Source organism: Vicia villosa, linkage group LG6, assembly GCF_029867415.1.
Source record: "Vicia villosa cultivar HV-30 ecotype Madison, WI linkage group LG6, Vvil1.0, whole genome shotgun sequence".
Lineage (NCBI taxonomy): Eukaryota > Viridiplantae > Streptophyta > Magnoliopsida > Fabales > Fabaceae > Vicia > Vicia villosa.
In genome coordinates this window covers 102088710-102160798 of record NC_081185.1, presented here as the reverse complement: position 1 = coordinate 102160798, position 72089 = coordinate 102088710, and the positions used below count along the sequence as shown (strand labels likewise).

The 72089-nt window shown below is 37.0% G+C and overlaps 2 protein-coding genes and 1 non-coding gene across 3 annotated transcripts; 1 reads left to right on the top strand and 2 right to left on the bottom strand.

The window, feature by feature from the left end:
• Positions 1-35121: 35121 nt before the first annotated feature.
• On the bottom strand, positions 35122-35193 carry TRNAQ-UUG (transfer RNA glutamine (anticodon UUG)). The gene has a single exon. It is a non-coding gene; the product is annotated as a tRNA-Gln (tRNA).
• A 16944-nt stretch (positions 35194-52137) lies between these two features.
• Positions 52138-54343, top strand: LOC131609433 (WRKY transcription factor WRKY24-like). Its single transcript, XM_058881123.1, has 5 exons — positions 52138-52522; positions 52617-52790; positions 52914-53506; positions 53616-53777; positions 53883-54343. Exons 1-5 carry the CDS (start codon positions 52322-52324, stop codon positions 54337-54339), a joined length of 1587 nt encoding a protein of 528 aa, XP_058737106.1. The 5' UTR covers positions 52138-52321; the 3' UTR covers positions 54340-54343.
• A 337-nt stretch (positions 54344-54680) lies between these two features.
• On the bottom strand, positions 54681-55971 carry LOC131609434 (CASP-like protein 4B1). The gene is made up of 3 exons (XM_058881125.1): positions 55568-55971; positions 55133-55268; positions 54681-54872 (listed from the first exon to the last, which is right to left on the bottom strand). The coding sequence occupies exons 1-3, from the start codon at positions 55837-55839 to the stop codon at positions 54681-54683; spliced, it is 600 nt and encodes a 199-aa protein (XP_058737108.1). The 5' UTR covers positions 55840-55971.
• Between the last annotated feature and the right edge of the window lie 16118 nt (positions 55972-72089).

Genomic DNA, 72089 nt, shown 5'->3' with positions numbered 1-72089 from the left:
TGTTGGATACCACACTTGCAAAAGATTTTGGAGTTGAAGACTTCTTCTCAGGGATGGGTTTTGATTGATTGGCATTTGTCAAATTAGCTTCAGGAAATAGAAAGGAAATGTCCATAGCTGAATAGATTGGAGACAGAAGAAGAGGGAGGGAAAGGGGTGGCCGGAGTAAGCACTAGTCGTTAACGGTGATAAAAATAGCCGTTAGCAAAAAGTTGAGAGACATCTTTTCCAAACTCTCTCAACTTAGTTCATATTCTATTATATTTAGTATAATTTTGAAAATTTAAAATTTAGCCGCCCCCAAAATGATTTAACATGGTTCAAACATAAAAAATAAATTTTCAAATGCATGATAAAAAATATTTTGAGCACTAAGAAATCAATATAATTTGCATGCTTGTACCTCTATTCATTAAGATCAATTCTAGTCTTCAAAGTGGAATTCTTGATATGTTTGTTGCTAGCTTTCATAATGACGAGTATTGATCACTTTATGTTAAAATTGAACTTGAAACTTTTTCCATTCATTATCCATTCATTTGTTAATCATTTTGTCTTCATCAAAACACAATAGATGAAGAGTCTTGACTTCACAAGAGTTTGTTCTTGTTTGGTGCAAAGAATGAAGCTTAGAGTTGTTGGAGAGGATGTAGTGGTGAGGATCTAGAACATGAAAAGGTGGAAGTTAATTATGGGGTGCTTAAAGTTAAATAGGGGTAGAGGAACTACAACATAAGGAGGAAGCCGACTATGTGGAGGAAGAATTGTACAAGTTTCTTGGAAAGACAGTTAGGGAATCACCATTGAAGCTCATGGATCTTGTCATAATATATGTTCTTTGATGGTGGGAGAAAGAGCACTCACAGTGTTGTCTTAAAGAATCTTAATGTCCTGTCATATATTATGACAGTTGGCGATGTTTTAGGCAAGAGCAGATTCTGAACTAGCCATTAAAGGTGAGATTGAAGGTATTTAAAATCGGCATATTGAAAAAATTATAGAAAATCAAATATAATTTATTTCCACACACGGTGTCAATATTCCTTATTGGAATAGAAAATGGTTGTTAGGTGGAAGACGACCACCATGAAGATGCTTTTAGTGAAATGGTGACAATTCTCAGGTGACCGAAGAGGGTACCTGCAAAAAAAGTTATCTCTCTAACGCTCATGTTAGTATGATATTGAGGTGGAACTTTGCAAGTATGAGTTAAATTATACTTTGGTGTGACTTAGTCACACTTATATAGGAGCGAAGGTTACAACCATCTCTGGGTTGTCCAATGTGGAAAGCCGATAGCCGTTGAATGCATATCAACGATTCTTGAAAGGAGATATGTGCTTTTGTGTGGTGTCAAAGAATGTATGTCCACTTGTACGTCAATGACTACCTTGACTTGATTTAACCTATGGATTTGACTAGTCCTTATAAGTTGTTGGCTAGCCCGGAATAAATCTGAAAAGAAAATTATAGGTGAAAATATTGAGAGAATAGCTCGAGACTATTTGTAATTTTTGTAAAAGAGCTGAGAGAAAAGGAACAAGTAGATGAAGAAAGTGAAGAAGATAAAGAAATGATGATGGGGTTACGAGAATCACTTATTTCTTAGAAAATGATAAAGGAACGACCAAAGAAGAATGGGTGCATAAGAAAAGCCATTGCTTCAAGGCTGAAGTTGAACTTATATTTGATACATTGATTATTAATTGCTTGTATTTGTGTTTTTTATTTTGATTTCAATGTGACAATTTTGATCTAATTGATTGATTTGGGATTTGTGTTATTTCGGATTGAATTGAATGGTGATAGTGAATTTGAAAATTTAGTGCACCATAAGTATTATGTTACTGTAGTGGTGTTGTCTAATGATTTGGTTATGAAGTCTCGTGGCCTGGATGTTGTAGTGTTCATTTGTTATTCAAAATGGATTGAAAATTTATTAATTCTATTGCAATTTTATTTTGAAAATTTATGGATTTTAGACGAAGGTGTATGAAGATGTCGATGAAGATAAAGAAGAAGAAGAGAGAAGATAAGAAAATACTTTAAAAAAATTAATTGTTTATAGTTTATTGTTAGATTCAATATATCAGTTAGATTCAATGATCTGATATTCAATAAAAAAAATATTAAAATTTAAGAAATAATAATGAAATCTACAATAGACAACTAATAAAATTCAACTTGGATACTCTCTTTCATTTTTCCCTACTCCTTCTCCTAACTCTCAATCTCTCTTAATATCATTGTCTCTCATTATTAAAAAAAAATAAAACATAATCAAGAGAGAATGAGATTAAGAAAGAGATAAAAAACAATAAGAGAAAATAAAATAAAAATAAAGGAGAAAATCCAAAATGAACGATATTACTTTGTCTTAGACAATAAAAATAAAAATTAATAGAAGAAATTAATTTGATTAACCAAAGTAAATTTAAAAGATATAAAAATAACAAATAATTAATAAAATTAAAAGTTTAACTAAACTCCACCTTATTATATTCCTTTCATTTAAACATACTTTAAGAGATATTAGTGTCTATGTAGGGATGGCAATGGGCAGGGTATGGGTAGGGTACTATAGTACCCATCCCCATACCCGCGGTTGGAAAAAATCCCCGTACCCAAGCCCATACCCGCTTGGGTAACAACTTTAACACCCGTACCCGTGCCCTTTGGGTATTTAAGTACCCAAACCCGTACCCATTACCCGTATTTCTAATAAAAAATAAATATATCAACTATAAAATATCATATCATTTTAAGTTTTTAGTAACATTTAAATGTTTTCAAAAAACTTATTGTAAAATTATAAATAAACGAATACTTATGTTACATATGTAATGGTTTAACATCGATGTATTTCTGAAAATTGATAGACATTTATTTTAATATAATAATATAAATCAAAATATATAAATATATATGTTGTGCGGGTATGGGGCGGGCTGGGTACTTAGTTGTCCATACCCGCACCCATACCCGCTTATTTAAGTGGGTAATTACCCGAACCCGTGCCCATACCCATTTATGTGGGTTTTTACCCTACCCGTTTGTTACCCTAGGATTTCGACTTACCAATAAATGGGTAACTGGGGCTTAGAATTGGTAATTGGGCCTCAATTTGGTAAAAAGGGCCTAAATTGGTAATTGGGCCTCAATCAAAGATCTACATTGTCATTTGGGTCGAAGCGGGTCGACTAAGTAATGCTTAGTAGTCGAAGCTGTTCGACTAGGAAGATTATCAGAGGCTTCAGCGTTCGACCAAAAGTATGCGAAGACTTAAGAATTTTGGCTGCAGAAACTGAAGTGGAAGTCGAGAGGTTTTAGAAGTTAAGAGGCAGTTTCCGGCAGTTTTCTGGCAGTTCTCACAGGACGCGTGGAGGTCTCACAATTGAAGATCTTCCATGTCGAAGACACGTGTTGACTGATGACCAGTCGACCGTTAGTAGTAGTTATTTTATTTTTACTATTTAAGCAAGTCTCATAGGAATAGTTATGGGTCCGCATTTTCTACATAAACACAAGTAAACTCAAATCTCTGCGCAATAATGAGTAACGAGTGCAACTTTGGAATGTACGTATGCGTACCAGTTTAATTAATGCAATAATTTTACATTACATTTTATCTTTCAGTGCACATTTACTGCCTTTTTATTGCTTTGATTTACTTTAAAGCCTTTAATTTCAGTGTTTACTTTTACGTTAAAGTCACTATTTGCATTTAATACAAACCAGATACACATTATATAACAAAATAAAGCAATCAGTCCTGGAGTATTCTAGTTGACTCCGCAAAAGTAACCTTTAAAAAGGAAACTAGCGCTTGTTTACCATTTTTCTGGGTAAACAAATTGGCACACCCGGTGGGACCCGTCAATTGCTGTTTGTTTTGTTAATATAATAGTTATGTATGTGTTTACCCAGAAAAATGGTAAACAAGCGCTAGTTTCCTTTTTAAAGGTTACTTTTGCGGAGTCAACTAGAATACTCCAGGAATGATTGCTTTATTTTGTTATATAATGTGTATCTGGTTTGTATTAAATGCAAATAGTGACTTTAACGTAAAAGTAAACACTGAAATTAAAGGCTTTAAAGTAAATCAAAGCAATAAAAAGGCAGTAAATGTGCACTGAAAGATAAAATGTAATGTAAAATGATTGCATTAATTAAAATGGTACGCATACGTACATTCCAAAGTTGCACTCGTTACTCATTATTGCGCAGAGATTTGAGTTTACTTGTGTTTATGTAGAAAATGCGGACCCTTAACTATTCCTATGAGACTTGCTTAAATAGTAAAAATAAAATAACTACTACTAACGGTCGACTGGTCATCAGTCAACACGTGTCTTCGACATGCAAGATCTTCAATTGTGATACCTTCACGCGTCCTGTGAGAACTGCCAGAAAAACTGCTGGAAACTGCCTCTTAACTTCTAAAACCTCTCGACTTCCACTTCAGTTTCTGCAGCCAAAATTCTTAAGTCTTTGCATACTTTTGGTCGAACGCTGAAGCCTCTAATAATCTTCCTAGTCGAACAGCTTCGACTACTAAGCATTACTTAGTCGAACCGCTTCGACCCAAATGACAATGTAGATCTTTGATTGAGGCCCAATTACCAATTTAGGCCCTTTTTACCAAATTGAGGCCCAATTACCAATTATAAGCCCCAGTTACCCATTTATTGGTAAGTCGAAATCCTAGGGTAACAATTGCCCCCCAAGCGACTTCTTTTGACTGACTTTAGGAAAGAGAAAAGATGGCGTTTCAGTTCTTTCTTGGGTTTCGACTTTTGTTAATTCCCATTACGCCATGATTACATTTCATTTTCTCAGGCACTAATTATTACCTAAACGCTAGGTTAGTGGGCTATAACTGCTCCCAGCTTGCTTGTGTCAGTTTCCAAGACATTTAATACGACCTTTGATTTTCTAACTTCCTTTCCCACGTTTGTCTTGCTGAAATAACTACACATTCTCTATATATATATAGCCTTATTCCTTCCATTTCCTTTTACATTTCCCTATGCACAACATCTTAAACATTTTCATCCTTCAATCTTTGTCTTCAAACCATGGCACAGCCTTTAACAAACGCCAACATAAGATCCTGCATCAAGAAAGAATTTAAACTTTCTGAAGAAGAGTTTGATGCGAACCACATCAACGTTCGTGCTCTTTATGCTAGTCAAGGGCTTGAATTTTATCCTGAAATTTTAGATGGTAACATCTATCCCTGCATGCTGATTGAATTCTGGAGATTTGCATCTTTGCGCGTAGATCCGGAAGGGAGGACTACTATAACCTCCAACATTCGAGGGGCTCATGTCATCATCACTCCCTCAACAATTTCTGATTTGTTGAAATGCAGCAATACCGGTAAAACTTTTGTTGACAATATTTTCGACATGAACACTTCTAATATGTTAAGGGATCTTATGGACAATGACCCCTTTTGTGCCAAAGTCATCAAAATTTGGCACCAACTTTTGGTGGGCAACTTTCGTCCACGCAACCATGATAAAAATAGCATCATAGTGGAAGACTTGGAATTCATTTCCTGTGCCCTTCAGGGGAAGAAAATCAACTTTCCTCTATTGATTTTTAAGCAACTTGTGGAAGCTGTCTCTTTGACTGCCTCTCGTTAAGGAATGGTGACTTGTCTTCCTTATGGAAGATTTTTGTCCTACCTATTTCTCAGGCAAGGTGTGGTGAGAAGAATGCGCAAGGCCGGACGTATGGATATGTTCGAAGCCGAAAGTCTGCCTCTATTATCCTTGGAAGACATCGACCGAAGAGTTAACTAATATTGGATATTTTAGTGGCTTTAGGCTTTTTTTTTGTAATGACTGCGCATTTTATGAAGGAACTTTTTGTAATGACTGGCCAAGTTTTTATCCATTTTAATATAATCTCTTAGTTTTTATTCTCTTATGTGAATTTATTGAAGTATAGGTTTATATTTTTTCAAATATTTACCATTTATCCTCAAGATTCGACCATCTGAATTTAGTTCTTCAATTTCATATGCATTATTTGAAAACACTTGCAAAATTTTAAACGGTCCTTCCCAACTTGGGGACCATTTACCCAATAACTTATTCCTTTGATCCATGGGTAAAATAACCTTCCATACATAATTACCTACCATGAATGTCTTCTCTTTGACTTTTTTGTTGTAGGCCTTCGCTACCTTCTCCTTTTGTCTTATTAACCTATCCAACGCTATTAGCCTTTCTTCGTCTAATTCTACTAACTCATCTAACATCATATTCCAGTATTCGTCAGACGAAAGACTATTTTGTCGTTGAATTCTTGTTGACTGTAGGTGAATTTCTGCAGGCAACACAGCATCATGCCCAAATGTCAAACGAAATGGGGTAGTTTTTATTGCTTCCTTTGGTGACGTTCGACAAGCCCAAAGGATTTGGTCGAGCGTTTGGTGCCAATTTCTTGGCTTTTTCCCACATGCTTCTTTATTAAATTTATAATAACTTTATTAGCAGCTTCGACCTGACCATTTGCCTGGGCGTAATATGGAGTAGATGTTAGCAATTTAAATCCTGTTTCTGTTGCAAAAGCTTGCATTTTTCGACCAACAAAAACTGATCCTTGATCAGTAGTAATAGTTTCTGGAATCCCATATCTGTAGATAATGTGTTTTTGTATGAAACTAATCACTGCTTCTTGATCAGCATTAACTAGTGGGATTGCCTCTATCCATTTAGTAAAATAATCTATTCCTACTAAAATGAATCTTTGTTGCTTAGAAGATGCAGGTTTGATTTCTCCTATTAAATCCAAAGCCCATCCTCTAAAAGGCCAAGGTTTGACAATGGCATGCAATTCACTGGCTGGAACATGTTGAATGCCTGAAAATTTCTGGCACTCTTGGCATCCTCTTGCATATTCAATACAGTCTTTTAGCATTGTTGGCCAATATAAACCTTGTCTAAACAACAACCATTTCATCTTATGGCCTGATTGATGAGCTCCACAAACACCACTATGAACTTCTGACACAGCCAAATATGCTTCAGCTTCACTTAAGCATTTCAACAATACACCTTAAGCTGTTTTCTTGTATAAATCATTTCCTAATATCACATAGTTTAGAGCTCTGTATTTAATCTTTCGATCAGTCCAAGAAATTATGAAATTTACAAAATCCTCTTTTTTTTCTTTTGTTCAAGAGGAGGATTTTTAAGTCCTGGGGGTACTATGATTTGTCCATCAGAAACCAAAAAATCAAATATTTCATCACATTTCGTTATATCGAATGAATACGTTTTACTAGAAAATTTTTCATTTTTACTTTCAACCAGATTTTTATCTTTTGAAGGTTTAAGAAATTTACAGATATATGGTGGCCCTGGCTTTAATTCAGCCACGTTGACCTCTCCCTCTTCGTATTCAGTGTCGCTATTAGAGTCGAACTCACTTGTAGTAACATAAGCTATTTTTTTCTTTCTTATGATATTTACTAGCTCTGGCTTTTTCAGCTTTTAGCCTTTCGACCTGGCGTACTCTATCTGCCAGTTGTGCCATATCTCTCAAATGTTGGGTGTCTAATTTCTTCCTTATAGAATAATCTAACCCACCTGCAGCCATTTCGACTAACTCATGTTCAGGAATTTGTGTAAAACATCTAGCTTTCAGTAACCTAAAACGGTTTAGATAATCATCGACTGGTTCTGTACCCTTTCGCCTAACTCCAGCTAATTCTTTCAAACTGATTTTCGACTGTCCCATATAAAATTGTTCATGAAACAATCGTTCCAATTGGTTCCATGAGAACAAAGATTGGGGAGGTAAGGTCGTGAACCAAGTAAATGCATTTTTCGTTAAAGAACTTGGAAAATACTTCATTTTTAGATTTTCATTGTTTGCTATTTCTCCAGCCTCTGTCTGGAACCTAGCAATGTGTTCAACTGTCGACTCGCCAGTCTCGCCAGCAAATTTAGTGAATTTTGGCACTTTCCAACCCCTAGGCAATTATGTTTGCCTTACGTATTCTGACAACGGGGAAATAAAATTTGGTCTATGCAAACCTACATTTATTCCATTCTGAACTAAAATTTGTTCGACTACATTAGAGATATTATTGTGTCCAACATTGACATCTTGCTGGATGTTCCTAAGAACCTGGTCAGCATCTTGATGCCTTTGTACTATTCTAGGGATCTCTTGCTCAATTTGATCTCCTTGTCCTATAGGTTCGACCCCTCTCACATTCGACCCTTGAGCAGTCGAAAGGTTTGGTTGTGGAGGCGCCCCAAAGAAATCTGCAATTCTGGCCATCTGTCCAGCCAATATTTCATAACTTTGATTCGTGTTATTTATCATGGGAGTAAAAACAGTTCCCATTTGTTGAGTAAGGGCATTCACCATTTCATGATTACTTTCGTCCATTTGTTGTCGAATTGACAACATTGACGTAGTACTTAAAGATGGCAAAGTCTGGTGATTATATCCTATACCTATTGGTCGACCCCCTGGATTTGATGTGCTTGTAGCCATCATGCTGTCAGAATATAATGAAGGATTTGTGTGCAAACCTTGCATCATAGACGTGGGCATTCCAAACTGAGGGTTAAAACCTGGTGGAGGTAGCATTCCATGAAACGGCGGTCGTAATGGATTAAATGGTGACCGTACATTCGTTGGTGATGATACCAATATTGCTGCCATCGATCCACCAGTATTTGTTCTTCCAACTGGGGATGAATCTGCGGCATTTATTGGTGTTGTTCCAGTCAGAATACCTCCTTGATTTCCAGAAAGATCAGAATTATTTGTATTAACTTCAGCCAGGTTAGTTAATTTCCGACCACCTTTTAAACGGTCCTTCCCAACTTGGGGACCATTTACCCAATAACTTATTCCTTTGATCCATGGGTAAAATAACCTTCCATACATAATTACCTACCATGAATGTCTTCTCTTTGACTTTTTTGTTGTAGGCCTTCGCTACCTTCTCCTTTTGTCTTATTAACCTATCCAACGCTATTAGCCTTTCTTCGTCTAATTCTACTAACTCATCTAACATCATATTCCAGTATTCGTCAGACGAAAGACTGTTTTATCGTTGAATTCTTGTTGACTGTAGGTGAATTTCTGCCGGCAACACAGCATCATGCCCAAATGTCAAACGAAATGGGGTAGTTTTTATTGCTTCCTTTGGTGACGTTCGACAATCCCAAAGGATTTGGTCGAGCGTTTGGTGCCAATTTCTTGGCTTTTTTCCCACATGCTTCTTTATTAAATTTATAATAACTTTATTAGCAGCTTCGACCTGACCATTTGCCTGTGCGTAATATGGAGTAGATGTTAGCAATTTAAATCATGTTTCTGCTGCAAAAGCTTGCATTTTTCGACCAACAAAAACTGATCCTTGATCAGTAGTAATAGTTTCTGGAATCCCATATCTATAGATAATGTGTTTTTGTATGAAACTAATCACTGCTTCTTGATCAATATTAACTAGTGGGATTGCCTCTATCCATTTAGTAAAATAATCTATTCCTACTAAAATGAATCTTTGTTGCTTAGAAGATGCAGGTTTGATTTCTCTTATTAAATCCAAATCCCATCCTCTAAAAGGCCAAGGTTTGACAATGGCATGCAATTCACTGGCTGGAACATGTTGAATGCCTGAAAATTTCTGGCACTCTTGGCATCCTCTTGCATATTCAATACAGTCTTTTAGCATTGTTGGCCAATATAAACCTTGTCTAAACAACAACCATTTCATCTTATGGCCTGATTGATGAGCTCCACAAACACCACTATGAACTTCTGACACAGCCAAATATGCTTCAGCTTCACTTAAGCATTTCAACAATACACCTTAAGCTGTTTTCTTGTATAAATCATTTCCTAATATCACATAGTTTAGAGCTCTGTATTTAATCTTTCGATCAGTCCCTCCGACTGGATTATTTAGGTAATGGACCAATGGGTTTCTCCAATCAGCATCAGTCATATTGTCGATGGCAAAAATTTCCAAGGCATACAAATCTTTACTTTCAACATTATCATCTACCCCCTCGAATTTTGACGTCGACAATTGACCTAATTTGTCTAATACTTCATGGGTTTCTTTGTTCTTGATCTCGACCATATCTTCTAACTTGTCTTTAGAAACTCTATACCCAGAAGCAATTTGTGCCAATTCATTGGCAATGTAATTGTTAGATCTTGGTACATGCAAGATCTCAACATGTTCGAATTTTTCTAATAAGCGTATCACAATTGCATAATACATTATTAGATTTTCTTTGATGCATTTATACTCTTTTTTGATTTGTCGAATCACTAGCTCAGAGTCACCTCGAATCTCAACTCGTTTTGCCCCTAAATTTATTAAGGCCTTCAAACCAGTTATCAAGGCTTCATATTCGACCTCATTGTTAGAGCATACTTCTTTCATTTTGTAATGGAACTTTGTTAGAAGTCCTTTGGGAGAAATAATCAAGACTCCAATGCCAGAACCATTATTGTGACTAGAATCATCAAAAAACAGTTTCCAGTTAGTTCGTTCGACTTGATTTACAGACAATTCGACTAACCCATGGTCGGCTATAAAATCAGCCACAACTTGTCCTTTCATAGCTTTTAATGGAACATATGTCAAGGAAAACTCAGTTAGCGCTAAGGCCCACTTACCAATTCGACTATGCAAAATTGGTTTAGACAACATATGTTTAATGATATCAAAATGAGAGGACACATACACATCAACAGGCTTTATATATTGCTTAAGTTTGCTACATGAAAAATACAAGCATAAGCATAATTTTTCAATATCATTATACCTAGTTTCAGCATCTACTAGGGTTCGACTTAGATAATATATTGCTCTTTCGACGCCATTATCATCTTCTTGGGCCAACATACTCCCAATTGTCGAGCCTGATGCTGCTATGTACAATCTCATACTTTTTGTCCTATTGGGGGGTAACAAAATAGGAGGCTTAGTTAAATAAGCTTTTATTTGGTCGAATGCCTGTTGATGTTCTTGCTCCCATTTGAATTGATCTTGGTTCTTGAGCTTCACAAGTGGTGAAAAGATCTTCGTTTTGCCACTTAGATTTGAGATAAATCTCCTCAAGAAATTAATCTTCCCCAACAATGACTGCAGTTGTTTCTTTGTTTCTGGCGCCTTTAGCTCCAAGATTGCTTTCGTCTTATTTTGGTTTATCTCAATGCCTTTCTTATGAACCACGAAGCCCAGGAAATCCCCTGCATGTACACCAAAAGTACATTTTAAAGGGTTCATTTTGAGTCCATATTTCCTCATTCGTTCAAAAGATTGTCGAAGATGGTCTAAGTGACCATTTTCAGAGTTAGATTTTATTACAATATCATCAATATAAACCTGCATAAACTTGTCAATAAAATCATGAAACATGGAATTCATGGCTCGTTGGTATGTAGCTCCAGCATTTTTTAAACCAAAAGGCATTACTACTCATTCATAAGTTCCTAAAGCACCTGGGCATCGAAACGTCGTCTTAGGTACATCTTCGTCGGCTATAAAAATTTGGTTATAACCTCTGATAATCCATCCAATAAGCTGAGGTATTCAAATCCGGCTGCAGAATCGACTAACATTTCAGCAACCGGCATGGGATATTCATCTTTAGGAGTAGCCTTATTTAAATCTCTGAAATCTATGCATACACGAAGGCTACCATTCTTCTTTATGACAGGCACTATATTAGCTAACCATTCGACATACCTCGCAGTTCGAATAAACTTGCTTTTCAGCAATCTTTCAATTTCTATTTTGATTTTTCCATAACCTCTGGCGCAAATCTCCTAGGAAGCTGCTTGATAGGTTTCTTCCCTGGGTTTAATGGTAGTCGATGCTCCACCACATGTCGACTTAAACCAGGCATTTCATTGTAATCCCATGCGAAACAATCTTTGTATTCTTTCAAAAGTCGAATCAACTTGGTCTTTAGGTCACTTGTAAGCCTTGTACTTACATAAGTAGGCCTTTTAGTGATTCCATCACCTAAATCAATTTCCTCAAGAGGGTCTTGAGCTTGCATCCTTTTTACCGATCCTGATGGATCCATTTTGAAACCTAAAGGTTCGTCATCGTATATCCCGTCGAGTCGTTCGACTTGGTGATCGACTTCTTGATTGTTTTCATTTTTTACCATCATCATGGCCTCAATAGCCATATCTTTCTCTAATTCGGCTTCTAAAGCCGCTCTTTCTTTGTTTTCGGCCAAATAAGCCGTTATTCGAGCCAGGTATTCTGACTCAGTGGTCATCATCTTTGACTGTTGTCCTCTGTTCTGGAGGACTTTCATGGTTCAATGGTTCATTAGGATCTTCTTTATTCCAAATGAAACCATAATTTGGATCTAAGTTCAGATACTTAGACACACTTTCATCAGAAGGATATACATCTTCTGCTTTGTAGCAAGGAGCTACATTTGCCAAATGCTGGTCGAAGTGTCTGCGACCACTTTCAGTTTTGTAATAACTTTGGTCAGCTTCAATATTCTCCACTATACCATCTGGTCTCCAAATGGCCACACGCTGATGTAAGGTGGAAGGAACTGCCCCAATACCATGGATCCATTCCCGACCCAGGAGCAATTTAAAATTTGCCTGAGATGTGATCACCATGAAGACGGTTGACCTGACAGACGAACCAACAGCTAGTTTTACTTGAATTACTCCAAGTATTCCACTTGTCTTGCCCTCATAATTCGACAGTACCATATTATGGGGTCTTAAGTCTTTATCAGACTTTCCTACTTTCTGGAGTGAGGAATAGGGCATTAAGTTTACAGCAGCCCCACCATCAACAAACACTTTGTTTATAGGCACTCCATCCACTTTTGCCTTTATGAATAGGGGCTTCAAATGATACATCATTCCTCGACCTGGCCTCTCAAACACAGCCTTTTGCTCTTCTACCACTCCTTTTCCCATTACATAGTAACAAACAGGTGTTTCTTCCACATTCTCGTCAGGAAGAAAATCGTCTTCGTTCTCAGATACCTCAGATACTCTGTCGAACTCCGCTGGAAGTACAGAGACAATTCCACAGTCGATTAGCAGCTCATCTGACTCTATGTCAAAGTTGTCATCGACCTCTTCGTCCGACAGTGGAGAATACTCGGGCTCTTTTTCTGTATTGAGGATCGGAGCATCATTGTCAACCAATTCTTTAATCAGTTTCTTTCCTAGGATCATCCCCGCAGCTAATCTTTCATTTGCTATTTTAGCCTGCTCCTCAGTCAACTTCCTGTGAAAAGGTTTTGACTGATAGTGAGAAAATCCTGCCTGCACCATTTTCGAACCTTCTTGTCCATTCTTGTGGCTTCTTTGGTAACGCCTCCACTGTGTTCGAGTCATGGGGTTCTTTCCTTTGTAGTTTGGAGATATGTAATCCTTTCTTTTAGATCCACTATCCGTCCAAGAACCTTCAGCATTGGTTCCATCGCCTTGAATCTGCCATTCTGGGCGTTTACCTCTGAAGTTAATGGGTTTCACCCATTTGTCTTCAGGGACATCCGTTTTGGGACGGAAAGTCCTTGGTTTTTCAAACATCTTCCTGTATTCTCCAGCCCTTCGACCACTGTTTTCTCCTGTATACATGAATTGACGATTCTTGCCTCGACGAGGGTCGAACCTTACTTTGTTTGCAGCATCGACATTGAAAACAGCATCACACCTTGGGCATAATCCAACTTGAGAGTTGTTATTGTGGCATCTCTCAAGGAATTTCAAAAGACTTTCTTTTGGTTCAGGATAAACCATGTTCAAAACTTTGCCATCAGTAGCGCCGTTTTGCTTTCTAACGAAACCATCAGTAGTCTCGACCATCATCACATCAGCAAGCTCAGTATAGTGAGCCTCTTCGACTTGCAAAGGATCAGTATCGACTTGCATTGATGACTTTGGCTTTTCTCCAAACTGTAACCTTCCTTCTTTCAAAGCTTTTTGCACCAAATCCCTGAAAAGGACACATTGAGAAGTTTTATGACCCAAGAAATTATGAAATTTACAAAATCCTCTTTTTTTCTTTTGTTCAAGAGGGGGATTTTTAAGTCCTGGGGGTACTATGATTTGTCCATCAGAAACCAACAAATCAAATATTTCATCACATTTCGTTATATCGAATGAATACGTTTTAATAGAAAAATTTTCAATTTTACTTTCAACCAGATTTTTATCTTTTGAAGGTTTAAGCAATTTACAGATATATGGTGGCCCTGGTTTTAATTCAGCCACGTTGACCTCTCCCTCTTCGTATTCACTGTCGCTATTAGAGTCGAACTCACTTGTAGTAACATAAGCTATTTTTTCTTTCTTATGATATTTACTAGCTCTGGCTTTTTCAGCTTTTAGCCTTTCGACCTGGCGTACTCTATCTGCCAGTTGTGCCATATCTCTCAAATGTTGGGTGTCTAATTTCTTCCTTATAGAATAATCTAACCCACCTGCAACCATTTCGACTAACTCATGTTCAGGAATTTGTGTAAAACATCTAGCTTTCAGTAACCTAAAACGGTTTAGATAATCATCGACTGGTTCTGTACCCTTTCGCCTAACTCCAGCTAATTCTTTCAAACTGATTTTCGACTGTCCCATATAAAATTGTTCATGAAACAATTGTTCCAATTGGTTCCATGAGAACAAAGATTGGGGAGATAAGGTCGTGAACCAAGTAAATGCATTTTTCGTTAAAGAACTTGGAAAATACTTCATTTTTAGATTTTCATTGTTTGTTATTTCTCCAGCCTCTGTCTGGAACCTAGCAATGTGTTCAACTGTCGACTCGCCAGTCTCGCCAGCAAATTTAGTGAATTTTGGAACTTTCCAACCCCTAGGCAACTAGCGGTTTGAATTTTGGAATTTAGTGAATTTAGTGAATTTTGGAACTTTCCAACCCCTATACCTATTGGTCGACCCCCTGGATTTGATGTGCTTGTAGCCATCATGCTGTCAGAATATAATGAAGGATTTGTGTGCAAATCTTGCATCATAGACGTGGGCATTCCAAACTGAGGGTTAAAACCTGGTGGAGGTAGCATTCCATGAAACGGCGGTCGTAATGGATTAAATGGTGACCGTACATTCGTTGGTGATGATACCAATATTGCTGTCGTCGATCCACCAGTATTTGTTGTTCCAACTGGGGATGAATCTGCGGCATTTTGTGGTGTTGTTCAAGTCAGAATACCTCCTTGATTTCCAGAAAGATCAGAATTATTTGTATTAACTTCAGCCATGTTAGTTAATTTCCGACCACTTCTTAATATCATACATAACTATTATATTAACAAAAACAAACAGCAATTGACGAGTCCCACTGGGCATGCCAATTTGTTTACCCAGAAAAATGGTAAACAAGCGCTAGTTTCCTTTTTAAAGGTTACTTTTGCGGAGTCAACTAGAATACTCCAGGACTGATTGCTTTATTTTGTTATATAATGTGTATCTGGTTTGTATTAAATGCAAATAGTGACTTTAACGTAAAAGTAAACACTGAAATTAAAGGCTTTAAAGTAAATCAAAGCAATAAAAAGGCAGTAAATGTGCACTGAAAGATAAAATGTAATGTAAATTGATTGAATTAATTAAACTGGTACGCATACGTACATTCCAAAGTTGCACTCGTTACTCATTATTGCGCAGAGATTTGAGTTTACTTGTGTTTATGTAGAAAATGCGGACCCTTAACTATTCCTATGAGACTTGCTTAAATAGTAAAAATAAAATAACTACTACTAACGGTCGACTGGTCATCAGTCAACACGTGTCTTCGACATGCAAGATCTTCAATTGTGAGACCTCCACGCGTCCTGTGAGAACTGCCAGAAAAACTGCTGGAAACTGCCTCTTAACTTCTAAAACCTCTCGACTTCCACTTCAGTTTCTGCAGTCAAAATTCTTAAGTCTTCACATACTTTTGGTCGAACGCTGAAGCCTCTATTAATCTTCCTTGTCGAACCGCTTCGACCCAAATGACAATGTAGATCTTTGATTGAGGCCCAATTACCAATTTAGGCCCTTTTTACCAAATTGAGGCCCAATTACCAATTCTAAGCCCCAGTTACCCATTTATTGGTATGTCGAAATCCTACGGTAATAGTATGATATTAAGAAGTGGTCGGAAATTAACTAACATGGCTGAAGTTAATACAAATAATTCTGATCTTTCTGGAAATCATAGAGGTGTTCTAACCGGAGCAACACCACAAAATGCCGCAGATTCGTCCCCAGTTGGAACAACAAATACTGGTGGATCGACGGCAGCAATATTGGTATCATCACCAACAAATGTACGGTCACCGTTTAATCCATTACGACCGCCGTTTCAGGGAATGTTACCTCCACCAGGTTTTAACCCTCAGTTTGGAATGCCCACGTCTATGATGCAAGGTTTGCACACAAATCCTTCATTATATTCTGACAGCATGATGGCTACAAGCACATCAAATCCAGGGGGTCGACCAATAGGCATAGGATATAATCACCAGACTTTGCCATCTTTAAGTACTACGTCAATGTTGTCAATTCAACAACAAATGGACGAAAGTAATCATGAAATGGTGAATGCCCTTACTCAACAAATGGGAACTGTTTTTACTCCCATGATAAATAACACGAATCAAAGTTATGAAATATTGGCTGGACAGATGGCCAGAATTGCAGATTTCTTTGGAGCGCCCCCACAACCAAACCTTTCGACTGCTCAAGGGTCGAATGTGAGAGGGGTCGAACCTATAGGACAAGGAGATCAAATTGAGCAAGAGATCCCTAGAATAGTACAAAGGCATCAAGATGCTGACCAGGTTCTTAGGAACATCCAGCAAGATGTCAATGTAAGACACAATAATATCTCTAATGTAGTTGAACAAATTTTAGTTCAGAATGGAATAAATGTAGGTTTGCATAGACCAAATTTCGTTTCCCCGTTGTCAGAATATGTAAGGCAAACAGAATTGCCTAGGGGTTGGAAAGTTCCAAAATTCACTAAATTTGCTGGCGAGACTGGCGAGTCGACGGTCGAGCATATTGCTAGGTTCCAGACAGAGGCTAGAGAAATAGCAAACAATGAAAATCTAAAAATGAAGTATTTTCCAAGTTCTTTAACGAAAAATGCATTTACTTGGTTCACGACCTTATCTCCCCAATCTTTGTTCTCATGGAACCAATTGGAACGATTGTTTCATGAACAATTTTATATGGGACAGTCGAAAATCAGTTTGAAAGAATTAGCTGGAGTTAGGCGAAAGGGTACAGAACCAGTCGATGATTATCTAAACTGTTTTAGGTTACTGAAAGCTAGATGTTTTACACAAATTCCTGAACATGAGTTAGTCGAAATGGATGCAGGTGGGTTAGATTATTCTATAAGGAAGAAATTAGACACCCAACATTTGAGAGATATGGCACAACTGGCAGATAGAGTACGCCAGGTCGAAAGGCTAAAAGCTGAAAAAGCCAGAGCTAGTAAATATCATAAGAAAGAAAAAATAGCTTATGTTACTACAAGTGAGTTCGACTCTAATAGCGACAGTGAATACGAAGAGGGAGAGGTCAACGTGGCTGAGTTAAAGCCAGGGCCACCATATATCTGTAAATTGCTCAAGCCCTCAAAAGATAAAAATCTGATTGAAAGTAAAAATGAAAATTTTCCTAGTAAAACGTATTCATTTGATATAACAAAATGTGATGAAATATTTGATTTGTTGGTTTCTGAAGGACAAATCATAGTACCCCCAGGACTTAAAAATCCTCCTCTTGAACAAAAGAAAAAAGAGGATTTTGTAAATTTCATAATTTCTTGGGTCATAAAACTTCTCAATGTGTCCTTTTCAGGGATTTGGTGCAAAAAGCTTTGAAAGAAGGAAGGTTACAGTTTGGAGAAAAGCCAAAGTCATCAATGCAAGTCGATACCAATCCTTTGCAAGTCGAAGAGGCTCACTATACTGAGCTTGCTGATGTGATGATGGTCGAGACTACTGATGGTTTCGTTAGAAAGCAAAACGGCGCTACTGATGGCAAAGTTTTGAACATGGTTTATCCTGAACCAAAAGAAAGTCTTTTGAAATTCCTTGAGAGATGCCATAATAACAACTCTCAAGTTGGATTATGCCCAAGGTGTGATGTTGTTTTCAACGTCGATGCTGCAAACAAAGTGAGGTTCGACCCTCGTCGAGGCAAGAATCGTCAATTCATGTATACAGGAGAAAACAGTGGTCGAAGGGCTGGAGAATACAGGAAGATGTTTGAAAAACCAAGGACATTCCGTCCCAAAACGGATGTCCCTGAAGACAAATGGGTGAAACCCATTAACTTCAGAGGTAAACGCCCAGAATGGCAGATTCAAGGCGATGGAACAAATGCTGAAGGTTCTTGGACGGATAATGGATCTAAAAGAAAGGATTAAATATCTCCAAACTACAAAGGAAAGAACCCCATGACTCGAACGCAGTGGAGGCGTTACCAAAGAAGCCACAAGAATGGACAAGAAGGTTCGAAAATGGTGCAGGCAGGATTTTCTCACTATCAGTCAAAACCTTTTCACAGGAAGTTGACTGAGGAGCAGGCTAAAATAGCAAATGAAAGATTAGCTGCTGGGATGATCCTAGGAAAGAAACTGATTAAAGAATTGGTTGACGATGATGCTCCGATCCTCAATACAGAAAAAGAGCCTGAGTATTCTCCACTGTCGGACGAAGAGGTCGATGACAACTTTGACATAGAGTCAGATGAGCTGCTAATCGACTGTGGAATTGTCTCTGTACTTCCAGCGGAGTTCGACAGAGTATCTGAGGTATCTGAGAACGAAGACGATTTTCTTCCTGACGAGAATGTGGAAGAAACACCTGTTTGTTACTATGTAATGGGAAAAGGAGTGGTAGAAGAGCAAAAGGCTGTGTTTGAGAGGCCAGGTCGAGGAATGATGTATCATTTGAAGCCCCTATTCATAAGGGCAAAAGTGGATGGAGTGCCTATAAACAAAGTGTTTGTTGATGGTGGGGCGGCTGTAAACTTAATGCCCTATTCCTCACTCCAGAAAGTAGGAAAGTCTGATAAAGAATTAAGACCCCATAATATGGTACTGTCGAATTATGAGGGCAAGACAAGTGGAATACTTGGAGTAATTCAAGTAAAACTAGCTGTTGGTTCGTCTGTCAAGTAAACCGTCTTCATGGTGATCGCATCTCAGGCAAATTTTAAATTGCTCCTGGGTCGGGAATGAATCCATGGTATTGGGGCAGTTCCTTCCACCTTACATCAGCGTGTGGCCATTTGGAGACCAGATGGTATAGTGGAGAATATTGAAGCTGACCAAAGTTATTACAAAACTGAAAGTGGTCGCAGACACTTCGACCAGCATTTGGCAAACGTAGCTCCTTGCTACAAAGCAGAAGATGTATATCCTTCTGATGAAAGTGTGTCTAAGTATCTGAACTTAGATCCAAATTATGGTTTCATTTGGAATAAAGAAGATCCTAATGAACCATTGAACCATGAAAGTCCTCCAGAACAGAGGACAACGGTCAAAGATGATGACCACTGAGTCAGAATACCTGGCTCGAATAACGGCTTATTTGGCCGAAAACAAAGAAAGAGCGGCTTTAGAAGCCGAATTAGAGAAAGATATGGCTATTGAGGCCATGATGATGGTAAAAAAATGAAAACAATCAAGAAGTCGATCACCAAGTCGAACGACTCGACGGGATATACGATGACGAACCTTTAGGTTTCGAAATGGATCCATCAGGATCGGTAAAAAGGATGCAAGCTCAAGACCCTCTTGAGGAAATTGATTTAGGTGATGGAATCATTAAAAGGCCTACTTATGTAAGTACAAGGCTTACAAGTGACCTAAAGACCTAGTTGATTCGACTTTTGAAAGAATACAAAGATTGTTTCGCATGGGATTACAATGTAATGCCTGGTTTAAGTCAACATGTGGTGGAGCATCGACTACCATTAAACCCAGGGAAGGAACCTATCAAGCAGCTTCCTAGGAGATTTGCGCCAGACGTTATGGAAAAAATCAAAATAGAAATTGAAAGATTGCTTAAAAGCAAGTTTATTCGAACTGCGAGGTATGTCGAATGGTTAGCTAATATAGTGCCTATCATAAAGAAGAATGGTAGCCTTCGTGTATGCATAGATTTCAGAGATTTAAATAAGGCTACTCCTAAAGATGAATATCCCATGTCGGTTGCTGAAATGTTAGTCGATTATGCAGCCGGATTTGAATACCTCAGCTTATTGGATGGATTATCAGAGGTTATAACCAAATTTTTATAGCCGACGAAGATGTACCTAAGACGGCGTTTCGATGCCCAGGTGCTTTAGGAACTTATGAATGGGTAGTAATGCCTTTTGGTTTAAAAATTGCTGGAGCTACATACCAACGAGCCATGAATTCCATGTTTCATGATTTTATTGACAAATTTATGCAGGTTTATATTGATGATATTGTAATAAAATCTAACTCTGAAAATGGTCACTTAGACCATCTTCGACAATCTTTTGAACGAATGAGGAAATATGGACTCAAAATGAACCCTTTAACATGTGCTTTTGGTGTACATGCAGGGGATTTCCTGGGCTTCGTGGTTCATAAGAAAGGCATTCAGATAAACCAAAATAAGACGAAAGCAATCTTGGAGCTAAAGGCGCCAGAAACAAAGAAACAACTGCAGTCATTGTTGGGGAAGATTAATTTCTTGAGGAGATTTATCTCAAATCTAAGTGGCAAAACGAAGATCTTTTCACCACTTGTGAAGCTCAAGAACCAAGATCAATTCAAATGGGAGCAAGAACATCAACAGGCATTCAACCAAATAAAAGCTTATTTAACTAAGCCTCCTATTTTGTTACCCCCCAATAGGACAAAAAGTATGAAATTGTAGATAGCAGCACCAGGCTCGACAATTGGGAGTATGTTGGCCCAAGAAGATGATAATGGCGTCGAAAGAGCAATATATTATCTAAGTCGAACCCTAGTAGATGCTGAAACTAGGTATAGTGATATTGAAAAATTATGCTTATGCTTGTATTTTTCATGTAGCAAACTTAAGCAATATATAAAGCCTGTTGATGTGTATGTGTCCTCTCATTTTGATATCATTAAACATATGTTGTCTAAACCAATTTTGCATAGTTGAATTGGTAAGTGGGCCTTAGCGCTAACTGAGTTTTCCTTGACATATGTTCCATTAAAAGCTATGAAAGGACAAGTTGTGGCTTATTTTATAGCCGACCATGGGTTAGTCGAATTGTCTGTAAATCAAGTCGAACGAACTAACTGGAAACTGTTTTTTGATGGTTCTAGTCACAAAAATGGTTCAGGCATTGGAGTCTTGATTATTTCTCCCAAAGGACTTCTAACAAAGTTCCATTACAAAATGAAAGAAGTATGCTCTAACAATGAGGTCGAATATGAAGCCTTGATAACTGGTTTGAAGGCCTTAATAAATTTAGGGGCAAAACGAGTTGAGATTCGAGGTGACTCTGAGCTAGTGATTCGACAAATCAAAAAAGAGTATAAATGCATCAAAGAAAATCTAATAATGTATTATGCAATTGTGATACGCTTATTAGAAAAATTCGAACATGTTGAGATCTTGCATGTACCAAGATCTAACAATTACATTGCCAATGAACTGGCACAAATTGCTTCTGGGTATAGAGTTTCTAAAGACAAGTTAGAAGATATGGTCGAGATCAAGAACAAAGAAACCCATGAAGTATTAGACAAATTAGGTCAATTGTCGACGTCAAAATTCGAGGGGGTAGATGATAATGTTGAAAGTAAAGATTTGTATGCCTTGGAAATTTTTGCCATCGACAATATGACTGATGCTAATTGGAGAAACCCATTGGTCCATTACCTAAATAATCCAGTCGGAGGGACTGATCGAAAGATTAAATACAGAGCTCTAAACTATGTGATATTAGGAAATGATTTATACAAGAAAACAGCCGAGGGTGTATTGTTGAAATGCTTAAGTGAAGCTGAAGCATATTTGGCTGTGTCAGAAGTTCATAGTGGTGTTTGTGGAGCTCATCAATCAGGCCATAAGATGAAATGGTTGTTGTTTAGACAAGGTTTATATTGGCCAACAATGCTAAAAGACTGTATTGAATATGCAAGAGGATGCCAAGAGTGCCAGAAATATTCAGGCATTCAACATGTTCCAGCCAGTGAATTGCATGCCATTGTCAAACCTTGGCCTTTTAGAGGATGGGCTTTGGATTTAATAGGAGAAATCAAACCTGCATCTTCTAAGCAACAAAGATTCATTTTAGTAGGAATAGATTATTTTACTAAATGGATAGAGGCAATCCCACTAGTTAATGCTGATCAAGAAGCAGTGATTAGTTTCATACAAAAACACATTATCTACAGATATGGGATTCCAGAAACTATTACTACTGATCAAGGATCAGTTTTTGTTGGTCGAAAAATGCAAGCTTTTGCAGCAGAAACAGGATTTAAATTGCTAACATCTACTCCATATTACGCCCAGGCAAATGGTCAGGTCGAAGCTGCTAATAAAGTTATTATAAATTTAATAAAGAAGCATGTGGGAAAAAAGCCAAGAAATTGGCACCAAACGCTAGACCAAATCCTTTGGGCTTGTCGAACGTCACCAAAGGAAGCAATAAAAACTACCCCATTTCGTTTGACATTTGGGCATGATGCTGTTGTTAGAACAAGATTTGTTCTGATCAATATTCTTAGTTTTGATGATAACAAGGATATGAATTTTGTGTGAGATAATGTGGTACTCTAATACATTGCAATTTCCTTTTCAGGAAATATATAAAGAGTATGCACAAATCAGCGCTCAGAAGCTTTGTCTCAGAAGGTTCAGCATGCAACATCAGAACATGGTCTGGCAAGACATCAGAAGATGGTCAAAGCAGAATCAGAACAAGGGTCTATGGAAGCATTAGAAGAACTTGAGATCAGAAGCAGAAGCACTGAAGTTCTCATGGTATCACGCTCAGAAGCACTTCAAGGTCAGAAGACAAGAAGATGCTATGCACCAAGCTGTTTGACTCTGATGATATTCAAACGTTGTATACACAAACATCAGATCAGAAGAAAGTACAGGTGGCAGGCTACGGTGACTGACAAAAGGAACGTTGGAAGCTATTAAAGGCAACGTCAGTAGACACAGCGTGAACAAGGCTCGAGGTAGTTGACAAAAGCGTGAAATATTAAATGCAATGTTGTACGGAACACGCAAAGCATTAAATGCTCCCAACGGTCATCTTCTCAAACGCCTATAAATATGAAGTTCTGATGAGAAGCAAGGTTACGAACTCTGAACCAATCCTGAACGAACTTGTTCTGAAAAACTTGCTGAAACACTGTTCAACTCAAAGCTCAAAAAATTCATCTTCATCAAAGCTCACTACATTGCTGTTGTAATATATTAGTGAGATTAAGCTTAAACGTTAAGAGAAATATCACTGTTGTGATTATAGCTTTTCAGAAGCATTTGTAATACTCTTAGAATTGATTACATTAATTTGTAAGTAACTAGAGTGATCAAGTGTTGATCAGGATACTCTAGGAAGTCTTAGCTTGTGTCTAAGAAGTTGTAATTAGAGTGATCACGTGGTGGTCAGGATACTCTAAGAAAGTCTTAGCTTGTGTCTAAGCATTTGTTCCTAGAGTGATCAGGTTGTGATCAGGATACTCTAGAAGACTTAGTCGTGGGCTAAGTGGAAAACCATTGTTATCTGTTGCGATTAGTGGATTAAATCCTCAGGTGAGGTAAATCACTCCGTGGGGGTAGACTGGAGTAGTTTAGTTAACAACGAACCAGGATAAAAATAACTGTGCAAATTGTTTTTATCGTTCAAGTTTTTAGACTACACTTATTCAAAGCCCCCCTTTCTAAGTGTTTTTCTATCCTTCAATTGGCATCAGAGCGCCGGTTCTAAGGTGCAAGCACTTAACCGTGTTTAGAAAAGATTCAGGAAGAGAAAAACGCTTCAGTAAAAGATGGCTGGTGAAATTCCAACAAATCCACCTGCATCTACATCTGGCTCTGCTGAGCAATATAATGGTAACAATGGTTATACTAGACCACCAGTATTTGATGGTGAAAACTTTGAATACTGGAAAGATAAACTGGAAAGTTACTTTCTTGGTCTAGATGGTGAACTATGGGATCTTCTGATGGATGGTTACAAACATCCAGTGAAAGCTAGTGGCGTAAGGCTTACCAGGCAAGAAATGGATGATGATCAGAAGAAGCTTTTCAAGAATCATCATAAATGTAGAACTGTTTTGCTGAATGCTATCTCTCATGCTGAGTATGAGAAGATATCTAACAGGGAAACGACCTATGATATATATGAGTCATTGAAAATGACCCATGAGGGAAATGCTCAAGTCAAGGAGACTAAAGCTCTTGCTCTAATCCAGAAATATGAAGCCTTCAAGATGGAGGATGATGAAGATATTGAGAAGATGTTCTCAAGATTTCAAACTCTAACTGTTGGATTGAGAGTTCTGGATAAAGGCTACACCAAGGCTGATCATGTAAAGAAGATCATCAGAAGCTTACCCAGAAGATGGGGTCCAATGGTGACTGCATTCAAGATTGCCAAGAATCTGAATGAAGTTTCTTTGGAAGAGCTTATCAGTGCCTTGAGAAGCCATGAAATAGAGCTGGATGCAAACGAGCCTCAGAAGAAAGGTAAGTCTATTGCATTAAAATCTAATGTTAAAAAATGCACTAACGCTTTTCAGGCTAGAGAAGAAGATCCTGAAGAATCAGAATCTGAAGAAGAAGATGAACTGTCCATGATCTCCAGAAGGGTAAACCAACTCCGGAAGAGCAAGCAAAGGAAGTTCAGAGGCTTCAGAAGTTCAAAGAGATTTGAACGTGGAGAATCTTCTGGTGACAGAAGATCTGACAAGAAGAAGGCTGTCTGCTATGAGTGCAATGAGCCTGGACATTACAAGAACGAGTGTCCAAAACTTCAGAAGGAGAATCCCAAAAAGAAGTTTCATAAGAAGAAAGGTCTTATGGCAACATGGGATGATTCTGAATCAGAATCAGAATCAGACTCTGAAGGAGAACAAGTCAACTTCGCGCTGATGGCTACAGAAGATGATGGATCAGAATCTACATCAGAATCAGATTCTGAAGAGGTATTTTCTGAACTATCTAGAGAAGAGTTAGTTTCCAGTTTAACAGAACTTCTGGAACTCAAGGCTCATCTTAGTATCAAATACAAAAAGCTGAAGAAGCAGTTTGAATTTGAAACTAAGAAGCTGGAAGTGGAAAATTCTGAACTGAAGGAAAAAGTTTTAAATCTATCCAAAGATAGTGGATCTCCTTCTGAAACAGAAAAATCCATTCCTAGCATGAATCATATTTTGAAAGAATATGACTCGAGCTTCAGAAAGTTCTTATCTAGAAGTATTGGCAGAAGTCATCTTGCTTCTATGATATATGGTGTTTCTGGAAACAGAAGGTTTGGTTTTGGCTATGAGGGTGATACCTCACATAAGTTTGAACCTGTTGATGATCTGAAGATCACATACAAGCCACTGTATGATCAGTTCAAATATGGCCATGCTCATGATATTAGGCTCACTTCACATGCACAGAAGTTTAACACTGTTCACACCAAGAAGCATGTGACACATCCTAAGAAATATCATGCTGACAAACCTAAAGAATATCATGTTGTTCCTCCTGTTAAATATTTTGCTAAACCCAAGTTCAATCAGAACTTGAGGAGAACTAACAAGAAAGGACCCAAGAAATTGTGGGTACCTAAGGAGAAGATAATTTCTGTTGCAGATATCCTTAGCTGCAAAGAGGACAAAGCACAAAATGTCGTGGTACCTGGACTCTGGGTGCTCGCGACACATGACGTCTTGGTAACTCTGGAACCATAAGTCTTGGTAACTCTCCTTCCATAACTAATGTACTTCTTGTAGAAGGATTAACGCATAACTTATTATCCATAAGTCAATTAAGTGACAATGGTTATGACATAATCTTCAATCAAAAGTCTTGCAAGGCTGTAAGTCAGAAGGATGGCTCAATCCTATTTACAGGCAAGAGAAAGAACAACATTTATAAGATTGATCTTTCTGATCTTAAGAATCAGAAGGTGACTTGTCTTATGTCTGTTTCTGAAGAGCAATAGGTTTGGCACAGAAGATTAGGACAAGCTAGTTTGAGAAAGATTTCTCAGATTAACAAACTAAATCTGGTCAGAGGACTCCCAAATCTGAAATACAAATCAGATGCTCTTTGTGAAGCATGTCAGAAGGGCAAGTTCTCCAGACCTGCATTCAAGTCTAAGAATGTTGTTTCTTCCTCAAGGCCGTTAGAACTCTTGCACATTGATCTGTTTGGCCCAGTCAAAACAGCATCTGTCAGAGGGAAGAAATATGGATTAGTCATCGTTGATGATTATAGCCGCTGGACATGGGTAAAGTTCTTAAAACACAAGGATGAGTCTCATTCAGTGTTCCTTGAATTCTGCACTCAGATCCAATCTGAGAAAGAGTGTAAAATCATAAAGGTCAGAAGTGATCATGGTGGTGAATTTGAGAACAGATTCTTTGAGGAGTTCTTCAAAGAAAATGGTATTTCCCATGATTTCTCTTGTCCTAGAACTCCACAGCAAAATGGAGTTGTAGAGCAAAAGAATAGGACTCTACAAGAAATGGCCAGAACCATGATCAATGAAACCAATATGGCTAAGCATTTTTGGGAAGAAGAAATAAACACTGCATGTTATATTCAGAATAGAATCTCTATAAGACCTATTCTAAATAAGACTCCTTATGAATTATGGAAGAACAGAAAGCCCAACATTTCATATTTCCATCCTTTTGGATGTGTATGTTTTATTCTGAATACTAAAGATCATGTTGGTAAGTTTGATTCTAAAGCACAAAAGTGTTTCCTTCTTGGATATTCTGAACGCTCTAAAGGCTACAGAGTATACAATACTGAAACATTGATTATAGAAGAATCAATCAATATCAGGTTTGATGATAAGCTTGGTCTTGAAAAACCAAAGCAGTTTGAGAATTTTGCAGATTTTGATATTAATATATCAGAAGCAGTAGAACCAAGAAGCAAAGTTGCAGAAGCTGACAGTCTCAGAAGCAATGGATCAGAAGATCAAGTTGCTGCATCTTTAGAGAATCTCAGGATTTCTGAAGAGCCAACAGTCAGAAGATCACCTAGACTTGCTTCAGCTCATTCAGAAGATGTGATCCTTGGGAAGAAAGATGATCCCATCAGAACAAGGGCATTCCTTAAGAACAATGCAGAATGTCAATTAGGTCATGTTTCTTTGATCGAGCCAACTTCTGTTGACCAAGCTCTAGAAGATCCTGACTAGATAATTGCCATGCAAGAAGAACTAAATCAGTTTACAAGGAATGACGTATGGGACTTGGTTCCTAGACCAAAAGGATTTAACATCATCGGCACTAAGTGGGTGTTCAGAAGCAAGCTAAGCGAGAAGGGAGAAGTGGTAAGAAACAAAGCCAGACTGGTTGCTCAAGGTTATAGTCAGCAAGAAGGGATTGACTACACAGAAACCTTTGCACCAGTGGCCAGGTTAGAATCTATTCGTCTATTAATTTCTTTTGCCACTCAACATAACATCACTCTTTATCAGATGGATGTCAAGAGTGCCTTCTTAAATGGTTATATAGATGAAGAAGTTTATGTCCATCAACCTCCTGGTTTTGAAGACTCCAAGTCTCCAAATCATGTTTTTAAATTAAAGAAATCATTATACGGATTGAAGCAAGCTCTGAGAGCTTGGTATGAACGTTTAAGTTCTTTCCTTCTGGAAAATGGTTTCACTAGAGGAAAAGTGGACACTAATATCTTTTGTAAAACCTTTAAAAAGGATATTTTAATATGTCAAATATATGTTGATGATATCATCTTTGGAACATCTAATGCTACACTTGGAAAGGAGTTTGCTGAGTCTATGCAGGCTGAATTTGAAATGAGCATGATGGGAGAACTCAAGTATTTCCTTGGAATTCAAATCAACCAAACTTCTGACGGAACTTATGTTCATCAAACGAAGTATGTGAAAGAACTTCTGAAGAAGTTTAATCTTTCTGAAAGCAAAGAAGCCAAAACTCCTATGCATCCAACATGTATCCTAGGTAAGGATGAGGTAAGTAAGAAGGTAGATCAGAAGTTGTATAGAGGTATGATTGGATCTCTTCTATACCTAACTACTTCTAGACCTGACATTCTCTTCAGTGTTTGTTTGTGTGCTAGATTCCAATCAGATCCGAGAGAATCTCATTTAACTGCGGTTAAGAGAATTCTGAGGTATCTGAAAGGTACTACTAATGTTGGTTTAGTTTACAGAAGATCCAAAGATTACAACTTAGTAGGATTCTGTGATGCTGACTATGCTGGAGATAGAATAGAAAGGAAGAGCACTTCTGGAAGTTGTCAATTCCTTGGAAGTCATCTGATCTCATGGTACAGCAAGAAGCAAGCTACAATTGCCCTCTCAACAACAGAAGCAGAATATGTTGCTGCTGCTGGTTGTAGCACACAAATGCTCTGGATGAGAAGTCAGCTAGAAGATTATCAGATATATGAGAGTAACATTCCTATCTTCTGTGATAATACTTCTGCTATATGTTTATCTAAGAATCCTATTTTACATTCAAAAGCTAAACATATTGAGATTAAACATCATTTCATAAGGGACTATGTTCAGAAGGGTGTTATATCTTTAAACTTTGTGGATACAGACCATCAATGGGCTGATATCTTTACAAAACCCCTTGCTGAAGATAGGTTTAAGTTCATTCTGAAGAATATCAGTATGGATTTATGCCCAGAATGAGAAGATGAGAAGATCTTATGTATGAGTATCTTCTGAAATGAGATTGGATTAGTCTTTTATAAGAAGTTCTGATTGTAATCAATTAGAAGTAGTGATTCTGTTATTACTAACGTTTCATTGTCTAAGTTGACTCAGAATCTCTTTAAAAGTAAAACAGCTGTAACTGGCTATCCAGATGGTAAACACGTGTTCACTATTTCTGGACAAGTGTGCGTGTAGTTGAGGGGACGCCTACTTAGGTAACTGTGCTAATCACTTCTTTTGTCATTATTATCTCTCCTCACGTCACGTAACATTAAATGCTATCCATCATTTCTTTTCATTTTTTTCTTTTATATTCTTCAAACGTTTCTTTTCCCTCTTATATTTCTCTCTCTTGCATTCAGTTTCTTTTTCGCTATCTCTCCCTCTCTTTGCATTCATATCATAAAGCCTAGCGGTTTTCACTATCTGCAAACTTCATCATGAATCCTTCATCAAGCTCATCAAACCAAGAAACTGATCGTAAACAAAAGAGAAAGGCAACTGATGAACCAGAAAACAAACCAAAAAGAGTAAGGATCACCTACGATCCTCTCAAGGTGAACCCCTTTGAAGCTATGATGTCTGGAAACTATGCTAGACGTGTGTTTAAACCTCTTGATGGTGGAAGTTCTGGTGCCTCTTCGTCTGGTGAACCTTCAGTTCTGATGGAGACCTTGGAAGTTCTACATCAGAATTAGGCCATGCTGGCTTCTCGTTTGGGCATGCAAGAAGCAACCAGTGTTGAGTTTCACTCCTTCATGGCAAGGCAAACTGTAAGCACTGACAGGATTCATGATGTTCTGGCGCGGATTTTATCTAGACTAGGGTCTTAGTCTTTGGTCTTTGTAGTTTTTTCTTTCCTTGTTGCATCTGCTTGTTCTGCATCCTTTTGTGTACTTTTCTTTGTTCAAATCAATGAAAAAGTTTATTTCTGTTTCATTCCTTTTGTCTCTTGCTTTACATCTGAATCTTTTATATTCTTTTTGATGTTATGACAAAAAGGGGGAGAAAATATATGATAAATGATCTAATTAATATTATCAGTTACCGGGTAAAAAGGCCTCACATTACTAACAGAACTTGCAAAGTTCTATGCTTTAAGTTGTGTTGTTGCAGGAATTGAAGATTCTCTTTACAAGATCAACATAAGAAGCAACAAGATGAATCAAGTTCTTGGATTCTTGAAGCAAGCTGAGTGCTATGAAGCTTCAGAATCAGAAGCAAGAAGGAAGAATGTTCAGATATTCTAATGATAGAATATGCTCTGAAACATTTTGTCTATTTGTTCTGACACATTCTATATGGCTCTGATACATATTATGTGTTCTGAAACATATTCTATGTTCTGACTCATTCATGCTGACTTTTGTCGTTTAGTTTTGTTCTGTAACATTTCAGGATGTAGAGATGCTCTGATGATGCTCTGGTACATTCAACAATGTTCTGATACAATCTAGCATGAAGTGATGAAAGAAGAAATTCAAGCTCTGAAGCTGTCCCAATGGAAGCAAGAATCAGAAGCTGTGAATGTTCTGAAGATCTAAAGAAATTCAAGTTCTGAAGCTGTCCGATGGAAGCAGAAGTCAGAAGCTGTGAATGTTCTGAAGATCAAAGAAATTCAAGTTCTGAAGCTGTCCGATGGAAGCAGAAGTCAGAAGCTGTGAATGTTCTGAAGATCAAAGAAATTCAAGTTCTGAAGCTGTCCGATGGAAGCAGAAGTCAGAAGCTGTGAATGTTCTGAAGATCAAAGAAATTCAAGTTCTGAAGCTGTCCGATGGGAGCAAAAGTCAGAAGCTGTGAATGTTCTGAAGATCAAAGAAATTCAATGTTCTGAAGCTGTCTTATGGAAGCAGAAATCAGAAGTCATGAATGTTCTGTAGATCAAGCACTGTGAACGTCTCTACTGAAATACTCAGGGAAGTCTTTTATTTATAAAATTCTTCTAGTATTAATTTCAGGGGGAGATTATTCATCTCAGGGGGAGATTGTTAATCTCAGGGGGAGACATATTCACATGCTTATGTTATAGCTGTGTAATTGTCTTTAGCTGTCTGCTCTTTCTGATCGCAAATTCATATCATTTATATATGTTTTTGTCATCATCAAAAAGGGGGAGATTGTTAGAACAAGATTTGTTCTGATCAATATTCTTAGTTTTGATGATAACAAGGATATGAATTTTGTGTGAGATAATGTGGTACTCTAATACATTGCAATTTCCTTTTCAGGAAATATATAAAGAGTATGCACAAATCAGCGCTCAGAAGCTTTGTCTCAGAAGGTTCAGCATGCAACATCAGAACATGGTCTGGCAAAACATCAGAAGATGGTCAAAGCAGAATCAGAACATGGGTTTATGGAAGCATCAGAAGAACTTGAGATCAGAAGCAGAAGCACTGAAGTTCTCATGGTATCACACTCAGAAGCACTTCAAGGTCAGAAGACAAGAAGATGCTATGCACCAAGCTGTTTGACTCTGATGATATTCAAACGTTGTATACACAAACATCAGATCAGAAGAAAGTACAGGTGGCAGGCTACGCTGACTGACAAAAGGAACGTTGGAAGCTATTAAAGGCAACGTCAGTAGACACAGCGTGAACAAGGCTCGAGGTAGTTGACAAAAGCGTGAAACATTAAATGCAATGTTGTACGGAACACGCAAAGCATTAAATGCTCCCAACGGCCATCTTCTCAAACGCCTATAAATATGAAGTTCTGATGAGAAGCAAGGTTACAAACTCTGAACCAATCCTGAACGAACTTGTTCTGAAAAACTTGCTGAAACGCTGTTCAACTCAAAGCTCAGAAACTTCATCTTCATCAAAGCTCACTACATTGCTGTTGTAATATATTAGTGAGATTAAGCTTAAACGTTAAGAGAAATATCACTGTTGTGATTATAGCTTTTCAGAAGCATTTGTAATACTCTTAGAATTGATTACATTAATTTGTAAGTAACTAGAGTGATCAAGTGTTGATCTGGATACTCTAGGAAGTCTTAGCTTGTGTCTAAGCAGTTGTAATTAGAGTGATCACGTGGTGGTCAGGATACTCTAAGAAAGTCTTAGCTTGTGTCTAAGCATTTGTTCCTAGAGTGATCAGGTTGTGATCAGGATACTCTAGAAGACTTAGTCGTGGGCTAAGTGGAAAACCATTGTAATCTGTTGCGATTAGTGGATTAAATCCTCAGGTGAGGTAAATCACTCCGTGGGGGTGGACTGGAGTAGTTTAGTTAACAACGAACCAGGATAAAAATAACTGTGCAAATTGTTTTTATCGTTCAAGTTTTTAGACTACACTTATTCAAACCCCCCTTTTCTAAGTGTTTTTCTATCCTTCAGCTGTGTTGCATGCAGAAATTCACCTACAGTCAACAAGAATTCAACGACAAAACAGTCTTTCGTCTGACGAATACTGGAATATGATGTTAGATGAGTTAGTAGAATTAGACGAAGAAAGGCTAATAGCGTTGGATAGGTTAATAAGACAAAAGGAGAAGGTAGCGAAGGCCTACAACAAAAAAGTCAAAGAGAAGACATTCATGGTAGGTAATTATGTATGGAAGGTTATTTTACCCATGGATCAAAGGAATAAGTTATTGGGTAAATGGTCCCCAAATTGGGAAGGACCGTTTAAAATTTTGCAAGTGTTTTCAAACAATGCATATGAAATTGAAGAACTAAATTCAGATGGTCGAATCTTGAGGATAAATGGTAAATATTTGAAAATATATAAACCTATACTTCAAGAAAATCACATAAGAGAATAAAAACTAAGAGATTATATTAAAATGGCTAAAAACTTGGCCAGTCATTACAAAAAGTTCCTTCATAAAATGCGCAGTCATTACAAAAAAAAAGCCTAAAGCCACTAAAATATCCAATATTAGTTAACTCTTCGGTAGATGTCTTCCAAGGATAATAGAGGCAGACTTTCGGCTTCGAACATATCCATACGTCCGGCCTTATGCATTCTCCTCACCACACCTTGCCTGAGAAATAGGTAGGACAAAAATCTTCCATAAGGAAGACAAGTCACCATTCCTTGATGAGAGGCAGTCAAAGAGACAGCTTCCATAAGTTACTTAAAAATCAATAGAGGAAAGTTGATTTTCTTCCCCTGAAGGGCACAGGAAATCAATTCCAAGTCTTCCACCATGATGCTATTTTTATCATGGTTGCGTGGACGAAAGTTGCCCACCAAAAGTTGGTGCCAAATTTTGACGACTTTGGCACAAAAGGGGTCATTGTCCATAAGATCCCCTAACATATTAGAAGTGTTCATGTCGAAAATATTGTCAACAAAAGTTTCACCGGTATTGCTGCATTTCAACAAATCAGAAATTGTTGAGGGAGTGATGATGACATGAGCCCCTCGAATGTTGGAGGTTATAGTAGTCTTCCCTTCCGGATCTACGCGCAAAGATGCAAATCTCCAGAATTCAATCAGCATGCAGGGATAAATGTTACCATCTAAAATTTCAGGATAAAATTCAAGCCCTTGACTAGCATAAAGAGCACGAACGTTGATGTGGTTCGCATCAAACTCTTCTTCATAAAGTTTAAATTCTTTCTTGATGCAGGATCTTATGTTGGCGTTTGTTAAAGGTTGTGCCATGGTTTGAAGACAAAGATTGAAGGATGAAAATGTTTAAGATGTTGTGCGTAGGGAAATGTAAAAGGAAATGGAAGGAATGAGGCTATATATATAGAGAATGTGTAGTTATTTCAGCAAGACAAACGTGGGAAAGGAAGTTAGAAAATCAAAGGTCGTATTAAATGTCTTGGAAACTGACACAAGCAAGCTGGGAGCAGTTATAGCCCACTAACCTAGCGTTTAGGTAATAATTAGTGCCTGGGAAAATGAAATGTAATCATGGCGTAATGGGAATTAACAAAAGTCGAAACCCAAGAAAGAACTGAAACGCCATCTTTTCTCTTTTCTAAAGTCAGTCGAAAGAAGTCGCTTGGGGGGCAATTTGTTACCCTAGGATTTCGACTTACCAATAAATGGGTAACTGGGGCTTAGAATTGGTAATTGGGCCTCAATTTGGTAAAAAGGGCCTAAATTGGTAATTGGGCCTCAATCAAAGATCTACATTGTCATTTGGGTCGAAGCGGTTCGACTAAGTAATGCTTAGTAGTCGAAGCTGTTCGACTAGGAAGATTATCAGAGGCTTCAGCGTTCGACCAAAAGTATGCGAAGACTTAAGAATTTTGGCTGCAGAAACTGAAGTGGAAGTCGAGAGGTTTTAGAAGTTAAGAGGCAGTTTCCAGCAGTTTTTCTGGCAGTTCTCACAGGACGCGTGGAGGTCTCACAATTGAAGATCTTGCATGTCGAAGACACGTGTTGACTGATGACCAGTCGACCGTTAGTAGTAGTTATTTTATTTTTACTATTTAAGCAAGTCTCATAGGAATAGTTAAGGGTCCGCATTTTCTACATAAACACAAGTAAACTCAAATCTCTGCGCAATAATGAGTAACGAGTGCAACTTTGGAATGTACGTATGCGTACCAGTTTAATTAATGCAATCATTTTACATTACATTTTATCTTTCAGTGCACATTTACTGCCTTTTTATTGCTTTGATTTACTTTAAAGCCTTTAATTTCAGTGTTTACTTTTACGTTAAAGTCACTATTTGCATTTAATACAAACCAGATACACATTATATAACAAAATAAAGCAATCAGTCCTGGAGTATTCTAGTTGACTCCGCAAAAGTAACCTTTAAAAAGGAAACTAGCGCTTGTTTAACATTTGTGCCATCCTTATGTCTATGTAAGAAAAGATATATTAGTGTCATTTAATTAAAGTTTAAAAAAAAAATCATTTAATAAAGAGACTCAACGGAAGGTAATGTAATTTTTCGATTAATCATATTTTAGGAGAAAAACCATTCCATTTAAATTTATTGGTGTAGTTCTAAACTAAAATAAACTTCATTCATATTACTCAAGTAGTTCTTTCTCTGAAACATCTTTTAAAAACGTTTGAAATATACATAGAAAAGTATTGAGAAAACTAGAAAACTAATTCAAAAATAATAGGTCCTACCCCTATGTCTATGTAAGAAAAGATACATTAGTGTCATTTAATTAAAGTTAAAAAAAAAATCATTTAATAAAGAGACTCAATTGAAATATACATAGAAAAGTATTGAGAAAACTAGAAAACTAATTCAAAAATAATAGGTCCTACCGGGAGTCGAACCCAGGTCGCTGGATTCAAAGTCCAGAGTGCTAACCACTACACCATAGAACCCATTTGTTTATTCTGCGCTTGCTTTTTTAATTTGACTAATACTTTACTCTTCATTTTCTATTATTCATAATTTCACCCATCAAAATGAATTAAAACGAACAAATAAGACCTCAGATTTTGTTACACATAATCGCATCCAAATAATTTTATTGATAACGCTAGTTATTTTTTCTTTCTTTAATAACGTGAGCAACATTAAACTATATAGTTTCTTCTTGTTCTTTTCTTTTTCTTTTGGTTTCTAATGTTAGCACAATCGATCCCAATGTTTAAAATATGACTTTTGGAATAGTATGTAGCTGAACTCTCCCTCTCATTCATAATTTTCTTTATCACTTTGCTATAAGTACACATTTCATTCGGTATGATTTTTCACTTTTATATTTTATCCTTAAAAAATATTTCACTTTTTTTTTTTAAATCTACTTTTTTTTTATTATTTTAACAAGGTGAATAGTATGCTCTAAGAATAAATACTTGATTTGTAAAAGAATTGCGAAAAATAAAGCTGCTGAAAAATACGATATGGAGAAAACGATTTGATTTCGTTTCGAGTCCACTGATTATCACTGTTGTAATTGCGTCTGTTTCTATGAAGTGATTTTTATAATTACGATTAATTAACACGACCGTTATATTTTATTCTTTAGTGTATAACTCACTCTTGTTAACAGCGACACCCTATTTCTTTAGGCGAATTCGAAGTAAAAATAGGCAAGAACAGTTTGTTAATTTCTCACTCACAAACTTATAGTTATTTATTCCTAAATCAATTACTAAGTTTGAACAATGATTCTATTTCGGGTTCACAACATTAGGTCAGTAATCGCTACGAACCTAAATTCAATTCTTATGCTAGTCAACACATAAATAACATTATGTTCAAGAATAATGGAATAACAACTAGAATATCAAATCTTGAAAAATAGTATAGAGTCAGTTATATAGTTCAATAGATTAAATCAACTTCGTCTAACAAAACCTAATCAATAGTAAATTAGCTACTCATAGTAATACAAGTCAATACTATGAATTTATAAGAGAAGTACGTGAAACTCAATGAAAAAAAAGGTCTCTAATAGCTGAAAAACTCCAATTTCGAAGCTCCAGAATTGCCTTGGCGTCACTTTCTATCTCCAAAATTCATAACCCTTATAAAATATGCCCTTTTACCCTTTAAAGTAGTCAAAACATGACAGAAACGCATCCCATAGTGGTCACAATGTTATCCATAGTGACCAGAATGTACTGGCAAAAAAAAAAAATCTCGGCCACAATGTTTTACATCGTGCCACAATGGAATCTTATAGTAGCTACAATGAGCCACAAAAATTTCAAGGGTTATTTATTTATTTTTTCTTGTTTTTTTTCTCTAATTCCCACAATTTTCCTTTTTCTTTCTCTTCTTTCATTTTCCATATTTTTTCTTTAAACTAGCTTATATTAACTCGAAAACAAATTAAAATAATTGAAAATACTCGTAAAAATTATGCAATGACAGCGTGTCATCACCCTTGTAAACCTCGTGCTTGGGGATTGTGAATTATTATGAAAATACTATCACCTAAGCCCGTGAAAAAATGAGGTTAGGCGTGGTAAGACACATGCTAAACATGAGGGTGAACTCGCCACATCTTGCATTATCTTCAGCATTGAGCCATCTATCATGTTACCTAACGCAATGTCATTGTGTGACTTATTACCGAGATAGTAACATTGAGGCCAACGGGTTTGGCTAGCCATACCTTGATGTACCTTCATTGATAAGTCATCCACCATGTTGTGTAATAGAGCCGTGTTCGTGTGAGTCATGCCCAAAATTATATCCTCGAGAATCTTCTCATTTAGCTAGGTTAGAAATAGGCTATATATACCTACCTCACGGGCTAGTTTAGACCTATCACTTTTTACATACTAAAATCCTATAGACCTCTTGCTTGATAAATTATGTTTAAATGTTGTTGCGCAGATTTATGCAAGATTTGTGGAGTAAATTTCCATGTGGCCATAGATTTTTTATTTCAAATGAGCTCTTAACAAGGTAACTATGTTAGCAACTCTCATAAAAGAAATTCATATTCAAGTTCTTCCAATCAATTTTTTATATTAATTTAAATATATAATAATATAATTTTATTATTCTTGTTTTAAATTCTTTCACAATAAAAGGGGATCAAATATATCACGCCTAGTGGGACTCGAACCCATCGGTTGATTAGAAGTCAAGTGCATTATCAATTAAGTTATGGGTGCCTTATTATACTTTGTTTTTTTTTGTTTTTCTTTTTCAATTTTATATAAATAACACTAAAAATTTATATATAAATAAGTACACTTTTAATATTATTTTTTATTCAATATAATAAATATTTATTAAAGATTAGTATTAGTGATATAAAAAAAAGGAGCAAAAATATCACACCCGGGATTCAAACCCACAATCCAATATTACTGATACAAAAAAGGAGCAAAAATATCACACCCAATGAAACTCAAACCCACAATGGCTTGGTTAGAAGTCAAATGCCTTATCCATTAGGTCATAGGCACCTTGTTATCTTTTTAAATTTTTTTGGCTTACTTAATTGTACATAATAACTGTTTAAAACTCTTTTCTATCCTCTATCTTAACTCTGTGGTTCATTTTGATCTCTTAACTTAAAAAATGTCCATATTGATCCATTAACTCTTCAAAGCGTATCATGTTAGTCCTTTTCCTCTAATTAGTGACGAATTTAAAGATCAATTTATTAGTTTTTTGACTAATTAGATGAAAAAGACCAACATTATTTTTTGAAAAGTTAAGAGATCATTATGTGTACCTTTTTAAAATTAAGAGAGCGAAATGAACACCAAGATTAACGTACAGGGCCAAAAAGGATACTAAATTTGGGCTTAATATATTTTTCGCTATCGTATGTTAATATCGAGGTTCATTTTTGTTCCTTAACTTAAAAAAGTTATATATTGATCTCTTAACTCTTCAGAATATATCATATTACTCTTTTTAGTCTAATTAGCGAAATAAATAAATTCATTGATAATTAGATAAAAATGACTAACATGACAAGTTTTAAAGAGTTAAAGGACCAACATAGACTTTTTTTTAAGTTAATGGGCCAAAATAAACTCAAAGTTGACAAAAGAAAATTCACTAACTTTGTTGTTGGGAAAACTGCACCTAACTTCTTCTCTATATCTCTAATGAGCCTATCTCACGCCCTTTATGTTGATGACCTTATACTTTTCTACAAATGGGACACCAATTCTATCCAAGGTTATCCATTCTCTTTTACGTAGGGATGCTGATTGTTTCTGGCATGTTAACAAATCAATCATCTATGTTGGTGTTGTGTCCTATTCGATGCATCTTTATTTTTCCAACAAGCTTGGCTTTTGTATTGGCTACTCCTCTTTCCTATATCTTAGGTTGTCTATTTTCAAAGATAGACCAAAGGCCAAATACTATCAATTTTTGGTTGATAGAGTCAAGCTAAAGTTTGAAGTTTGAAAGGCTTCTCTCTTATCTATGGATTATCTATGGATGATACTCCCTCAATTTTAAATTATAAGAGAAAAAAACAAATCATGTTTATTAAGAAAAAGTAAAAACACCATCATTTGACTTATGATTTTCTTGAAATAAAGTGCTTTAAAAGATATAAAAAAAATTTAATTGGTTGTTGGTTATAGAAATGATGAGAGAGAATCTAAATTAAATACAATTTGTATTTAATTTTACCTTGAAAAAAATGAAAGATAATTTTTTTCCTTATATTTTGGAACAAACATTTTTCTCTCTTATATTTTGAGACGGAGAGAATAACATCCAATTAGTCAAATTAATTATTTATGATATGCTTATGAATTGTATTCATATTTATGATTGACTTCTCTTTCTCATAAAAAAACATAGAGACTTGATGAGAAACTTCATATGGAGTGAATACATTGAGAAAAGAAGATTGTAATCATGCCATGGCAAAAATATTGTAGACCAACAAGAGAAAGGTGATATTGCTTTGAGATATCCTTTTATCATAAACAAAGTCGCTAACTTAAAACGTTTCTAGAACTTTGTTAATTTTACAATAGGGGTGGAAATAGGCTGGGCTGAGCTAGGTTTTGCCAAGCCTGAGTCTGACTTGTCACAAAAATAGAAGTTTAAGTCTGACCTGTAGTCTGTCGTAGGTTTATTTTTAGGCCTGAGTCTGACCTTTTTGAAGGTCTGGTTAGCCTGTTAACCTACATAAAAGCCTATTTGTTTTAGACATATGTAAATAAGAAATTAAAATAATGTTTAAATAGACTAACTAACTAAAAAAAGCAAGAGACTAAAAATTTGTTTGTATTGACTTATTTAAGAGAACTTATGAAAACAATATTCATCACGTGTTTTCATCTTATTTTCACAAGGTCTTCAAGATAATCAAGTTTTATTTATGTATTTTAAATCAAAGTACAAAACATAACATAATGATAATAAAAAATGTTCATATTTATTTAAATAGGTCGGCCTGATAGGCTTAAAAGATTTTTTTTAGGGCCTGAGGCCTGACCTTTTTAACTATATAGACTTATAAAAAAGCCTAAGCCTTTTCTATTTAAAAAAATGTGTGCCCTGACCTGAACCTATATAGGTTAGGCCATTCTCCTTAAGTTGGGCCATTCTCTATTAAGTTAGAAGTTTTTAGACATGGAAAAAAAATTCATCACATTTACTCATCTTTTTGGAGTGGTCTGGAGAAATCATTTAATACAATCATTAACAATTATAGTTAGATTCTTAACAATTACTAGTATACCTCTAGTTAACCACACTTCTCTTACTTCCAAAGTTATTGATTTCATCATTAACATAAAAAATGGTCTATTTTTGACAACTTGAAGATTGCATATCCCGATCAAATGAACATTATTAGCTCGTGTCACATTCCTTTGGAGGAATTTGAGGACAGGAAAGTTTGAAACCCTATTAACTCACGTGACTTGTCCCTCAAGCAAGCTTACGTTTTCTTTGCCAAAAGGTCTCCTAATGTCATCGGGTGCAATTCCATTTAGGCTCCCTACATTCCTTCAACTATTCTCTTATTTGGAGAATGCTTCATGATAAACTCCTACTAATGACAATCATGTTGCTAGAGGCATGCACCTACCTTCAATATGTTCTCTCTATCAGAAATTCGAGGAAACCACTGAGCATATATTCTTCAAATGTGACTTTGCTACACCACAGGGCCGGCCCAAGGGTCAAGCTGCTAAAGCTGGGGCTTTAGGCCTCAAAAGTTTGGGCTTAAAAAATACCTCAAATTTTTTTTTTTTATTTAGATATAAAAATATATAATGACATTTGAATTACATATATTATTGTAGTTGAATTGTTAATATATAGGCCTCTTTTTCTATTGCTATTTAGTTCAACTCTTAACAACTACAAAATTAATATTTTGAAATACATTTTAAAGACCTCACTTTAAAATTTGCTTTAAACCTCTAAACAGGTTGGACCGGCCCTGCTACACCATTGGCAGTTTTGCAAGTTTCATTGGTGAAGTGTATGCCTTTCATGCTAAGCTCATTGAAACCATGATTACTATTGAGATAGCTCATAGGAATAATTGGAATTGTTTTGGCTCGAGTCTGATTCTTTGTTAGTAATCCAAGCATTCTCCAATTATTATTTAGTTTCTTAGACACTTCAAAGTTAAATGGTTGAATTGTTTGGACTGGAACCATGTTTGGTTATAGGAACGTGATTTGTGGATACTGCTTGGAGTGGAACCATGATAATAGAAACGTGATTTGTCTTTGTAAAAAAAGAATAAGAACGTGATTTGTTGGCCTTGTGTTTCATTAATGACATATTGTTCTTTGCTCACATGTTGCATGAAGGAAATTCAGTGTTGACTGACTTGCCTCCCCTTGCTCGTGTCGTGAGTTAAAGATCTTCATTCAATTCTTGTCCTTCTCCTCTTTGTTTAGCTCATTTTTATTATTAAATATTTAAAAATATATACTCCCTCCGTTTTTTATTATAAGTCGTTTTAACTTTTCACACAATTTAAGAAAAATAATAATTGTTGTATTAAAATGAGAAATTACGAAAGTTTTTACAAAATTATCTTTCATTAATGACATATGGAAGATAAATTTATATAATTGAAATGAGAGAGAATAATAAATATTTAAGGATATAATAGGAAAAGTAGCATTAATTATTCATTGAAATTGTAAAGCGACTTATATTTAAATACAAATTTTTTTTCCAAAACGACTTATAATAAAAAACGGAGGGAGTATTAACTTTTAACCGACTCTTAAAAAATAATTTGTCACGTGTTCACTTTTGACCTTACCAATATTTCCTTTTGACATATTTCTTAAAAAGGAGGGTTATATTTACTCCAAGAGTAAGTTATCAACACTTACTCCCCATCTTGACCATTAATTATTTTTAATCTAATGATTGAAATTAATGAGTAATTAAATATGAAGAGAGAAAATCAATACTCATTAATTTTAACCATTAGATTGAGAATAATTAATGGTCAAGATGGAGAATAAGTGTTGATAACTTACTGTTGGTAACCCTCCTCTTTCTTAAAAGCTCAACTATAAAATTAAAATTATAGTTAATGTATTATAAATATTTTTATTTTTTACGTAATGATATTTATAAAATATTAATTTAATTAATTCTTTAACGATAAATATTTATTCAAAACCATCTAAAATAATTTGAAGGTTATATTTTAATTTTAAAAGCTGAAATAATAGTAAAATAAAAAGCTTTAAAAAAATTATTTTTTAAAATTATAAATAATATAATTTTTTTTTATAAATAAGACAACATAAGAGAGATCCTTATAAGTTTAAAACGAGAAATTTTAAATATATTTTCTGCTAGTAGGGTGGATGTATAATCAAAAGGTTGACCCTTATCATTTTTCATATATTTTTACTAAAAATTTATATATTTATACCAAAAATTGTTATAGTAAGTGTTATCATCTATAAGGTGTTGTTTGTTTGCAGTATGAATTACATTTATGGAAATAAATAGTTAGGAATTATTTATACTTATATTTATTAAGAAACCCTATTCGGCGAGATCTCGACTCAGAAAATCCTTCTCCTAAAAGGATAAAATAACGAAAAAGTTTGAGAAACTAGGATGACACGTCATACACTCAACACCATCTCAAGAGGTTGTGCTGGCGGAGGAGAAACTAGCTATATTAGGAAAAGATATTGGCGATCAGCAATGCACGTTTCTCAAAAGTTAATCTTAGATGCTAAAACAAAACCCATTGATACTAGTTTTTCCAAGAGGGATACGAAAGGAGTTCTAGCCCATGAAAATAATCATATAGTCATCAAATTACAAATCCACAATTGGAATGTGAAACATGTACTTATTGATTCGGGTAGTTCTATGGATATCTCATATGAGATGCACTTAAAGGTATGAATATGGACCCGACTGATTTCTTACCTTTTAAGAGTAAAAAGTAGGCTTTTCTGGTGAACATGTACAGGTTCTAGGTCACCTGCCTATCTTGATTATCTTTGGTAGTGGTGAAAATTCCAAGGGCGTCAAGGTGAGGTTCTTGATTGTGAACACAACTTCCCCTTACAACATTATTATTGGGAGACTGGAGTTCAACGCTCTTGAAGCAATATTATCAACTCTCTATCTCACCCTAAAGTACCCCTTGGATGATGGACGAGTGGGGATGATAAAGGGTGATCAAGGGCAGACAATAAAGTGTTACAAAGAATTCCTGGAGCTAAAGAAAAAGTTCAGCAAGATTCTACAACGATCAAAACCTCGTCGACCTTGACCTACGGGAAGATCTGGCAGAAGATATCCTAACTCCCACGGAAGAGTTAAAAAGGTGGATATTGGCTTCAAACACTGCCAGACCACCCAGAGCGGCTCAAATCTATTCCAAGAAAAGGAGGTCGGCATCATCAAATTATTAAGGGACAACTTAGATCTCTTTGCTTGGACTCCCTCTGATATGCTCGAGATTAACCCAAAGAAGCTAGTATCCCAAAGAAAGCGAAAGGATGGCAAGGAGAAAATGAGGGTAGTAACCGAAGAGATTGGAAAATTCTTGAATGTCAAATTCATATGAGAGATAAAATATTCGACTTGGTTATCCAACATCGTCATGGTAAAGAAAAATCTAAGAAGTGAAGCATGTGCGTGGATTTCACTGACCTGAATAAGGCTTGCCCAAAGGATACTTATCTGTTACCCCACATCGACTAGATCATTGATGACATATCAGGTTTTTCTCTACTCAGTTTTATGGATGCTTATTTTGGCTATAACCAGATACAGATGGATCCTTTGGATGCCCCCAAAACAACATTCATGACAAATCGAAGTAACTATTATTATGAAGTGATGCCATCTGGCTTGAAAAGGTAGTGGCTACTTATCATAGGTTAGTGGATATAGTGTTCTCTTCCCAGATAGGAAGAAACCTGGACGTATACATAGATGACATGATGGTTAAAACTCCCAAGAAGAAGGATCACGTCAAAGATTTAGAAGAAACCTTCGCATCAATAAGAAACTTCAACATGAGGCTCAACCTGGATAAATGCACATTTGAAGTACAAATCGAGAAGTTTCTCGGCTTCAAGTTAACCAATAGAGGATTTGAGGAAAATGCCGACAAGTGTCAGGAAATCATCGATATGAGGAATCCAAAATCAGTAAAAGAGGTTCCAAAAGCTAACTGGAAGATTAGCCGCCTTGTCTCATTTTTTGTCTTGTACAAGTGATAAATCCATCCATTTCTTCACAGCTTTAAAAAAACGGAAAGTTTTCAATATACGGAAGAGTGTGACAAAGCGTTCACAAAAGTGAAGTGTTTTTTGTCGGCCCCTCTAGTTTTTGTTTGTTCTAAGGAAAACTCTCCCCTCACCCTATATCTGGCGGTCTCTAATAAATCTTTAAGCTCTGTTCTATTTCAAGACAGCGATGAAGGATAAAGGTCGATCTATTTCGTCAGCAAAGTTCACAAGAGAGCAGAGTTATGCCACCAGAAGATCGAACGCTTGGCCCTTACAGTAGTTATCACATCAAGAAAACTAAGATAGTACTTTAAAGGACACCCTATTGTCGCATCTAAAGAAAGAATGGCTTGGAGATTCGATATCAAAGTTTGACTTAGGGGATTTCGAGAAGGAGACTTGGTTTTGAAGAAAGTTACAGACCCAAAAAAGAAAGGGAAACTTTTTCCTAATTGGGAAGGTCCTTTCTGGATAGGCAAAAGTTGAACAATGGAGCATACAAACTAGAGAGTTTGGAAGGAGCTGAAATACCCAGGGCTTGGAATGTTGCGAGCCTAAGATTTTATTAAAGTTAATTTATGTAATGTAATGATGTTATTGAATAAAAATTATATGGTAGCACTATTTTCCTTTGCAAGGGAAAGGATTTTTAATGAGGCACCCATAGTTCATTTTAATATGTGATCATGTTTCATGTGTTTTACATGAGAGAAAAGCTAAATAAAATAATTTTCCCTTAAACACCCATTACGAGAACCAACTTGACGTTTCCAGTCTCATCAAGCCGAGATCCATCAGGATCCTCTAGCACAATAGGCTATGTTAATATAACTCTGGTCAGGTTATGTTAATATACCTATGACCTTACAAAAATCCATGTTAACATACCTCTGGCACAATAAGATATGTAAATATACCTTCAGCTCGGTTATGTTAATATACCTCTGACCTTAAAAAGCCATGTTAACATACCTCTGGCACATCGACTATGTTAATATACCTCTGGCTCGGTCAAGTTAATATACTTCTGATCTTAAGCAACTTGGTTAACAAATCCTCGATCTTACACCAAGATCCACTAAAGGACTGGCCGATTTGTAGTTAGAAAGCTGATAAGATATAATTAATTTATCAAAGAAATATGAGATAGTTAAACTACAAAATATTAAAGCTAAAGAGGCCTCCTAAAGGCTTAAATATCTAAAACGTTACAAAATGAATCCCCATGGATGACTAACAACAAAAATATAAAAATGAAACAACAATATATCAATCTTTGTTCTTCTCCTCCTCATGAATGTATAGGGATCCTTCACCAACAGTACCATCCTTTGAGACGTCGGTGTCAGGAGAAGACTCATTTTCCACCATGTCTACAAGAGGACCATCCACTACCGTCTTGAAGAAATCCATCTCAAATACATTAAGTCGGGATGAAGGCAGAGAGCTTGAGCTTTAGCCCTCTCGAAGGCTAAATCACCCGCGAAAAGGATATCAACTTGAGCTTCTTGGAGGTACTTTTTTAATGTCTCAGGAGATTCATGGGATGCATCCAAATCTTTGTCCAAGTTGGTGATAGTATCTTTGAGTTCCCAGCAATTACATTCCAAGGTCTCTTTCTGTTGTTTCGCTTTCAACAAATGCTTTTCCAATGTTGATAACTTTTTAGTGTGAGTCTTTTGGGTCTTCTTCAACTGATTCACTTCGTTATTCTGGAAGATTTTATTTTGCTCATATGAACCCCCAACCTCGAAAATACCTCGGGTTATGACGACACACCTCATTAGATAATATCTAAGATTCTGCATCAACTTCTGAGTCCTTATGGTCTTTACCTTTTCATCGTCCTTTGTGGCATTCAAATGATCATAAAGATACTTCAAACCGTTAAAGTTGTTGGACCAGAACTTAAATTATGTCGAAGGGTTAGTTCTCGGATAGTCATATGCTTCCCGCATGAAATTGTTAACTTCCCAGTCAACATTGCATACTAGGTCTTCCCACTAAAGTCTTCGACTTCTTAGGGGAGCTCGACTTAGAGCCGCCGAAGATTGGAACTGAAGAGTCATTGTGATTGGGTACTTTTGGGTCTGCTTTCCTGACATTTACCTTTCTCTTCTTTAGAGCCTGGGTTTGGATGCCAGTTAGGTGAGTCTTAGTCTCGGATTTCCCCCATTCTTTTCGCCCTTGCCTCTGCCATCAATTTCTTTTGTACTATTAATGATAAATTCGTCATTTTGGCTGAAAAGGAAAGAAGAAAAAGAATCAGGATGCTGCTATAGATAAAGTGACAAATAACATGTATTAAGACATATAGGTATTACCCATAAAGTCAAATAATTGTTCTGGATCTCCAGCCAGACCTAGTAAGTCTCGAATCTTTATCATCCAGAAATCACCTAGTATAGCCAAGGCACGAACCTCCAAAGAATCTAATTTATCATAATTGAACCCATACATAGGTATCGGGTTATTCATCCAGTAAATGGGAAAGTGATGGCTTCCATCCAACACATACATCACTTGAGGGCATTTATTTCCGCCTCTAACACGAAGGAACTTATCTTTGAAACCTTTACAATTAGTGGTATAAACTCGGAAAAATCCTTTTCCAAGGAGATCATTAAGAGAAACCCATTCTCCTTTACCGACTCCTTTGACCTCGTAGAAGGAAAAGAACCTACCTATAGTGGGATCTATGTCTATAGCCTCACATACCATCTCAAAAGTCTTTATGAAACCCTAATTATTAGGGTGAAGTTGAGATGGAGCAACATTTAGGGTTTTGAGAATATTCGACTCAAAGTTAGTAAAGGGTATGCAAATGTTAAAGTCCTCAATCACCCTAGAGTAAAAGTAGAAAAATTCTTCTGACACTCCCCGAGGACGGGTCATGCAAACTCGTACACCATGAATGCAAGACTCTAATATGACATCTTTTTCATTGCCGGCAGAGGAAATTTTTTTCTCAGATCGGAGTTTGGAAATGTACTGATCATCAATTGAACTCTGATCATAACTTACTACTTCTGGATTGATCAAAGACTCTATCATCTCCGTCAATATTTCTACAGAACCTGGTGATGAAGATTCTGAATCAGTTTTGCTAACAGATACATCAAAATCGTCATAAACTTCTTTAATAATACGATCGAATTCAACATTTTCTAAACGATCTTTACACTCTTTGAGACGTAAGTCCCAAAGTCTCCGATAAAACACCAAGCGTCAGAACTTAAAAGATTGAGATTATTTAGCTCAACTCAGTTTTCTTTTATTCACATAAGATGTGCTAGGATATATATAGCTAACATGTAAAATTGTTTTTATCTAGAACAAATGCAAAAGTAATATGTTGTCCTAAAAGCTAATTACACCCAAGTTAAGGTCATTAGCACAAAAGGCCTAAAAATTTGAATCATTTTGCTGTCTAAAATTCATAGCAAACTTCTTACCTAAATTTACTCGAGCACTTTATAGGAAAGTGAGCGAAGTGGATCATAGGTTCAACTATCATAAGCAAATCAGGTTTATGAATACTATATAAGTTTCATAACGTCACATGAAGAGAATTTCTTTGGCCACCTCCTTACCTTCTAGTCCACCTCTGGTGAAAAACCCAGAATACCCCTGACTTCGGAAATGCATTTCCGAAATACAAGAAAAAGGTGTTTTCGGAGATGCATCTCCGAAAGCGCCTTTTTTTTAAAAAAAATTTGACTTATTTCGGAAATGCACTTCCGAAAACACCATTTCGGAAGTTCATTTCCGAAATACTACGCGTTTTGCAGATTAAGCAAAACAGCCCCCTCCCCCTAATCATTTACCCTAATCTTCTTCCAAACTCACACCCCAGGAGATTTTTGTGTAAACCAGTTCCAAGCTACCTCAAAGGCTCCAACTACTTGCTCTATTACATTCAAAAGTCCTCAAATCCATTCAATCGGTAAGCATTTTGATTTTAAGATCTATGATTAAAATGTATATTAGGGTGTTTACAAATAGCAAAAAATGTATTAGGTTAGGTTTATACTGATATTTAGGATGTTTAGAATGTGTAGACATAGGTTTGATGTTTGGTTTTGGGGTCTGTTGCAGAAAACTCCATCGCATGGGTGTTTCGGAAGTTCATTTCCGAAAACACCTCCATCACAGTTTTCGGAAATGAACTTCCGAACTGTATCAGAATTTCAATTATTTTTGTTTCTTCTTTTGTCTCGCATATTAATCGATTTCAATTGTTTACAGGAACATGTCAGGCAACCAACCAGCACGCATCAGACAGGGGAGAGAGTCTCAAACTGCGTCGGCTAGACGCGAGCGGGCGGCAACGCAGCTGGCGTCGACCCAGGGACGGGGGCAGGGCCGGGGACGCCGTGTGCGAGTTCCCGTGGACGTGGGAGAGGGTACATCTGCTTCAGGATCTAGGAGTCGGCTGGCTCAGATATCTTCTTCCCGCCAGCGAGAGGAGGAGGAGGAGGAGGAGGAGGAGGTGCCAGTGCCATACCACGAGCCGGAAGGTGTACCGGATGTTGACCCTCCAGCCGGGGAGGAGGATGAGCAGGAGGATGTCTATTTGGGAGGGCCCTTTGACACTTCCGTGCTGATTCACTACCACGATCACGTCGCTCGGCGGATCTGAGAGGGAGAGGTATTTTTTTTAATTTAACCGTTTATTTGTCACCATTTTTTATAATCTAACCGTTTATTTGTCGCTTATTTAATATATGTCCGCTTATTTAATATATGTCGCTTATTTGTTTTTTTTTGTAACAGGAGAGAGAGCCGCTGAAAATGGTCAACCACGCCCGCAAGATTTTCGGTCTGTTTAAACCAGCAGCTGAGTGGTTTAACGACCATGTGCGAGGTTCAGGGCTCAGCGGGCTCTGCATGACGGGGTACACCACGATCAGCACCAGCATGCAGGGGGCATTTGTGGAGCGCTGGCACAAGGAGACGTCCTCTTTCCATTTGCCGGTTGGGGAGATGACGATCACCTTGCACGACGTGCAGTGTCTTCTCCACCTGCCGATTAGGGGGCCGCTGTTGACCCACTCCAAGATCCAGAGGGTGGAGGCCATTGAGTGGATGATGCTCTACTTGGGCATGGAGCACGAGGTTGCTCACTTTGAGTGCGTCAAGACTTGTGGGCCTCATGCCCGGTTCACTACACTGAGCAGTTATTTTGAGCAGCATCTGGACGCGGCTGCCGAGGCTGAGGGTGAGGGTGACGAGCTGTTCACACACTATCACCGCGGCTGCGCTCTCCGGTGCTGGTACATGCATGTGGTAGGCGCTGCATGCTTTGTGGACAAGAGTGCCAAGTACGTCGACGTGACCTACCTCCGCTACTTCATTGACCTTGATACCGTTCACCAGTGGAACTGGGGGCAGCTACTCTGGCATACCTCTACCAGAAGCTGAATGAGGCCTCCAACTGGAGGACGAGGCAGTTGGTCGGATCCTGCACACTACTTACGGTACGTTTTATTTTAACAGATTATCGTATTTATTTATTTATTTATGGTTCGTATTTATTTTTAATACATTATCGTGTTTGTGTTTCAGAGCTGGATCATCTCCTACTTCTCCCGCATCCACGGCTTCCACATCGATCCTGCGTACGTTGACGCCATGCCCAGGGCCGCCAGATACGCTCTCCAGAGGGGGAACGATGTGGTGGGACCATACCGTTTGTACCTGGACCGCACGATGCACGACGACGTCACCTGGAGGCCGTTCGTCGACTACGCTCAGATTGTCCCCTTTGACGGCATTGCTCTATATTCAGGTTGGTTGGCATGCGGGACCGACATCATGGTCCGGTATCTCCCAGAGCGGTGCATGCGTCAGTTTGGATTCGTGCAGCGGATACCTAGGTCACCATTTGAGGCTGCTCCCGACACAGTGACCCGAGTGCAGCTCACTGCCATATGGGCGGAGTGGCAGCAGCATATGGTACCGCAGGAGTACCGTCTCACTCGGGTCACACAGGACTGGCACAGTGATGAGGGGTACGTCACATGGTTCTACCGGGTGTCCCATCCTCTACTGAGACCCGACATTCCCGACGCTCCTAGGCCAGCACATGAGGAGATCCTGGAGAACCAGCAGGCCGAGGATGACCACGCCATTGATCTCCTGCCGACCTGCCAGCGGATAGAGATGGTTGGGCGGGAGGCCTTGGATCGGGGTGTCGTTCTTGAGAGCGGTCCAGATGCAGTCGCCGTGATGGAGGCGATCGTCACTGATGCGGGCCGTGCGGCGGGGTACAGGCGGCAGAGGAGGGCTCAGGGTGAGAGGGTTAGGCACACCCAGTAGTGGTCGGGTTTATTTATTTTTTGTTTTCGGATTGTATATTGCGCACACTATTACTATTTGGTTCGGCTTGTATATATTATTTGGATTTTATTTATCGTATTAGTATTTTCTGTTTATCTGTTGCTTATTTTATTTGGCGTTTGCGTTTAATTAAAATGCGAGACTGTTTAAGAAAAAACATAAAAAAAAACACAGTTTCTGCATAATTCGGAAATGAACTTCCGAATTCACCCATGAGGTGATTTCGGAAGTTCATCTCCGAAGACACCCCCCATGAGGTGTTTTCGGAGATGAACTTCCGAATTATGGAAATTTTTTTAAAAAAAAAAGCGCTTCGGAAGTTCATTTTCGAAGCAGGGGTATTTTGGGATTTTCGCTGGGGGTGACCCCATAGGGAGGTGGCTAAAGAAATTTTCCACATGAAACATGGATCCTTGGGCAGTAAAAAAACAACACATGAAATAAGAACTCATGCTCATAGATAGTGTCATTATGCATAATCGTCATATGTAACCATCATAGTATATATAAAGTATCATAATTTCTGATTTAGAAAAACAATAACAAAAATATAAAGTAGATTAAAAAGGAACCAAATTATAAAGTAGATCAAATAGAAAGTTTTATCTTATAAGCTAGAGAGATGAAAACAATAATAATGTAACTTGGAGATTTCTCACTCAATTAAAAAAATGTCACATACATTATTAGAAAATGTATAAACTTGAAGTTTCATGAATCTCTCTGTACTATTTTCTGCAAAACTGAAAATTAGAGGAATAAAAACTAGTGAAACAAACAAAGCTAAGGATGACAAATAAAAAGAAAAAAGAGAGAGGTCGGTCACATTCGTTTCAATAAAGAAATATTGGAGTGGTTAAAGAAAAATTGAGAGATATGAATGAGTTCAATAATAGTACAATTTATTAGTGGAGTTATTGCAATTGTTAATCCAAAAACTAAAGAATATCAAAGGTCGATGTTATATATAAATATTTAAATTTAATAACTTAATAATTAGTATTTACATATAAATATATAAGGATAAAGATAATTTATAGCTTAAGAACACAAGTTAAGAAATAAATGAAAAAATATTATCTTAAAAATTATGCATTGATTTTAATAAAAATATAGATTTAAATTTTAACTTATTTTTTTCAATTTCTCAACAATATATTAATATTTTTCATGAATACATATTTATTTATTTAATAACACCGAATGAGATGATAAGAGATCTCTTCCTCTTAACTAATTATTTTAAATTCAAACTCAGTCCTAGAATGCAACTATGAGGGAGAATTTTGTCTTTCAACAATGGAAAATACTTAGATAGACACAGCTATACCACATGAATTTACACACAACCAATCATATTATTTTATTAATTAAATAATAGAACTAAAATTATTTCTCTCCTCCATTATCACAACCACCCTCCATGTTGACAATTAAAAACGAAATTAAATTTTAAATAAATTTAAATTCCCTCTCTTCTTATTGGTTGTTCCTAAATATATGGATTTAGGTCCGTGTTCATGCAAGAATTGCTCTCAACAATTACACGTAAAGGATACCGATTTTAAAAATATAAAAAAATGCATATTTTATTTCTTCCCATTATCACTATATCTTCTTATTTCTTTCACTTATTTTCATTCATTCAACATTCTTTCCTCTCATTTTCTTTCCCAACCCAAACACACCCTCTGTCTCCCTAAGACTAGTCAAACCCACAACTCTTGACTTTTGACCAACCATGTTTATTCAACAGTCAAACAAATCTTCACCTTCTCGGAAACACCATCTCCAAGACTTTTGCTATCCCTTCAACACATTCAATCATTCATCTCCTCTTATTTTCTCTCCCTTATATCTCACCACTCTCCTTTCTTCTCCTTACACCACAATTCAAAATCCAAGTCTTCAAAATTCTTCTCTTGACTCATTCTTTCATTCATTCTCTATCAAAAACAAAAACAGTAACATAAACATGACCATGGATGATCAACATCATCATCATCATAACTGGGAAGTTTCTGAACTCAATGATGTTCCTAAATTCAAATCTGTTCAACCACCTTCTCTTCCTCTTTCTCAATCACCAGTTTCATCTTCTTTTCATTTACCATTTTCATCCACTTTTAGCCCAGCTGATTTCTTAATCTCACCTTTCTTTCTTTCTTCTCCAAATGTAAGTTTCTAACTTGATCATGTTTTTTTGTTTAGGAAATTAACATTTTTTATGACTTTTCTGATTCTTGTCTGTTTTTTTGTTTATGTCTTAGGTTTTTGCTTCTCCAACTACTGAGGCTTTTGCTAACCAAAGCTTCAACTGGAATAAGGAACAAGACCAACAAGGTGGTGACAAGAAGGATGAGAAAAGCTTCTCTGATTTCTCTTTTCCAACTCAAACTAAACATGAACCTGTCTTTCAATCTTCCTCAAACATGTTTCAACCAGTAAGTGCTTATTGTATATAAGTGCTTTTTGAATATAGAACTTAGTTTAATATAGAACTTTCTTTGGAACTGTCATAGATTTTTTATTTGTATGCTAATTAAATATTTGATATACTTTAACAGGAACCAGTTAAGAAACAAGACATATGGAAATTCAATGAGCCGGCAAAGATAGCCGATTTTTCGTCTGATAGGACGGCGTCGAAATCTGAATTCACTTCAACTCAGAGCTTTTCGACGGATATAGTACTAAGTAAACCAGAAACACATGGTAACTCAGTCAATGGATCTGGCTATGTTAACTACAATGTATCTCAATCTGTTAGGGAACAGAAGAGATCAGAAGATGGATTCAATTGGCGAAAATATGGACAGAAACAAGTGAAAGGAAGTGAAAATCCGCGAAGTTATTACAAGTGCACGCATCCGACTTGCTCGATGAAGAAGAAAGTTGAGAGGGATTTGGATGGACAAATTACTGAAATTGTGTATAAGGGAACTCATAACCATCCTAAGCCTCAGTCTAACAGAAGAACAAACTCTCAGCCTTCTTCGTCATGCACGAACTCGGGTATTTCTGATCAATCTGTGATGGACCGCGTTTCTATACAAGAAGATTCTTCGACATCTGTGGGAGAGGAAGAGTTTGAGCAAACATCACAGACTAGTTATTCTGGTGGAAATGACGACGCCCTTGGACCGGATGCCAAAAGATGGTAAGATATAAGAAAGTTACAGTCTAATGACTTCACTCGCGATTTTATAATGGAATTGTTTGGTGCATTCCGTTTAACGTGAAACTAATTATGATTCTAATTGTTGCAGGAAGGGTGATGTTGAAAACGATGGCTATTCGGCTGCTGGTAGTAGAACTGTTAAAGAACCTAGAGTTGTAGTTCAAACTATGAGTGAAATCGATATACTCGATGATGGCTTTAGGTGGAGGAAATATGGACAGAAAGTTGTAAAAGGAAATCCTAACGCAAGGTAAATTAATCGACGAAAACAAAGTCCCCGGTTGTTACAAATGCGTTTCAATTTGTTACCAATACCATCAAAACATTAACTTATTCGTTTGTTTAAATTCCGCAGGAGCTATTACAAATGCACTGCCTCTGGTTGTTCAGTGAGAAAACACGTTGAGCGAGCTGCCCATGATATCAAAGCCGTGATCACAACTTACGAAGGCAAACACAACCACGACGTACCAGCTGCACGCGGTTCTGCAGGTTACAACATGAACAGAAATTCCATGAACAACAGCGTCGTACCAGCACCTATTAGGCCCTCAGCAGTGAATTGTTATTCAAACTCATCAAGTCTCACAAATTCACTTTATAACAAGACCGATCTTCCTACCAACGGAAATCACGAGTTGTTTCAACCAGACATGTTGCAGGGTCACGGAAGGCTTGGATATTCATCTCTTGGAAGATCAATGGATTCATCAGCCAACCATTTACAATACTCAGACACGGCGTACTTAAAGGCTAAGGATGAAAGGAAAGACGACTTATTCCTTCAGTCATTTTTGTCAAAAGACTATTAAATTTGGGACCGAAACTTTGTATGTAGGATTTTATTTATTCAATTCATAGACGATTAGAAACAAAGAATCATCGATATTTACTAGTTTACTTGAATGATCTTAGTCACAGGCACAGAGGCACTACTACATCCATAGAAGAGACAAAAAATGAGTTGACTAATGAAACACTGTTATTCTTTTGTTTTGTTGTATTTGTTTGAAGAAGTTACATATTATTTGTATTTGTATATGAAATCAATATTACATAATCTTTCACTTTAACATCATTGGTATACATCAAATGTGATATACAGAAAAGAAATTGAACTGTGAAACAAAATGCGGAGAATTTTGTTGTAGTTTCAGATATAGGACTGAGCTGATAGTTTGTATCCAGATATGAGAGCAGATGCGGCCAAACACAAGAAGGCGAAAATCGACATGCTAATGGCTGTAGATGAAGCGTCTGTGAATATATTGTCTGCACCTTCCCTCATTCTATTTGTCATCGGAATTGCTGAAGATGCTGATGATATCAAAAAATATGCCATTATCTGCAACCAAATAAACATTGCAACATTCAAACACCGCAACCAAAAAACATTCAACTTCAACCTCTTGATCACAATCTGAATTGATTTCAATCTAATCAACACATTGATTTTTTGAGAATTGAATGCTAATTCAGTACTAATTCAACAAATGAGTTTGATTCATGACACTCTCACTATCCACAGTATCATAGTCACATTACAAAAATGTAACACCATATAGAAATGAATGTGATGATAGAGAAATGAATGACATGACAAACCTGATCACCAAAAAAATCAATGATAGTTGCCACACTTGGTTTAATCAATTGTTTTCCAGTAGAAAGTTCGTGAATTTGACGAAAAACTTGAGCTCCAGTGTACAAACTCGACAAAATCGCAATTGCCAGCACATACCTATAAAAATTTTCCAAAATCACATTCAAGATCATCATCAACAAGCTATTAAGCATTAACACAGACACCGGACACACACGGACGCGACAAGACACAAACACATCGACATCACTGATAATTTAAAAATATATATAAATTGAACGTAATCACATGAGTTACTCAGTACCGGTGTCACTCACACATTCTACCGAACACACATTTACTAAACAACCCAAATGAACATCAAACAAAAAATTAAATTTTGATCCAAACCCAGTAATCTAAACACAAATTTATCAAAAGGGGTTTATGATTTCTACCTATACTCTTCATATTTATCGAAATCCCTCCAATCGCCATGTTTGTTGCTAGCCATTACAATGAAACAAATCAGAGAGAAAAGCAAAGCGATCCCTCTCAATCCCAACGATCCTCTCTTTATCAAGTCTTCCCTCTTCCACCTCTTCAATATGGCTCCTATTCCTCCGGTCTGCGGCGGCGGCTTTTCCCGATCAGTCACCTCTGGCGCTGTTGGTGGAGTCTGAATGTGTATCCTCGGGGGAGACGAATCTTCTTCTTGGATGTTGGACATTTTCTGAGGATGTTTTTACTTTTTTTTAATGTTAAAAATTGTAATATTTAGATTCAGATACGAAGGATTGAATTGAAAATTGAAAAGAAGATTAGAACAAGAAACTGAAGTTTGTTTTGTTGGGTTGTCTTTTTTATTATTTTTTAATGATTAGTTTCGTGTGTTGCATACATTGTTTTTGGTTTAGGTTGACGTGGCAATATATCGGTAAAATCGTTATGGAGGTTGTTAAAGAGGTTTCTAGATAAGGGCCAATGTGAAAGCGCGTTAAGTTAACGAGTGCATTGGTGGATGAGTATGAAGTACGACAAAAACATTGCCAGCTTCTTCTACTTCATTGTGTACCATATCCAATTTGGTCTTTTACTACACAGCACATTTATAGAAAAGTGATGTTAAAATTATAATATACTGTAATAATTGTTTCCAGATAATATAATAATTGTTTCTAGATATTATTTGTTTAGAAGAATAAAAATTACACTGATTTATTTTCAATTGACCTCAAATCTAAGCTGACATTCTTATTTTGTGAGATTTCCTTTGAGCAACACACATTTGTAAGAGACATATCACTTGTTAACAAAAAATTTTAAGGTGATAGGTGAGTGAGTTCTCGTATTTATAAATGCACAAGTCACCACATTTCTATCCAATGTTGAGCCAATTCTAACACTTGTTATATTCTCAACACTTCCTCTCAAGTGGAAATTTACTATGCTCCCTTTTAAGTAGAAGTTCTTTCTTCCACATACACTTGTACCACCGTTGAAACTCTTTCAACGAGACACTCTTTATCCACATGTCGGGTGCTTACCCTTGCCCATATGGGGTACTTTTTGATACAAGTAAGTCGGTTCCTTTTTCGAAACCAAAGACTCGTGATATCATTTTAGTTTATGAGGTGGAGCATCAACAATGGGCCAAGAGCAAGACACAAGTGAGAGACACACTACATATTCACACAAAATCTTAAGGTTTTGGGTGGACAAGTGGTGTGTCTCTCACAAAGTTGTGTTGCTCAAAGGAAAGTCACACAAAGTAAGAATGTTCCTCGCCCGATCCTCCCCTGATTGTTAGTGCGTGAGACACTTTTAGTGAGACGAAAGAAAGAGAGAAAATAAGGATTTATATTCACTTAAATTGTAATGGAATGTACAAATAATGATACAAATTATGACTATTTACCACTTGTTTACCCAGAAAAATGGTAAACAAGCGCTAGTTTCCTTTTTAAAGGTTACTTTTGCGGAATCAACTAGAATACTCCAGGACTAATTGCTTTATTTTGTTATATTATGTGTATCTGGTTTGTATTAAATGCAACAGTAACTTTAAAATAAAAGTAAACACTGAAATTAAAGGCTTTAAAGTAAATCAAAGCAATAAAAAAGCAGTAAATGTGCACTGAAAGATGAGATATAACGTAAAATGATTGCATTAATTAAACTGGTACGCATACGTACATTCCAAAGTTGCACTCGTTACTCATTTTTGCACAGAGATTTGAGTTTACTTGTGTTTATGTAGAAAATGCGGACCTCTAACTATTCCTATGGAACTTGCTTAAATAGTAAAAATAAAATAACTACTACTAACGGTCGACTGGTTATCAGTCAACACGTGTCTTCGACATGCAATATATTCAATTGTGAGACCTCCACGCGTCCTGTAAGAACTGCCAGAAAACTGCTTGAAACTGCCTCTTAACTTCTAATACCTCTCGACTTCCACTTCAATTTCTGCAGCAAAATTCTTAAGTCTTCGCATACTTCTGATCGAACGCTGAAGCCTCTGATCATCTTTATAGTCGAACAGCTTCGACTACTAAGCATTACTTAGTCGAACCACTTCGACCCAAATGGCAATGTAATTATTTAATTGAGGTCCAATTACCAATTTAGGGCCTTTTTACCAAATTGAGGCCCAATTACCAATTTTGAGCCCTAGTTGCCTATTTGTTGGTAAGTCGAAAACCTAGGGTAACAAATTGCCCCCCAAGCGACTTCTTTCGACTGACTTTAGGAAAGAGAAAAGATGGCGTTTCAGTTCTTTCTTGGGTTTCGACTTTTGTTAATTCCCATTACGCCATGATTACATTTCATTTTCCCAGGCACTAATTATTACCTAAACACTAGGTTAGTGGGCTATAACTGCTCCCAGCTTGCTTGTGTCAGTTTCCAAGATATTTAATACGACCTTTGATTTTCTAACTTCCTTTCCCACGTTTGTCTTGCTGAAGTAACTACATATTCTCTATATATATAGCCTCATTCCTTCCATTTCCTTTTGCATTTCCCTACGCACAACATCTTAAACATTTTCATCCTTCATTCTTTGTCTTCACACCATGGCACAACCTTTAACAAATGCCAACATAAGATCCTGCATCAAGAAAGAATTTAAACTTTCTGAAGAAGAGTTTGATGCGAACCACATCAATGTTCGTGCTCTTTATGCTAGTCAGGGACTTGAATTTTATCCTGAAATTTTAGATGGTAACATCTATCCCTGCATGCTGATTGAATTTTGGAGATTTGCATCTTTGTGCATAGATCCAGAAGGGAGGACTACTATAACCTCTAACATTCGAGGGGCTCATGTCATCATCACTCTCTCAACAATCTCTGATTTGTTGAAATGCAGCAATACCGGTGAAACTTTTGATGACAATATTTTCGACATGAACACTTCTAATATGTTAAGGGACCTCATGGACAATGATCCCTTTTGTGCCAAAGTAATCAAAATTTGGCACCAACTTTTAGTGGGCAACTTTTGTCCACGCAACCATGATGAAAATAGCATCATGGTGGAAGACTTGGAATTCATTTCCTGTGCCCTTCAGGGGAAGAAAATCAACTTTCCTCTATTGATTTTTAAGCAACTTGTGGAGGCTGTCTCTTTGACTGCCTCCCGTCAAGGAATGGTGACTCATCTTCCTTATGGAAGATTTTTATCCTACCTATTTCTCAAGCAAGGTGTGGTGAGGAAAATGCGCAAGACTGGACGCATGGATATGTTCGAAGCCGAAAGTCTGCCTCTATTATCCTTGGAAAACATCGACCGAAGAGTTAACTAATATTGGATATTTTAGTGGCTTTGGGTTTTTTTTTTTTTGTAATGACTGCGCATTTTATGAAGGAACTTTTTGTAATGACTGGCCAAGTTTTGGCCATTTAATATAATCTCTTAGTTTTTACTCTCTTATGTAAATTTCTTGAAGCATAGGTTTATATTTTTTCAAATATTTACCATTTATCCTCAAGATTCGACCATCTGAATTTAGTTCTTCAATTTCATATGCATTGTTTGAAAACACTTGCAAAATTTTAAACGGTCCTTCCCAACTTGGGGACCATTTACCCAATAACTTATTCCTTTGATCCATGGGCAGAATAACTTTCCATACATAATTACCTACCATGAATGTCTTCTCTTTGACTTTCTTGTTGTAAGTCTTCGCCACTTTTTCTTTTTGTCTTATTAACCTATCCAACGCTATTAGCCTTTCTTCGTCTAATTCTACTAATTCATCTAACATCATATTCCAGTATTCGTCATACGAGAGACTATTTTGTCGTTGAATTCTTGTCGACTGTAGATGAATCTCTGCAGGCAATACATCATCATGCCCAAAAGTCAAACGAAATGGGGTAGTATTTATTGCTTCCTTTGGTGACGTCCGACAAGCCCAAAGGATTTGGTCGAGCGTTTGATGCCAATTTCATGGCTTTTTCCCCACATGCTTCTTTATCAAATTTATAATAACTTTATTAGCAGCCTCGACTTGACCATTAGCCTGAGCATAATACGGAGTGGATGTTAGCAATTTAAATCCTGTCTCTGCTGCAAAAGCTTGCATCTTTCGACCAACAAAAACTGATCCTTGATCAGTAGTAATAGTTTCTGGAATCCCATATCTATAGATAATGTGTTTTTGTATGAAACTAATCATTGATTCTTGATCAGCATTAATTAGTGGGATTGCCTCTATCAATTTAGTAAAATAATCTATTCCTACTAAAATGAATCTTTGTTGCTTAGAAGATGCAGGTTTGATTTCTCCTATTAAATCCAAAGCCCATCCTCTAAAAGGCCAAGGTTTGACAATGGCATGCAATCCACTGGCTGGAACATGTTGAATGCCTGAAAATTTCTGGCACTCTTGGCATCCTCTTGCATATTCAATACAATCTTTTAACATTGTTGGCCAATATAAACCTTGTCTAAACAACAACCACTTCATCTTATGGCCTGATTGATGAGCTCCACAAACACCACTATGAACTTCTGACACAGCCAAATATGCTTCAGCTTCACTTAAGCATTTCAACAATATACCCTCGGCTGTTTTCTTGTATAAATCATTTCCTAATATCACATAGTTTAGAGCTTTATATTTAATCTTTCGATCAGTGCCTCCGACTGGATTATTTAGGTATTGGACCAATGGGTTTCTCCAATCAGTATCAGTCATATTGTCGATGGCAAAAATTTCCAAGGCATACAAATCTTTACTTTCAACTTTACTTTCAACATTATCATCTACCCCCTCAAATTTTGACGTCGACAATTGACCTAACTGGTCTAATACTTCATGGGTTTCTTTATTATTGATCTCGACCATATCTTCTAACTTGTCTTTAGAAACTCTATACCCAGAAGCAATTTGTGCCAATTCATTGGCAATGCAATTGTTAGATCTTGGTACATGCAAGATCTCAACATGTTCGAATTTTTCTAATAAGCGTATCACAATTGCATAATACATTATTAGATTTTCTTTGATGCATTTATACTCTTTTTTGATTTGTCGAATTATTAGCTCAGAATCACCTCGAGTCTCAACTCGTTTTGCCCCTAAATCTATTAGGGCCTTCAAACCAGTTATCAAGGCTTCATATTCGACCTCATTGTTAGAGCATACTTCTTTCATTTTATAATGGAACTTTGTTGGAAGTCCTTTGGGAGAAATAATCAAGACTCCAATGCCTGATCCATTTTTGTGACTAGAACCGTCAAAAAACAGTTTCCAGTTAGTTCGTTCGACTTGATTTACAGACAATTCGACTAACCCATGGTCGACTATAAAATCAGCCACAACTTGTCCTTTCATAGCTTTTAAAGGGACATATGTCAAGGAAAATTCAGTTAGCGCTAAGGCCCTCTTACCAATTCGACTATGCAAAATTGGTTTAGACAACATATGTTTAATAATATCAAAATGAGAAGACACATACACATCAACAGGCTTTATATATTGCTTAAGTTTGTTACATGAGAAATACAAGCATAAGCATAATTTTTCAATATCATTATACCTAGTTTCAGCATCTACTAGGGTTCGACTTAGATAATATATGGCTCTTTCGACGCCATTATCATCTTCTTGGGCCAACGTACTCCCAATTGTCGAGCCTGATGCAGCTATGTATAACTTCATACTTTTTGTCCTATTGGGGGGTAACAAAATAGGAGGCTTAGTTAAATAAGCTTTTATTTGGTCGAATGCCTGTTGATGTTCTTGTTCCCATTTGAATTGATCTTGGTTCTTGAGTTTCACAAGTGATGAAAATATCTTCGTTTTGCCACTTAGATTTGAGATGAATCTCCTCAAGAAATTAATCTTCCCCAACAATGACTGGAGTTGTTTCTTTGTTTCTGGCGCCTTTAGCTCCAAGATTGCTTTCGTCTTATTTTGGTTTATCTCAATGCCTTTCTTGTGAACCACGAAGCCTAGGAAATCCCCTGCATGTACACCAAAAGCACATTTTAAAGGGTTCATTTTGAGTCCATATTTCCTCATACGTTCAAAAGATTGTCGAAGATGGTCTAAGTGACCATTTTCAGAGTTAGATTTTTACAATATCATCAATATAAACCTGCATAAACTTGTCAATAAAATCATGAAACATGGAATTCATGGCTCGTTGGTATGTAGCTCCAGCATTTTTTAAATCAAAAGGCATTACCACCCATTCATAAGTTCCTAAAGCACCTGGGCATCGAAACACCGTCTTAGGTACATCTTCGTCAGCTATAAAAATTTGGTTATAACCTGAATATCCATCCAATAAACTGAGATATTCAAATCCGGCTGCAGAGTCGACTAACATTTCAGCAACTGGCATGGGATATTCATCTTTAGGAGTAGCCTTATTTAAATCTCTGAAATCTATGCATACACGAAGGCTACCATTTTTCTTTATGACAGGCACTATATTAGCTAACCATTCGACATACCTCGCAGTTCGAATAAACTTGCTTTTCAGCAATCTTTCAATTTCTATTTTGATTTTTTCCATAACCTCTGGCGCAAATCTTCTAGGAAGCTGCTTGATAGGTTTCTTCCCTGGGTTTAGTGGTAGTCGATGTTCCACCACATGTCGACTTAAACCAGGCATTTCATTGTAATCCCATGCAAAACAATCTTTGTATTCTTTCAAAAGTCGAATCAACTTGGTCTTTAGGTCACTTGTAAGCCTTGTACTTACATAAGTAGGCCTTTTAATGACTCCATCACCTAAGTCAATTTCCTCAAGAGGATCTTGAGCTTGCATCCTTTTTACCGATCCTGATGGATCCATTTCGAAACCTAAAGGTTCGTCATCGTATATCCCGTCAAGTCGTTCGAATTGGTGATCGACTTCTTGATCGTTTTCATTTTTTACTATCATGGCCTCAATCGTCATATTTTTCTCTAGTTCGGCTTCTAAAGCCGCTTTTTCTTTGTTTTCGGCCAAATAGGCCGTTATTCGAGCCAGGTATTCTGACTCAGTGGTCATCGTCTTTGATTGTTGTCCTCTGCTCTGGAGGACTTTCATGGTTCAATGGTTCATTAGGATCTTCTTTATTCCAAATGAAACCATAATTTGGGTCTAAGTTCAGATACTTAGACACACTTTCATCAGAAGGATATACATCTTCTGCTTTATAGCAAGGAGCTACATTTGCCAAATGCTGGTCGAAGTGTCTGCGACCACTTTCAGTTTTGTAATAACTTTGGTCGGCTTCAATATTCTCCACTATACCATCTGACCTCCAAATGGCCACACGCTGATGTAAGGTGGAAGGAACTGCCCCAATACCATGGATCCATTCTCGACCCAACAACAGTTTAAAATTTGCCTGCGATGCAATCACCATGAAGACGGTTGACCTGACAGACGAACCAACAACTAGTTTTACTTGAATTACTCCAAGTATTCCACTTGTCTTGCCCTCATAATTTGACAGTACCATATTATGGGGTCTTAAGTCTTTATCACACTTTCCCACTTTCTGAAGTGAAGAATAGGGCATTAAGTTTACAGCAGCCCCACCATCGACAAACACTTTGTTTATTGGAACACCATCCACTTTCGCCCTTATGAATAAAGGCTTCAAATGATACATCATTCCTCGACCTGGCCTCTCGAACACAGCCTTTTGCTCTTCTACCACCCCTTTTCCCATTACATAGTAACAGACAAGTGTTTCTTCCACATTCTCGTCAGGAAGAAAATCATCTTCGTTCTCAGATACCTCAGATACTCTGTCGAACTCTGCTGGAAGTACAGAGACAATTCCACAGTCGATTAGCAACTCATCTGACTCTATGTCAAAGTTGTCGTCGACCTCTTCGTCCGACAGTGGAGAATATTCAGGCTCTTTCCCCGTATTGAGAGCCGGAGCATCATCATCAACTAGTTCTTTGATGAGTTTCTTTCCTAGGATCATCCCAGCAGCTAATCTTTCATTTACTATTTTAGCCTGTTCTTCAGTCAACTTCCTGTGAAAAGGTTTTGACTGATAGTGAGAAAATCCTGTCTGCACCATTTTCGAACCTTCTTGTCCATTCTTGTGGCTTCTTTGGTAACGTCTCCACTGTGTTCGAGTCATGGGGTTCTTTCCTTTGTAGTTTAGAGATATGTAATCTTTTCTTTTAGATCCACTATCAGTCCAAGAACCTTCAGCATTGGTTCCATCGCCTTGAATCTGCCATTCTGGACGTTTACCTCTGAAGTTAATGGGTTTCACCCATTTGTCTTCAGGGACATCCGTCTTGGGACGGAAAGTCCTTGGTTTTTCAAACATCTTCCTGTATTCTCCAGCCCTTCGACCACTGTTTTCTCCTGTATACATGAATTGACGATTCTTGCCTCGACGAGGGTCGAACCTCACTTTGTTTGCAGCATCGACATTGAAAACAGCATCACACCTTGGGCATAATCCAACTTGGGAGTTGTTGTTGTGGCATATCTCAAGGAATTTCAAAAGACTTTCTTTTGGTTCAGGATAAACCAAGTTCAAAACTTTGCCATCAGTAGCGCAGTTTTGCTTTCTAACGAAACCATCAATAGTCTCAACCATCATCACATCAGCAAGCTCAGTATAGTGAGCCTCTTCGACTTGCAAAGGATCAGTATCAACTTGCATTGATGACTTTGGCTTTTCTCCAAACTGTAACCTTCCTTCTTTCAAAGCTTTTTGCACTAAATCCCTGAAAAGGACACATTGAGAAGTTTTATGACCCAAGAAATTATGAAATTTACAAAATCCTCTTTTTTTATTTTGTTCAAGAGGAGGATTTTTAAGTCCCGGGGGTACTATGATTTGCCCATCAGAAACCAACAAATCAAATATTTCATCACATTTTGTTATATCAAATGAATACGTTTTACTAGAAAATTTTTCATTCTTACTTTCAACCAGATTTTTATCTTTTGAAGGTTTAAGCAATTTACAGATATATGGTGGCCCTGGCTTTAATTCAGCCACGTTGACCTCTCCCTCTTCGTATTCACTGTCGCTATTAGAATCGAACTCACTTGTAGTAACATAAGCTATTTTTTCTTTCTTATGATATTTACTAGCTCTGGCTTTTTCAGCTTTTAGCCTTTCGACCTGGCGTACTCTATCTGCCAGTTGTGCCATATCTCTCAAATGTTGGGTGTCTAATTTCTTCCTTATGGAATAATCTAACCCACCTGCAGCCATTTCGACTAACTCATGTTCAGGAATTTGTGTAAAACATCTAGCTTTCAGTAACCTAAAACGGTTTAGATAGTCATCGACTGGTTCTGTACCCTTTCGTCTAACTCCAGCTAATTCTTTCAAGCTGATTTTCGACTGTCCCATATAAAATTGTTCATGAAACAATCGTTCCAATTGGTTCCATGAGAACAAAGATTGGGGAGATAAGGTCGTGAACTAAGTAAATGCATTTTTAGTTAAAGAACTTGGAAAATACTTCATCTTTAGATTTTCATTGTTTGCTATTTCTCCAGCCTCTGTCTGGAACCTAGCAATATGTTCGACCGTCGACTCGCCAGTCTCACCAGCAAATTTGGTGAATTTTGGACTTTCCACCCCCTAGGCAATTCTGTTTGCCTTACATATTCTGACAACGGGGGAACGAAATTTGGTCTATGCAAACCTACATTTATTCCATTCTGAACTAAAATTTGTTCAACTACATTAGAGATATTATTGTGTCCAATATTGACATCTTGCTGGATGTTCCTAAGAACCTGGTCAGCATCTTGATGCCTTTGTACTATTCTAGGGATCTCTGGCTCAATTTGATCTCCTTGTCCTATAGGTTCGACCCCTCTCACATTCGACCCTTGAGTCGTCCAAAGGTTTGGTTGTGGGGGCGCTCCAAAGAAATCTGCAATTCTGGCCATTTGTCCCGCCAATATTTCATAACTTTGATTCGTGTTATTTATCATGGGAGTAAAAACAGTTCCCATTTGTTGAGTAAGGGCATTCACCATTTCATGATTACTTTCGTCCATTTGTTGTCGAATTGACAACATTGACGTAGTACTTAAAGATGGCAAAACCTGGTGATTATATCCTATGCCTATAGGTCGACCCCCTGGATTTGATGTGCTTGTAGCCATCATGCTGTCAGAATATAATGAAGGATTTGTATGCAAACCTTGCATCATAGACGTGGGCATTCCAAACTGAGGGTTAAAACCTGGTGGAGGCATCATTCCATGAAACGGCGGTCGTAATGGATTCAACGGTGACCGTACATTCGTTGATGATGATACCATTATTGCTGCCGTCGATCCACCAGTATTTGTTGTTCCCACTGGGGATGAATCTGCGGCATTTTGCGGTGTTGCTCCGGTTAGAACACCTCCTTGATTTCCAGAAAGATCAGAATTATTTGTATTAACTTCAGCCATGTTAGTTAATTTCCGACCACTTCTTAATATCATACATAACTATTGTACTAACAAATATAAAACAAACAGCAATTGACGTGTCCCACTGGGCGTGCCAATTTGTTTACCCAGAAAAATGGTAAACAAGCGCTAGTTTCCTTTTTAAAGGTTACTTTTGCGGAATCAACTAGAATACTCCAGGACTAATTGCTTTATTTTGTTATATTATGTGTATCTGGTTTGTATTAAATGCAACAGTAACTTTAAAATAAAAGTAAACACTGAAATTAAAGGCTTTAAAGTAAATCAAAGCAATAAAAAAGCAGTAAATGTGCACTGAAAGATGAGATATAACGTAAAATGATTGCATTAATTAAACTGGTACGCATACGTACATTCCAAAGTTGCACTCGTTACTCATTTTTACACAAAGATTTGAGTTTACTTGTGTTTATGTAGAAAATGCGGACCTCTAACTATTCCTATGGAACTTGCTTAAATAGTAAAAATAAAATAACTACTACTAACGGTCGACTGGTTATCAGTCAACACGTGTCTTCCACATGCAATATCTTCAATTGTGAGACCTCCAAACGTCCTGTAAGAACTGCCAGAAAACTGCTTGAAACTGCCTCTTAACTTCTAATACCTCTCGACTTCCACTTCAATTTCTGCAGCAAAATTCTTAAGTCTTCGCATACTTCTGATCGAACGCTGAAGCCTCTGATCATCTTTCTAGTCGAACAGCTTCGACTACTAAGCATTACTTAGTCGAACCACTTCGACCCAAATGGCAATGTAATTATTTAATTGAGGCCCAATTACCAATTTAGGGCCTTTTTACCAAATTGAGGCCCAATTACCAATTTTGAGCCCCAGTTGCCTATTTGTTGGTAAGTCGAAAACATAGGGTAACACCACCCTGATTGGACTTGGGCTTACACAACTTGGATTATACTTGATATTATTAAATTAGATTATATATATATATATATATATATATATATATATATATATATATATATATAATATCTCAACATACCCCCTATAATCCAAGTTCTTGATCCTACGTTAATCATAGCCGATCTGAACTATTCCTAATTTCTTTCTCAAATTTGAGAATCTGTCGATCTTCAATCATTTAGTGAAAATGTCGCCCAATTGTGCTTCACTATAGCAATGCCTTACTTTAAGTTCACCTCGATTTAACTTTTCTCTCAAGAAGTGAAATCTAGCTTTGATATACTTACTCCTTCAATGTAGAACTGAATTCTTCACCAGGTTTATAGTTGACTTGTTGTTGATTTGCAACACAAGAGGTTTCTTCAATTTGACCTCCATTTCTTCAAGTACTGGTCTGATCCAAATTGCTTGACATGCAGCATAGGATCTTGATATATATTCAGCTTCACACGATGATAATGCCACCACAGGTTGTTTCTTCGAACACCATGAAATTGGGGCACCAAATACTTGAAAGAAATATCCAATTGTGCTTCATCGATCTTCCTTATCTCCACCCCAATCAACATCCGAGTAGCAAGTAATAGTAACTTCTTTGCTCTTAGAGTCTTGTCGAAATAGGATTCCACAATTTATTGATCCTTTTAAGTATCTTAGGATTCATCTTGCAACCTTCATGTGTGACACCCTTAGTTCACTCATGTATCTGCTCACTAATCCGACTACATAACTTATATCAGGTCGACTATTGCACATATAACTCAGAGATCCAACTATTTGTTTAAACAAAGTTAGATCGACTTTGTCTTCCTCTCCATGCTTCTCCAACTTCAAATTTGGTTCGACAGGTGAAGATGATGGAGTCGTATCATCCATCCAGAATCTCTTGAGTATCTCTTTGACATACTTCCTTTAATGTAGCATCATACCTTGCTTCGAAATTTAAAATTCCATGCCTAAGAAATAAAATAATTTTCCCAGATCTGACATTTCAAATTCTCTCATCATCAGATCATTGAACTTCGAAAAATTTTCAAAGCTATCTCTAGTTACGAGCAAGTCATCGACATATAAGCAGATGATTATTATATCTTGTGCCAGAGTCTAAACCTAGACACCAAACTCAAATTTTCTATTTAAGAATCCCAATTCGACTAAGTATGAGTCGATCTTCTTATTCCATGCCATAGGTTTGTGCTTGAGACTATAGAGCGCTTTGTGCAACTTATATACTTTACTCGCTTTCTTCTGAATCAAAAACCCTGGAGTTTGTGTGACATAGGCCTCTTTGTCTAAAGGACCATTCATAAATGATGATTTCACATCTAAATGAAATGTCGACCAACCTTGGTTGTCTGTCAAGGCTACCACTAGTCGAAGAATCTCCAATCTTGCTACTTGAACAAATACTTCAAAGTAGTCGAGTCCTGCTCTTTGAAGAAAATCTCGAGCTACTAATATTGCTTTATGTGTTGCTATCAATCCATCAGCATTGTGTTTCAACTTGAACACCCACTTTACTTCGATAGCTTTTGTATGAGCTGGCAATTCGACTAATTCCCATGTATTGTTTATTTCAATTGCCTGTAACTCTTCGACCATAATAGACTTCCATTATTTAATCTTTAAAGCCTCACTATTGTTGATTGTTTCACCATCTGCAAGTAAAGCAAAATGAACTAATTCTCCATCTGGCGTGACTTTATTATCACCATCCACTCCATAGTCTCGAGGTCTTGCTGGAAGAATTTGATTTCTTTGCCGTCTTTGGCTTGTTCTAGCCACATCCACTTCGAATTCAACATTGTCAGGAATGTCATCAACTACTTTGACTTTGACTTTGACTTCATTAGTTTCTTCGTCGAAACCATAACTCATTAATGGTTTGTTGATTGCATCACCAGAATTCCAATTCCATGCAGAATTTTCATCAATCACAATATCTCGACTTAACACAATCTTCTCAATAATTGGATTGAATAGCTTGTATGCACCAATCTTGTGATATTCTACCAGAATCATAGGTTCACTTTTGTCATCAAGCTTCCTTCTTCTTGCATCATGAACATGCTTGTAATACATAGAGCCAAACACATTCAAATGACTTACTGATGGTCGTTTGCCATTCCATTCTTCTTTAGGAACCTTGTTCTTCAATATCCTGGTAGGGCACTTGTTCAGGATATAAACTGCAATCGAAACAGATTCACCCCATAAGGATTTTGGCATATTCTTCTGCTTCAACATGAATCTGCCATATCTAATATGGTTTTGTTCATTCTTTCTGCAATTCTATTATGTTGAAGCGTATAATGAGCATTTACCTCATGATTAACACCATGTTCTGAGAATTCTTCTAACATCTTGGATGTGTATTCACCACCTCCATTTGTTCGCAGAACTTTGATCTTCTTATCACTCTGGTTTTCGACAAGTATCTTGAATCTCTTAAAGATTTCAAATACTTCATCCTTTCTCTTGATCACATAGATCCACAACTCTCGACTAAACTGATTGACAAACAAAACAAAATATTTGTTTCCACCAATGGTATGTTCTTCTAATGGATCACATACATATGAGTGTACCACTTCAAGTATGCAAGATGATCTCATTGGCATAGTCAAAGTGAATGAATTTCTGGATTGCTTTCCGACTAAACATCCTACACAGAATTTGTCAAGTATATCAATACTTGGAATACTAGTAACCATATCTTGAGTAATCAGTTGATTGAGTGATCGAAAATTCAAATGTCCAAACCTCAAATGCTGCAACCAACTATCTTTGTGGTCGACAATAATTTTTTGACATTGTACTTCATTCGAACTGATCATGACCTTAAACATTATGTTCTTTGACAAAGGAGATTTCAAGACCAAATTTTTCTAGGTGTCGAACAATTTTAAAACTCCATCTTTTATGAAATCTACCAACCACACCTTTTGACCAGTCATGTGATTCAGGCAGCCTGAATCGAGGAACCAGTTGTCCAACACTTAGCAAGTTACACTTATCCAGATTTGACTCTATTCATCTTCTAGTCAAGATGAATCCTAGGAATTTTCCTGCCTGTACACCAAAAGAGCACTTGATTGGGTTTAAACTCATATTATATTTCTTGACCAATTTTAGGATATTCTCCAGGTTTGCAACGTGGATTTTCCCATCTGATGTCTTCATGATCATGTCATCAATATAAACTTCTAGGTTCTTCCCTATCTTCTTAGAGAATACATTATCCATAAGCCTTTGGTAGGTGGCTCCTATATTCTCTAGCCAAAAGGCATGAAATTATAGTAATAGTTGCCATGATTGGACATGAATGCTGTTTTAGGCACATATGTAGTAGTAGTTTTATTGTGACATTATAATAGTAGTTTCATTTGGTTATAGTCGGATTAAGCATCCATAAAACTCAATGTTGTGTACCCTAAGGACCCATCAATCATACGATCTATATTAGCTAGAGGATATGGATCTATTGGGGCAGGCGGTGTTTAGGTCGGGGAAGTCGACGCACTTGCCATTTGCTTAACGCCTTTCAGACTAGGACTATATTAACCATCCAAGAGAGGAATTTAATTTCAGTGATGAAACCATCATTTTTAGCTTTTGAACCTCTTCATCAATGGCGACTATCTTTTCCTTGCACACTTTGCACTTTCTCTGAGAGACTAGTTTGACTATAGAATCGATGGCGAGACAATGGCAGACCACTCTAGTATTTATTTTTGGCATGTCGAACGAACCCCAAACAAATAAATCCATATTACTCCATAATAGGAAGACTAACTCTTCCTCTTATGCATTAGATATGGAGGTGCCTAGTTTGGTGATTTGGTGTCCCAAAGGCTCAATATGTACTTCCTGCAAATTCTCTGTAGGAGTGAGCCTTTCATTTTTTCCCTCTAGTATGAGATTCTAGCTCTCAACCTATAATTTCTTGCATGCTTAGTTATGGGGAATTGACTGTGGAACTCTGGTCCCTTCTCACTTTGAAACTATTCTAATAACATTCTCGAGAAATCTCTTGAGCCCCCGAACCACCCCGACTTTCCTGCTTGGTTGCAGATATTTCATACACATATGTCAAGTAGATCTCCCCTAATATGTTATTGTTGTAAGGGGAGAAGCGTCTGCTACAAGATATTATACCTTGACAATTCTTACGTTGGCCTCCAACCTGAATATCGTCTCGAGAGTTATGTGACCCTTCACATGTATTTGTTTGCTAGAATGGCCAACTAGGGAGCCTTGGAAAGTTCGAATATCATCTGGATGGAGTTGGAGTCCTTTAAAAGCGCTCTATAACAAAACGTCTGCTGAGCGCCTAAGGTCAAGAAGTACCCTCTTTATATCCCAATTAGCATACTGAACCGTTATCACCACGGGATCATTGTTGTGAGGGAGGATACCAATGACGTATTTGTTGGAGAAGGTGATTTTGGATCACGACTCCTTCACTTGCATTATTTCAGGAGTAGCGGGCTTAATGATCACCGTCATAATTTTTCTGGCTTACTTTCGATGGAAATAATTGGATTCTCCGAGACCAACAAAACCTTATACAATGGTGTTGACGGCAACATTAAAACTTTGCTTTGTAATCATCTTGGAAATATGACGATAGTAAGTAGTAAAAATAATGAGTTTGACCCATATCAATTTTACCGGGGCCCCATGGTGGGCGTCAATTGTACTTGCTAATAGCACAATAAGTGACAATTCTTTGTTGTGTAGGGTTGCCGGTGGGCTTTAGAGTTGTTGTCATATTAGAGCAAGCTCACGCGGGAATAGTGAGAAGCTCCGTCTATTAGTGTTTTATGAGTGAATTCAATGTCCTCCTAAACTCAATGGTCGAGGTATTTATAGAGATTAATTGGGCCTAAATCTTTAGGACTCAAGAGCGCGGTTACCACATCTTTCTCTTAGAATATGGAGTCATCATTCTTCTTTGAATGCCTCTCCCACACCATTACATAATTGAGACACATCATACTCCACGTTTTTATAAGTGGACGAGTGATATAGACAAGGGACGACACAACCAGATAGTAAACACACATTTCAATAAATGGATGATTAGAAAACATGTTAGAGCGACATATTGTATCGACTGTC

Coding starts and splice junctions, on each gene's coding strand:
- LOC131609433 (XM_058881123.1), top strand. CDS start 52,322: ATGACCATGGATGATCAACATCATCATCATCATAACTGGGAAGTTTCT. Junction 53,507..53,615: donor GGACCGGATGCCAAAAGATG/GTAAGATATAAG, acceptor TAATTGTTGCAG/GAAGGGTGATGTTGAAAACG. Junction 53,778..53,882: donor AAAGGAAATCCTAACGCAAG/GTAAATTAATCG, acceptor TAAATTCCGCAG/GAGCTATTACAAATGCACTG.
- LOC131609434 (XM_058881125.1), bottom strand. CDS start 55,839: ATGTCCAACATCCAAGAAGAAGATTCGTCTCCCCCGAGGATACACATT. Junction 55,269..55,567: donor GATAAATATGAAGAGTATAG/GTAGAAATCATA, acceptor AAATTTTTATAG/GTATGTGCTGGCAATTGCGA. Junction 54,873..55,132: donor TTGATTTTTTTGGTGATCAG/GTTTGTCATGTC, acceptor ATTTGGTTGCAG/ATAATGGCATATTTTTTGAT.